This window comes from Panthera pardus, unplaced genomic scaffold (genome assembly GCF_024362965.1).
Source record: "Panthera pardus isolate Hobbes unplaced genomic scaffold, ASM2436296v1 HiC_scaffold_16, whole genome shotgun sequence".
NCBI lineage: Eukaryota > Metazoa > Chordata > Mammalia > Carnivora > Felidae > Panthera > Panthera pardus.
In genome coordinates this window covers 45788042-45860130 of record NW_026526721.1, presented here as the reverse complement: position 1 = coordinate 45860130, position 72089 = coordinate 45788042, and the positions used below count along the sequence as shown (strand labels likewise).

Below are 72089 nucleotides of genomic sequence, written 5' to 3'. Positions count from 1 at the left end.
CAATGGACAGATCATCTGAACAGAAAGTAAAAAAGGAAACAATGGCTTCAAACAACACACTGGACCACATGGACTTAACAGATATATTCAGAACATTCCATCCTAAAGCAGCACAATACACATTCTTTTCTTTTATTTCAGTTTCTTGATTTATTTTGAGAGAGAGGGCAAGGAGGAGAAAGGCAAAGGGAGAGAGTGAATCCAAAGCAGGCTCCATGCTGTCAGCACAGAGCTCAACATAGAGCTTGATCCCACTAACCATGAGACCATGACTTAGCCAAAACCAAGTCAGATGCTCAACCAACTGAGCCATCCAGGTGCCCCAGAATACGCATTCTTTTAAGTGCACATGGAACATTTTACAGACTCACATATTAGGCCACAAAATAAGCCTCAATAATTAAAAAAATTGATATCATACTATGTGTCTTTTCTAACCACAATGCTATGAAAGTAGAAGTCAACCACAAGAAAAAATCTGGAAATACCACAAATACATGGAGGTTAAATAACATGCTACTAAACAATGACTGGGTTAACCAGGAAATAAATAAATTATAAAGTACATGGAAGCAAATGAAAATGAAAACACAACCATTCAAAACCTTTGGAATGCAGCAAATCCATTCTAAGAGAGTTTATAGCAATACAGACCTACTTCAAGAAGCAAGAAAAATCTCAAATAAACCACCTAATCTTACACCTACAGGTGCTAAAAAATACAACACAAGATAAAATTAAAAACCAGCAGAAGGAAAGAAATAATAAAGATTAGAAGATAAAGAAATGATATAGAAACAAAATGAACAAACAAAAAACACCTAGCAGAACAGATTAATGAAACCAAGAGCTGGTTCTTTGAAAAAGCAATAAAATTGATAAATCTCTAGCCAGACTTACCAAGAAAAAAACAGAAAGGACCAAAATAAATAAATCACAAATGAGAGAGAAAAAATAAGAAACACCACAGAAATACAATTGTAAGAGAATATTATGAAAAATTATATGCCAACAAATTGGACAACCTAGAGGAAATGGATAGATTCCTGGAGGCATATAACCTACCAAAACTGAAGTAGGAAGAACTAGAAAAGTTGAACAGACTGATTATCATTAATGAAATTGAATCAGTAATCAAAACACTTCCAACAAACAAAAGTCCAGGACCAGAGAGCTTTACATGCAATTCTACCAGACATAAAGAAGAGTTAATACCTGTTCTTCTCAAACTGTACCAAAATATAGAAAATGAAGGAATACTTCTAAAGTCATTCTATGAATTGAATAAATTGATTTGAATTGATCACCATGAACAAATATTACTCCTTTATTCCATTTAATTTCTTTTCTGAACCATTTATCAATACCATTCAGAGGAATGTTAACATTCAGTCAAAAAAAGAGAGACCCCTCAAATTGAAATAAGTGTCAGTGTTCTACATGATCTATGAGGCCAGCATTACCCTGATACCAAAACCAGATAAAGACACCACAAAAAAAAAAAAAGAGAGAGAGAGAGAGAGAGAGAGAGAGAGAGAGAACTACAGGCCAATATCTCTAACTGATGAACATAGATGTTAAAATCCTCAATAAAATACTAGCAAACCAAGTAAAACAATACATTAACAAAGTCATTCACCACGATCAAGTGACATTTAATCCTGGTTTGAAAGGATTGTTCAATATTCCCGAATCAATCAATGTGATACATCGCATCTAATAAGGAAAAGGTTAAGAATTATATGTTCATTCAATAGACATGGAAAAGAATTTGACAAACTGCAATATCCATTCATGATAAAAACCCTCAACAAAGTAAGTTTAGAGGGAACATGCCTCAACATAATAAAGGACATCTATGAAAATCCCACCGCTAACATCATCCTCAGTGGTAAAACCTGAGAGCTTTTCCTTTATGGTCAGGAATAAGAAAAGGATGTCCACTCTCACCATTTTTATTAAACATAGTACTGAAAGTCCTAGCCATGCAATCAAACAATAACAACAAAATAAAAGGCATCCAAGTTGGTAAGAAGTAAAAAATTCACTATTTATAGATGACATTATTCTACATATAGGAAATCCAAAAGACTCCACCAAAAACCTGCTAGAACTGATAAACTTAGTAAAGTTGCAGGATACAAAATCAGTGTAAAGAAATATGTTTCATTTCTATATACCAATAATGAAGCATCAGAAAGAAATTGAGAAAATAATCCCATTTACAACTGCACCCAGAATAACCTACCTAGGAATAAATTTAGGCAAAGAGATGAAAAAAAAAAAAAAAATATATATATATATATATATATATATATATATATAGTCTGAAAACTATAAAACACTGATGAAAGACATTGAAGAAGACACAAAGAAATGGAAAGATATTCCATTGTCTATGCTACCCAAAGTAATCTACACATTTAATGCAATCACCATCAAAATACCAACAACATTTCTCACAGAACTAGAAGAAACAATTCTAAAATTTGTATGGAACCACAAAAGACCCTGGATAGCCAGAGCAATTTTGAAAAAGAAAAGCAAAGCTGGAGGCATCACAGTTCTGGCCTTCAAGTTATATTACAAAGCTGTAGTCATCAAAACAGTATGATACAAAAATGGAACAGAATAGAAAATCAATGGAACAGAATAGAAAATCTAGAAATAAAACCACAATTAGGGGTGCATGGTAGCTCAGTTGGTTAAGCATCTGACTCTTGATTTTGGCTCAGGCCATGATCTCACCATCATGAGATTGAGCTCCGCACCGTCGGGCTCTGCGCTGGCTGTGGAACCTGCTTTAGATTCTCTCTCTCCCTTTCCCTCTGCCTCTCCCCTGTTTGCAGGTGTAATATTTCTCTCTCTCTCTCTCTCTCTCTCTCTCTCAAAAAATAAATAAAAACCACAATTACATGGTCAATTAATCTTCAACAAAGGAGGCAAGAATATGCAATGGGAAAAAGACAGTCTCTTCAACAGATGAAGTTGAGAAACTGGAAAGCAACATGCAAAAGAATGAAACTGGATCACTTTCTTATACCATACATAAAAATAAATTCAAAATGGATGAAAGACCTAAATGTGAGACCTGAAACCATAAAATTCCTAGAAGAAAACACAGGCAGACACTGGCCATACCAACTTTTTTCTAGATATGTCCCCAGAGGCAAGGAAACAAAAGCAAGAATAAACTATAGAGACTACATCAAAATGAAAATCTTCTGCATAGCAGAGAAAACAGTCAACAAAACTAAAAGGCTGTCTGTGGAATGGGAGAAGATTATTTGCAAATGATATATGTGATAAAGGATTAGTATCCAAAATATATAATGAACTTGCACAACTCAACACCCCCAAAACAAATAATCTGATTAAAATATGAGAAGATGTGAACAACCATTTCTCCAGACATACAGATGCTCATCACCACTTATCATAAAGGAAATGCATATCAAAACCACAATGAGATACCACCTCACTCCTGTCAGAATGGCTAACATAAAAAACACAGGAAACAATAGGTGTTGCTGAGGATGTGGAGAAAAAGTAACTCTTACACTGTTGAGAGCAATGCAAACTGGTGTAGCCACTGTGAAAAACAGTATGGAGGATTCTCAAAAAGTTAAAATAGAAATCCCCTATGATCCATCAATTGCACTACTGGGTATTTACCCAAAGAATACAAAAACACTAATTCAAAGGGACACATGCACCCCTATGTTTATAGCAACATTATTTACAATAACCAAGATATGGAAGCAGCGCAAGTGTCTATTGACTGATAAATGGATAAAGAAGTTGTAGTGTACACATAATATATATATATATGTAATATGTAATATATAACATATATAATACATATATTACACACAATGGAATATGATTCAGCCATAAATGAGAATGAAATCTTGCTTTTCAGTGAGATGGATGGAGCTAGAGAGTATTATGCTAAGAGAAATAAATCAATCAGAGGAAGACAAATACCATATGATTTCACTCATATGTGGAATTTAAGAAACAAAACAAACAAGCAAAGGGGGAAAAAAAAAGAATGAGAGGTACAAACCAAGAAACAGACTCTTAACTATAAAGAACAAACGGATGGTTTCCAGAGGAGGGGGTGTTGGGGGATGGGGGACATAGGTGATGAAGATTAAGGAGTGCAGTTTAATGATGTGCACTGGCTGATTAAAATAAAACTGTAAAAAAATATAAATAAATAAAATAAAAGATCTTATAAAAAATAAGTAATTACATTGGTGGCCTAAAAGAATAAATAAAATATGCATTGTTTCAAACAAGTGAGCATTTCTGTCTTCTTGGATGTAATCTGGAAATGCACCAAGGAACTGTAATATTAAGAATGACCTTGAAGAAAGGACACCATTTCAATTGTATGTGAACATGGGCGCACTTGAGGAAGGATTCTCTGTAGAGAGACCATATGAACAAAAACATATATTAGGAGGAAGTATACGGAAGGCTTTTAGTAACTTAGAAGTTCAATAGAATTGTCAGGAAAGAGACTTCAGAATCAAATCAAGATTTTATTGGGAAGTACCTCAAATACTGCCATGGTCACAAATGCAGCATAATATATAGAGAGAGGTATACATGTTTATATACCAACTGTATATCATGTCATCTGTATATACATGTGAACATAAAACATATACATATGCATATATAGAGTTCTATATATGTATGCTATATATACACATAAACTGGTAGATATGACCATCCTTGAAAAGTTATTCAAGAGGCATATTACTGAGTCAGACTTCTGCTTATGAAGAATAATCTGACAGCATTGTTTGGGAAATAAGAGGATATCAACAGGATGTATGAGAAGTAATAAGACTATGACAAAAGGAAGATGTGAGTAGTTTTAGTGTGTGAGCCTCAGTGGTTTCAATAGGGTTGTATATGGAATTAGTGGTGAGAGAGGAAGGGTAGACTGAAATTGGATCACTCATTATACTTTTTTGCCTGTGTTCACTCAAACACAACACTGACTCCACTATGGAGTGAAATGTGATATGAAAATTTGGGCTACACAGCTGTATGACTGTCAAAGATATTATATTTAAATTATTTTCAGAGAAATTACACTCTTACAGTGCTTAATGCATTTCTGAAGCCACATTGAAAACATACAAACATACAAAATATTTTTTTTCTTAATTATTATAGTATGACAGGAATACCTGATTAAAATTCTTTCTATATTTTGAATAAAATACACACATATTTAGATGGTCATTAGTATTCTCACCTTAAGTCATTTGAATGCTAAGGCAATTATAACTGCAAAAAACTTTAAACACCAGTCAACACATAGCAACATCTAGTCTGCACAATTTTGTGGAATTTTAATGGAAGGACAGATACTAGTATGAGTACTAAGCATTTCTCTTTAACATTTTACTCAATGACTCTATGACTTTCTTATTTCTCAGGCTATAGATAATTGGATTTAACACAGGAATTATGACAGTATAAAATAGAGAGTCCATCATATCTTGATCATCTGCCTGTGCAGATCCAGGGCGCACGTACATGAAGAGAAGGGGGCCATAGTATAAAGATACGGATAAAAGATGGGCTCCACAAGTAGAGAAAGCTTTCCGTATGCCTTGTAGAGACTTCTTTTTTAAGATTGTAAAAAGAACTAGTGTGTAAGAGACAAGAACAGTCAAAATGGTGAATACTTGTATTGACCCAGAGAAAATAAATACCATCAGAAAATTAATAGAAGGGTCAGTACAAGAAATCTTAAACAATGGCATAATGTCACAGTAAAAGTGATGCACTATGATGGAATTGCAGAAGGTTAATCTGAATAACAAAGCATTGTGAATTATGGCATGAAGAAGGCCACCTGAAAATGACAAAACTAACAGCCGGATGCATAGTGTATTGGACATAATCACTGGGTAAAGTAATGGTTTGCATATGGCCACATAGCGATCATAAGCCATTGTTGCCAGCAGAAAACATTCTGTGGTTACACTGATTGCAAAGGAAAAAAATTGTACCATGCATTCAGAGAGAGAGATCATCTTACTCTTGGCAAAGAAGTTGACCAGCATCTTGGGGGTCACTGTGGATGATATCCAAGCATCCACAAATGCCAAACTTCCAAGGAAAAAGTACATGGGGATGTGAAGCTGAGGTTCATTCCATATGAGGGCAATCAGACCAAGGTTCCCCACAATGGTGAGAAGATAGATAACCAAGAACACCAGGAATAGGGGGATTTGCCACTGTGGTTCATATGTGAGTCCTGTGAGAATTAACTCTGTCAGCAATGTTGCATTTTCCTTTCCCATGTCCTCACTGGGTGTTGCCTGAAATGAAATGGAATAAGTTTTTTAAATGTCAGTAAGAGTTTATATGTGAAAATATAGGGAGGAGATTTGAGATACAATTATGCATATCATAATGTCCTCTCAATTTTATGTGTTACCTATGTAATAGATGGAATCTGTTTTGGGGACTAGGAAATAAATGCAGTTACTCACATTTTTTAAATGTGGCATGGTTAACAGAATTGGGAAAATGAAAGGCATTGCACATATGTGCTAAATTTATGGGATAGGATTGCATATGAAAAGCAAAGTCTATATCTGGGATGTGGATATTGGGTGAAGGGAAAGAAGCTTGAAGAGCCTGGGATATAAAATGAATTGAATAGCCCAGGAAGGACCTTGAACATTATTCATCATTGAATAACCATTCACTGAAAATGTAAGAGAAGGGAGTGGCATTGTAAGATTCTTTTTTTTAGTGAATATATGGTAGTGTGGAAAATAGACTGTAGGGAGAAGAAATTGAAGTCAGGAATACTAGTCAGGAAGATGTTACTGCTATCCACTGGTTCTCAACCCAGTTTACACATTGGAATTCTCTGAGCAACTTTTTGTGCAGAATATAGATCGTGAAGTTTTATTTTAGAATTAGATTTAGTGAGTCAAGAATGAAATCTAATAATCTGCATTTTAGACTTGCTCCTCAAGTGATTCAAATACATATGATATGGCTAGTTCATGGGTGAAATCACATTGATAATGATGGGGAAGATGAAGAGGGAGATGGAAAAGAGTTTAGAATGTAGAAACACTACTTCTGTGACATATTGGAGGTGAAGGGGTGGTCACTGAAGAATAGAGGAGTCACTCGGTGACTAAATAGATTCGTGTACCCAAAGAAAATGAAAACACTAATTTGAAAAGGTACATGCACCACTATATTTATTGCATCATTCATTATTTAGAATGGCCAAGATATGGAAGCAACCTAAGTGTCCATCTATAGACAAATGAATAAGCAAGATGTGGTGTGATACACACACACACACACACACACACACACACACACATGCACACAATGGATATGCACAATGGATATATATGTATATATTAATATCATATCTGTATCTATATCTACCTATGTATGTATGTATGTATCTATCTATCTATCTATCTATCTATACACACACACACACAATGGAATATTACCAGTCCTAAAAATAGGATAAGATCAGGCCATTTGATACAACAGGAATGGACCCAGAGACTATTACACTAAGTGAAATAAGTCATACTGAGAAAGACAAATATCATATTATTTCACTCATATTGGAGTTTAAAATAACGAATAAACAAAGAGAAGAATAAGACCTATAAATATAGAGAACAACTTGTTTGCCAGAGGAGTGGGGGAGTGGGCAAAATGGGTGAGTGGGCTTCCAGGTATGGAATGAGTAAGTCAGGAAATAAGTCACAGCATAAGGAATATAGTCAATGATTGTAATAGCAATGTATGGTGACAGATGGTAGCTATGCTTGTGGTGAACATAGCACAAGGTATAAACTTTTCCAATTACTGTTTTACACCTGAAACTAATGTAACATTGTGTGTTAACTATACTCAAATTTTTAAAAAATCATGAAATTAGGATGCATTGCCAGTGTGCAGAGAGAATGTCCTCTGAATAGCGAGGTAATAAATACTTTGTTCTATGAATCTACTACAAATAATGACTTGAAAGTCATTGGGGTAGCTGAAGGCATACCTATGTATGCATCTATCCGTTGGAGAATACACAAAGTGAAGAGAAGGGTGAGGAACTAAACTGACAAAGTACATTAAGGTGGTTATAGAGGATATATATCATTTTTAGATAGCAATCTGATCCTCTTTCTGCTGCATAATCTTAGTGGCAGGCAAAGTTTACGATCCACCCTAGGAGCCAAAGGAGCTACAACTGACTTTCCTGTCCCCCTAACAACTAGAGTGAGGGGACATGAGATGTGGATGTGACAACTGAAAACCACCAACACTGGATTTGGAATTTGGAATGAGGGAGAAAAGGGACAAGGAAAAGAGAATTTGAGTTGCTAAGGCAGCCAAGGCACAATATGAAGACTCCAGCAAACGCATCATGCACTCACACCAATGACCCTGGCAGTGGCATTTCCACATAGCAAGGGAACACAGCCCTCATGGAGCCAGTGGTGGCACACGATTTTTGTTGCTGACAGACTGCCTTGCTTCTTCTGTTGCTGCCCATTTTTTTCCTTCTGATTCCTTCTATCTCCCTAGCATTTCTATGTTAGAGAAAATCCATTCATAAACATCATTTCTTGTTGAAACTAATTGCTCTGACTGACAGATGAAAGTCAGGGAGAGACCAGGAAAGGATACTGAGCAGAATGATCAAGAAGAGAAGGGAAACAGGACAGATGTGTGTCATGAGCATAAAGAGAGGAAGATATTTAGGAAGGACAAAGAAAGTTATGGTACCAATTGCTAAAATACATGCTGTATTAGGACAAGGTGTGAACAGATATAATTGAGAATGGAAATTAAGAGATTTTTAGTGGCTTTAGCACAAAATTTCCATTATGTGATGCAGTGGAAGACAGAGACTAATGAAAAGTGAATGGGAAACAAATTGCACAGCAGTGAACAGGGAAATTAAATTGAACATCCCAACAATGTGGAGGACAGTTGTTGTATGTATGCTGTGGGTGAACAAATAGAACATTTTTTCCCTGATATTGTCTTAATAAAAGTTTTCAAAAGAGAGAAATGGAGAGGAAGGCATTAAGAAGAGAAAGGAGGTAAAAGTAGGAGAAGGAGCAATTTTGGCTGGTGAAAAGATCAGGAGATGGAAGAAAAGCATTAAGTAGAGAATACTAGATGGATGGGTCAGTGTGGGAAAGACCACAAAGAAGGAGGAGGAAGGACATATCAGAGATAAGCAATGGACAACAAAAAAGGAAAGGGTCAGAGTTTATCTTAAGCTTGGTTTTCATGTAAAGTTGTCGGCATGTCAATCTTTTCTTTTTCTCTTAAAATTTCCAAATTTATTTTCCTATGGAGTATGTGTATGCAAGAGATTTTAAGTTTAACTTTATAAACTTTGTGCTATTCATATATATACTAACACTGTCTAAAAGTTCTGTTCATATTAAAAGTGCTTTCTAATTTTTATTGCAGGAATTAGAACTTATTTTTTCTAGAAATCCTGCTGGTTTTACTTGAGAGCACTTTTTCTCCACCATTTATTTTCAGCACAATAAAACTGAGTCAAAAACCAGAGTGAAATACAAGTGACATAGATAACCAAAACCAATGGTTGCAATTGTTGAATGCATATGTATTTGAAAAGGGCTTATTTCCATGTAATCTCAAATCATTAAATTATTGAAAATTCTGAAGTTCAACTTGTGTGTGGTACTTATCAAGCCGTAAAAGCTGGAGCTGCAAAGGGACACTTACTGCCTATTTCCTGCTACATATATAAAAAATAATCAATGAAATTATTGCCAGAAGTGGGAGAAAGGATAGAGTTAATATGCAAGTGACTTTAAAAGTATTAATCAGAAAATGTGATCACTTAAACAAATGGAGCTTTTAATCAGAATAACCAGATCCATTTCTTATGTAGGAATCATTAAGACCTGATACTTAAATGCAGTTTAAATTGTTTCACATTTTAGTTCACCACACTTATCTTCTAAAGCCATTATAGCTATGTTAAGAGACAATAAAGCATTGTTAAAGGGAGTAATTCAGCCTCACAGTTATTTTGCTTATCTAGATTATGGCCATCAAAATAAAATATACAATTTACACACTATTTTTTTCCATTATTTACCTGGCTTTTTGGCACCTGTAAACCCAATGTGAAATTTTTATAAATGTAATAGTATATCAACTTTGTATAGAAAAGAATAATGAATATTATAGAAATCATTTCTCTCTTACCCATATCTTATAAGAATTTGAGGAAATTGCTTCAAATTGTTAGGCTTTCTAAAGTAGATAAAAATATAGTAGCAATGGAATGACCATAACATAGGTAGCAACTCTTTGTACACTGATTCACTTTGGAGGCTTCACAAGCTCAGGAAAATGTTGCTTATACCAGTTTGTTCTGAATATGAGTTGGCCAATTGTCATAAAACTATGTGCTTTTGCCAAAAAAAGGAAGGCGTGAAGAACTAAAATTCCCCTAACAGTGCCCAAGGATTCCCCTCAGGACAAAAGTAAGGTGCTCTTTTGAGCATTGTAGATTTGAATTTGTGTGAAAAGTACAGGTATCCCATAGGGCAACACGTTCTGTAGAATACAGGCTCTAAAATCGTAAACATCAGGTCATGGTATACATTTCTAGTTTTAACAGTTGAAATTGCACTTTATGACACTACTGTCTCCCACAAATGACACTTCTGACATGTTTACACAAACTTCAGTTTGTCTATATATTTTGATGCTCTGAGTACTTTGATTAATATGGTCTTCTCTAAGCTAAGCATACATGATTTTATTGAGACCAAAGTTCTAGATTCCTTTCAAGAGCCAACCCCAAGGAAAGTTCCTCCTCAAACAATCTACAGCTCACAACCCAGACCTACACCTAACTCCACATTTTAAGATGAAGTATGATCAGAAATCTTAGGCAAAGTTCAGGGGAGGTCAAAGGCAGAACAAAGATGATGAACCACAGTGAGAGGTGCCATAGATCAGTGCTTCTCAAGATTTAATGCTTGTGAATCTCCTGGAGACCTTTTAAAATATAGATTCTGTACCAGTAAGTCTGAGTGGGGTCTAAGGGTCTTCATTTCTAACATGGTTATTGTTGCCTGTGGACATATGTCATCCACAAGGCCTTCATCATTGGAAGGCCTAGATTATCAGAGCGCCTAGGTCATGGGAGAAGCACAACGTGGCACATTACAAATGGAGAAGCTAGGAGTAACCAAATGAGGCAAGGAAGGCCAGCGTGGGTGGGATCACACATGCCCATAGAGGCTAGTTCAGAGACTTTGTTTTTACCCCAATTTAAAAGACATGAAGTTACTTGAACATGGTGGTAACGTACTCAGGTTTGCTTTTGTGCATTAGCAATGTTGTCAGTGAACTTTCATTCAGAAAAATAAAATTTAATTTGCTTATTTGTGACATTTTTACTTGACCTTTGAAGAGGAGGAAAAAATGTTCAACCTACACATGAGACTTGATTGGTAAGATAAGGAAAAGCAGACAGCATCTTTTTTGGCAGACCAATTAATCAGTTATCTCACTTGCTTATAATTTGGCCTGTGAAGGCCAAAATAGAGAAAAATAAAACAGCTTTAACATAAAGCAAGCTTGACTTACATTTACTGACTCCTTCAATTCTGTATAATTATCTCTTAATTCACTCTGCTACCTATCTGTGAGTACAGAAGATCTGTAATGCTACTTCCAGTAAGAGTTGTTTTTTCAATTTTAGTCATTTATACAAGTGGGTTGTGGTATCCCTTTGTGGTTTTCACATGTATTTCCCTGATGACACATGATATAAAGTATCTTTTGTGTCCTTTTTTGGTATCTTTTTATCTTGTTTGTGTCTATTGTTTGTGTCTGATAAGCTGTCACACTGGCTCATTGCACAGATGACATTATGATGTTCAATCCCAGTGAACAAGAAGTAGCAACTATGCTATGCTTCTTGATAAGACAGGTGCATGACAGAGGGTGAGAAACTGACAAAAATTAAGAGGCCTATTTCAGTGAAATTCCTAGGGAGCCAGTGATACAGGGCATGTGGACATACCCCGTCCAAGGTGAAGGAGAAGTTGTTGCATAAGTCCCCTCTTACAACCAAAGGAGAGTCACAACACCTAGTGAGCCCCTGTGGGTTTGGGACAGAGTATAATCCTCATTTTGGTGTGCTACACTGGCCCATTTGCCAAGTGACCAGATAAAATGCTAGTTTTGAGCAGGCTCAGAACAGGAAAAATCTTTGTCATAAGTGTTGGTTGCTGTAGAAGCTGCTCTGTCGCTGTGCCGTGTGATTCAGCAGATCCAATGGTGCTTTAAGTGGCAGATCAGGCAGGGAGGCTGTTTGGAGCCTTTGGTAGACTTCTGTAGTGAGCCTCATGTGTAGCCCTTAGAATTTTGGGGCAAAGCCCTGCCATCCTTGGTGGATAACTACTCTTCTTTTAAGAAACAGCCGTTGGCCTGCTATAGGCTCTTAGTTTAGACTGGATGCTTAACTATGGGCCACTAATTTAATATGCATCCAAAGTCGCCCTTACAAGCTGGATGTTCTTTGATCCACCAGGACATTAAGTTAGGCATTCACAGGCTCATTCTATTGTGAGATGGAACTGGTATATACATATGTGTGTATATATACATATATATATATATATATATATGTATGTATATATATACGTATATATGTGTGTGTGTGTATATATATATATATATATATATATATGTATATGTATATACCAGTTCCATCTCACAATAGAATGAGCCTGTGAATGTATATATATACATACATATATGTAGGGGCCAGAGCAGGCCCTGAAGGCAACAGCAGTTACATGAAGAAGTGGCCTAGCAGTAGGCTGCTACACTAGCCTCTCTCCCAGGATGCACCTATGGGGAATTCTCTAGGATCAGTTGACAGAGGAAGAAACAAAATTGGGGCCTAGTTTATAGATCATTCTGCACAAAATGCAGACATCATCCAAAAGTGGACAGCTACAACACTACAACCCTTCTCTGAGACATTCCTGAAGTACAGAGGTGAATGGAAAGTGGCAGAATATGATGCAGTGCACCTGGTTGTTCACTTTGGAGGACAAATGTCCAGATGTATGATTGTATTCCAATTCATGAGCTATGACTAAGGAAATTTGTAGAAGAGGTATGTGAACAGATCTCTCTGCAAGGGTGAAAAACATAAAGATATCTGTGTCTCATAAGAACAATCATTAAAGGGTGACTTCAGCAGATAAAGATTTAAATAATAAAGTGGATAGAATAACCTATTTTGGACAATAGTCAGCTTTTTTCTTCAAACATTTTTTTGTTATCATCCAATGGGCTCATGAATAAAGTGACCCAATGGCAAGGAAGGACGATATGCATGTGTACACATCATGGACTTCCATTTACTAAGGACATCTTGGCGATAGCCATTGCTGAGTGCTCAGTCTACCAGGAACTAAAACATGAGTCTCTTATATACCACTGTTTACTAGAGTGATCAGCCAGCTGCCTGGTGGCAGGTTGATTACATTGGACAGTTTCAATCATAGAAAGGAAGTGTTTTGCTCTTACTATAATAGACATTTACTAGATATAGATTCCGCCCACCCCCATGAATTTGGTTCTACCAAAACCGTTGTCTTGGACTTAACAGAATTCCTTACCCATGTCATAGTATTATACACAACATTTCTTCTGACCAAGGAATTTACTTCACAAAGAAGTGCAGCAATGGGCCTGTGATCATAGAAGTCACTGCTCTTGCACTGTTCCCTACCATTCTGAAGAAACTTGTTCAATAAAATAATGGAATGGCCTTTCTGAAGACTCATTTGTAGCAGAACTAGATGCCAATACCTTGCAAGGTTAGAGTACTAAATACTGATTGGCATCAGTATTTAATATGTGGTGATGGTTCCCCTATAACCAGGTTCCACAGGTCCAGGAATCAAAGGGCAGAAATGGGAGTTGCACCACTCATTGTTACCCCCTAGTAACCCCCTGGCATAATTTTTGCTTCGGGTTCCCTTGATCTTATGTTCTGATAGCCTAGAGGTCTTGGAGCCAGAAGGAGGAATACTTTCATCAGGACACACAACAGTGATCCATTGAGCTGGAAATTAAGATAGGAAAAAGTTGCTATGGCCAAGGTCAAAGAGGTTGCTGCCTGTGTTCTCCTCTAGGAATTTGATGATTTACTGTTTGACATTTAGATCCTTCATCCGTTCTGAATTTATTTTTATGTATGGTGTAAAAAAAGTGGTCCAGTTTCATTCTTCTGCATGTTGCTGTCCAGTTTTCCCAACACTATTTGTTGAAGAGACTCTCTTTTTTCCATTGGACATTCTTTCCTGTTTTGTCGATTAGTTCACCATATAATTGTGAGTCCATTTCTGGGTTTTCTATTCTGTTCCATTGATCTATGTGTCTTTTTTTTGTGCTAGTATCCTACTGTCTTGATTATTACAGCTTTGTAATAGAGCTTGAAGTCTGGAATTGTGTTGCCTCCAGCTATGCTTTTCTTTTTCAACACTACTTTGGCTATTGAGGGTCTTTTTTCCTTCCATACAATTTTTAGAATTGTTTATTCTAGCTCTATGGAAAATGCTGATGTTATTTTGATAGGGATTGCATTGAATGTGGAGATTGCTTTGGGTAGTACAGACATTTTAACAGTGTTCGTTCTTCCAATCTAATGAGCATGGAATGTTTTTCATTTCTTTGTGTCCTCTTCAATTTCTTTCATTAAGTGTTCTATAGTTTGTCAGAGTACAGATCTTTTACCTCTTTGGTTAGGTTTATTCCTAGGTATTTTATGGTTTTTGTGCAATTGGAAATATGATTGATTTCTTGATTTCTCTTTCTGCTGCTTCATTATTGGTGTATAGAAATGCCACCAATTTCTGTACACTGATTTTATATCCTGTGACTTTGCTGAATTCATGTATCAGTTCTAGCAGTGTTTTAGTGGAGTCTCTCAGGTTTTCCATGCAGAATATCCTGTCATCTGAGAAGAGTGAAAATTTGACCTCTTCCTTGCTGATTAGGATGCCTTTTATTTCTTTTTATTCTCTGATTGCTGAAGCTAGGACTTCTAGTACTATGTTGAGAATGAACACCCCTTTCTCATTCCTGACCCTAGGGGAAAGGCTCTCAGTTTTTCGCATATAATGTGTGGATTTTTTGCATATGGCCTTTACGATGTTGAGGTGTGTTCCTTGTTTTGTTTTTTTTTTTAATTTTTATTTATTTATTTTGACGGAGAGACAGAGACAGAGAGAAAGGGAGAGAGAATCGTAAGCAGAGTCTGAGCTGTCAGCACAGAGCCCAATACAGGACCCAATCTCACAAACTACAAGATCATGACCTGAGCCAAAATCAAGAATCAGACAATTAACTGACTGAGCCACCCTGGTGTCCTGAGGTATGTTCCTTCTATCCCTACTTTCTTCAGAGTTTTTATCAAGAAAGGGTGCTATATTTTGTCAAATGCTTTTTCTGCATCTGTTGAGAGAATTATCAGGTTCTTATCCTTTCTTTTATTAATGTGGTGTATCACATTTATTGATTTTTGGATATTGAACCACCTCTACAGCCCAGGAATAAATCCCACTTGATTGTAGTGAATATTTCTTTTAATGTACTGTTGGATTTGATTTGTTAGTAACTTGTTGAGAATTTTTGCATCCATGTTCATCGGGGATATTGGACTATAATTCTCCTTTTTAGTGTGGTCTTTGTCTGGTTTTTAAATAAAGGTAGTGCTGGCTTCATAGAATGAGTTTGGAAGTTTTACTTCCATTTCTCTTTTTTTGGAACAGTTTCAGAAAACTAGGTATTAATTCTTCTTTAAATAGCTGGTAAAATTCCCCTGGGAAGCCATCTGGACCTGGACTCTTGTTCGTTAGAATATTTTTAATTACTGATTCCATTTCTTTGCTGGTTATGGGTCTGTTCACATTTTCTACTTCTTCCTGTCTCAGTTTTGGTACTTAATATGTTTCTAGAAATTTATCCATTTCTTCAAGATTGCCCAATTTGTTGGCATATAATTCTCATAATACTCTCTTTTTATAGTTTGTATTTTTTCAGTGCTGTTTGTGATCTCTCTTGTTTCATTCATGATTTTATATATTTGAGCCCTTTTTCTTTTGTTTTTGATAAGTCTGGCTAGGGTTTTATCAATTTTGTTAATTTTTTTCAAGGAACCTGTTCTTAGTTTTGTTGATCTGTTCTGTGTTTTTAATTTCTATATCATTTATTTCTCCTCTAATCTTTATTTTTTCCCTTCTTCTGCTGGTTTTGGGTGAGGATGTGTTTTCTGCTGCTTTAGAGTGAAATGCTCTGAATATATATGTAAAGTTCACTTGATCCAGTGTGTCATTCAAAGTCATTGTTCCCCTGTTGATCATCTGCTTAGATGATGTGTTCATTGCTACAAGCGGGATATTAAAGTCCCCTACTATTATTGTATTATTATCAATGAGTTTCTCTAAGTTTGTTTATTAATTGATTTATATTCTTTACTTCTTTCAAGTCGAGGGCATAAATATTTATAATTGTTAGATCTTTTTGTTGGATAGACCCCTTTATTATGATATAGTGCTTTTCTTCATTTCTTATTGTAGTCTTTAGTTTAAAATATAGTTTGTCTGATATAAGTATGGCTATTCAAGCTTTCTTTTGATATCCATTAGCATGATAAATGGTTCTCTACCCCCTCACTTTCAATCTGGAAGTGTCTTTGGATCTAAAATGAGTCTCTTATAAGCAGTATATCAATGGGTATTGGTTTTTTTATCCATTCTGATATCTTGTGTGTTTTGATTGGAACATTTAGTCCATTTACATTAAGAATAGATATTGATAGACATGAATTTAGTGCCATCGTGTTAGCTGTAAAATTGCTGTTCCTGTGGATTGCCTGTGTTCCTTTCTAGTCTATATTGCTTTTGGTCTCTCTTTCCCACTCAAAGGGCCCCCTTTAATAATTCTTGCAGAAATTTTAGTATTGGATAAAGGGCAAGTTTCCAAAATATATTAAGAGCTTATCAAACTCAACTCCCCAACAATAAATAATTCAATTAAGAAATAGGCAGAACACATGGACAGACATTTCTCTAAAGAAGACGTAAAGATGGCTAATAGACACATGAAAAAAATGCTCAACATCACTCATCATCAGGGAAATACAAATCAAAATTATAAGATACCACCTCATGCCTATCACAATGGTTAAAATGAACTCAAGAAACAGCAGATGTTGGTGAGGATGTGGAGAATGGGGAACCCTCTTACACTGTTGGGGGGATGTAAACTGGTTCAGCCACTCTGGAAAACAGTGTGGAATTTCCTCAAAAAGTTAAAGATAGAGCTACCCTACTACCCAGCCATTGCCCTAGCAGGAATTTATCTATAGGATACAAAAATAGGATACAAAAATATTGATTCAAAAGGGAATATGCACCCCAATGTTTATAGCAGCACTATCAACAACAGCCAAATTATGGAAAGAGCCTCAATGTCTATCAACTGATGAGTGGATAAGGCAGAGGGTATATATACACAATGGAATATTACTCAGCCATCAAAAAGAATGAATTTTTGCCTTTTCCATGTGGATGGAACTAGAGTATATTATGGTAAGCAAAATAACTCAGTCAGAGAAAGACAAATACCATATGATTTCATTCATATGTGGAATTTAAGAAGCAAAACTGATGAACATAAGGGAAGGGAAGGAAAAATAAAATAATATAAAAACAGAGAAGGAGGCAAACCATAAGAGACTCCTAACTGTAGAGAATAAACTGAGGGTTGCTGGATGGGAAGCGTGTGGGGGGATTGGCTAAATGGGTTATGGGCATTAAGGAGGCCACTTGTTGTGATAAGCACTGGGTGTTATATGTAATGATAAATCACTGAATTCTACTCTTGAAGCCAATATTACACTATATGTTAAATAACTTGAATTTAAATAAAATCATGAAAGAAAGAAAAAAAGATCAGCATGGTTTCTTTGAATTCTACATTCCTTGAATGGTCAGAAAAAAATGAAGTTACTGTGTTGGCTCTGGTGGTTGATGCTGATTATCAAGGGAAAATGGGACTAGTCCACAGTGGAGGTAAGGATGAATGTGTCTGGAATACAGATCATTTAGGGTGTCTCTCAGTATATCATTCCTTGTGATTATGGTCAATAGAAAACTTCAAAAAATTAATGTAGGAAGGACTTCTATTGGCCCAGACTCTTTAGGAATAAAAGTTTGTGTTACCCCATCACGTAAAGGACCTGACCAGCTAGGTACTTACTGAAGGCAGAGGGAATATGCAATGGGTAATAGAGGACTGTAGTTATAAATTCTAGCTATATATACATAATCAGTTACAGAAATGAGGACAGCAATTGCCAGGAGTATTTGCCTCCTTAATTTTATGAGTACGTTTTTGCGTGCCTGTATGTGTACATGTAGCAAATGTCTTTGGTTTCTTTTCACTATTATTCCTTTATCCATGTAACATAAGATGTATTGCCTATATCTTATAGTAATTAAGCATTGTTAATTTGACATCATAATATTTAAGGTACCAGATATCAAAAAGATGAGAAAATATTACTCAAGGAATTCACCTCCTCCTCTGGGGAAGGGTTTAGTGCATTTTCGATGTACACGGCATACTTTTATCATGTGAGGCAGAATTATCACCATGCTGTTGTCCTAATTTGGGGATTAAATATAATTTAAGGAATTGTGTGTGTGTGTGTGTGTGTGTGTGTGTGTGTGCAAAGTGACATTGGGTGGACTTATGATGTTTCATTTTATGTGTCAATTTGACTAGACTGCAGGATGTCCAGATATCTTATTAAACATTTTTTCTCGTTGTGTTTGTAAGAGTATTTCCAAAAGTTATTAGTATTGAATTGGTGGACTAAGTAAAGCAGATAGAGCTCACCATTATGGTGAGCGTCTGAATTAAACAAAAAAGACAGAGGATGGCTGAATGTATCTCTGCCTGGCTGGTTTACATTGATCTTTCCCTGCCCTTGGTGATCCTGATTTGAGGACTCAGACTTGGCCTGGAATCTATACCATAGTTCTCCTGGGTCAGGCCTTTGAGCTACAACAAAGGCTCTCCCTGTCTCTAGCTTGCAAACGGCAGTTTCTCAGACTTAATAATTATATGAGCCAATATTGTATTAAAAAATCTTTATATTATAAAGATTTCTTCTTATAGATCTATATCTATATAATCATATTGATTCTGCTACACTGGAAAATCCTATACTAATAAAACAATTCATTGTGATTTATTCAATTTCTTGCTTTACATTGAAAATAGAAGAAAATGTCATGATGCTACTGTTAGCTGTTTCCCACAAATAAGTCTTTTAATTAGTTAGTTAGGTAGGTAGGTAGGTAGGTAATTAAGTGGGCTTCACACCCAGCATGGAGGCAAACATAGGGCTTGAACTCATGACCCTGAGTTCAAGAGCTGAGATGCAGAATCAGACACTTAACTGACTGAGCCACGCATGCACTCCAAATTAGTCTCATTTAGAAAGTACCTTCTCAGAAAAGGTAAACATCACTTTATTATAACATCTGGAACATCTTGTTTGTGAATTTTCATTGATAATGATGAACCTAAAGTTGATCCAGCTTGAAATGTCTTTTTTTTTCATTTTCTTAAATTAAATTTTAGTTAACATACAGTGCAATATTGGTTTCCGAAACAGAATTCAGTGATTCATCACTTACATACAACACCCAGTGCTCATCACAAGTGCCCTCCTTAATACCCATCACCCATCTAGCCCAACTCCAACTCTCTTCCATCAACCCTCAGTTTGTTCTCTATTGTTAAGAGTCTCTTGTGGTTTATTTCCCTCTTTTCTCTTTCCTCCCCCTTTCCCATATGTTCATCTGCTTTGTTTCTTAAATAAGCTTGAAAATTATTTTTTTTTAATTAACTGAGGTCCTATCCATTAACCTTACTCAAATGAGGCAATGGAGTTTTGATTTGCTATCATCACTTTCAATCATGGCACCCAAGAGAAAGTTATAAAATGGTCCAGAATTCTTCATCCTTTGAAACAGAAGCCCAAGTGAAATCTGGACCCCCCCTCCCATAGCAGGGAGGAAAGTACAAACCAGAAGATAGAAACCTTTAGAATATTTGCATATTGTGTTTAAGTAGGAGATAGAGAATGTGTAGAAACTCTATTTTGACTGGTCTCTAAATATTACAAAAATTTTGCTTCACTGATTATTTTAAGTATGGTTTCAAACCAACAGAATTAACATTGCTGACTCAGAAACACTAATGGTGGAGCCTGTCAATATGTTTTCACAAACTCTCCACATGATCTTAATGTTTAAAGACCACCATTTTAAAAGAACAACAACATGAAAGCCTATACCAGAGAGATTGTGACATACACCTAATACACATACTCAGTAAGATTTTACCATAGCTACTCTACAACCTAGATGTTGAGAAATACTGTTCTAGTGTTGATTGGTGTTTATTTTTTTTTTCTTAACCTGGTTCTTTGAATACAATCTAAGATACTTTTTTCAACAATCTTCTGAACAAAAGAAAGTATTGGAAAGTGATGAAAAAAAATGTATATAGTATATGTGTTTAAAGAGGTAGGAACTGTAAGTTATTTTATTTTTAAATTTTTATTCAAGTATAATTAGCATACAGTGTTATATTTCAGATGTACAATATAGTGATTCAACAATTCTATACATTTCTCACAGCTCATCATGGTAAGTGTACTCTTAATCTCTTTTATCTGTTTTACCGATCCTCCCCTCTGATAACCACCAGTTTGTTCTCTGTATTTGTCTGCTTTTTATATTTGTCTCTTTTTTTCTTTGTTTTGTTCATTTGTTTTTTTTTCTTAAATTCCACATCTGAGTAAAATCATATGGCCTTTGTTTTTCTCCAACTTACATTTCACTTAGCATAGTACTCTCTAGGTCCTTCCATGTTTTTGCAAATGGCAAGATTTCATTCTTTTTTATGGATGAGTAATATTCCACTATTACAATTTCTTCTTTATGCATTCATTTATGGATAGGCACTTGGGTCACTCCCACATCTTGGCTATTGTAAACAGTGCTGTAATAAACATAGGGTTGCATATATCTTTCTGAATTAGTTTTTTCATTTTCTTCAGGTAAATACTCAGAAGAAGAATTACTGTATCATATGATAATTCTGTTTATTTTTTTGAGGAACCTCCATACTGTTTTTTACAGTGGTTACACCAGTTTGCATTCTCACCAAATGCATGAGAGTTCCTTTTTGTCCTTTATTATTTTTTCTTTTTTTATTTAATTTTTTTAATGTGTGTTTGTTTTTGAGAGGACAGAGTGTGAACAAGGGAGGGACAGAGAGAGAGGGAGACACAGAATCTGAAGGAAGCTCTAGGCTCTCAGCTGTCAGCCCAGAGCCCGGTGCAGGGGTAAAACTCATGGACCACAAGATCATGACCTGAGCCAAAGTTGGATGCTGAACCTACTGAGCTACCCAGGCACCCCTGTCTTCTGTTATTTCTTGTGGCTTGATTTTAGACATTTTTACAGGTATAAGGTGGTATCTAATTGTCGTTTTTATTTGCATTTCCCTGATAATTAGTAACGTTGAACATCTTTTCACTGTCTTTTGGCCTTCTGTATGTCTTCTTTGGAGAAATGTCTATTTAGATCCACTGCCCATTTTTTTTTTAATTTTTTTTTTAACATTTATTTATTTTTGAGACAGAGACAGAGCATGAACGGGGGAGGGTCAGAGAGAGGGAGACACAGAATCTAAAACAGACTCCAAGCTCTGAGCTGTCAGCACAGAGCCCGACGCGGGGCTCAAACTCACAGACCGCGAGATCATGACCTGAGCCGAAGTCGGCTGCTTAACTGACTGAGCCACCCAGGCGCCCCATCCACTGCCCATTTTTAATCAGATTGTTTGGGTTTCCTGGTGTTCAGTTGTATAAATTCTTTATGTATTTTGGATATTAACCACTTATTGGATATATCATTTGCAAGTATCTTCTCCCTTTCAGTAGGTTGCCTTTTTGTTTTGTTGGTGGTTTTCTTCACTGTGAATAAGCTTTTTGTAGGAACTGTGAGTTCTTTTAAATCTCCAGATTAAGAAAGCGAATGCACCTTGATAATAAAGAGCATTTCAAGTATGTTATCTATATTTCTAAGGGATGGTTTAATCCCACATCAGCAGTGGTAGTTCCAGACAACTAGGTGAATTTAGCATTGTAATATCATCCTTTACATCTAAATATCTATTAAATAATACATATGTAATTTCATAGTTTCTTTTTAGAGGAATCACCAGAATTAAAATATGGGCTTTACACAGATGTATATTTTACCTCTTTCCGAACATGCTACTTAGATGACAAAAATAATGTATAAAATGAATAGATCTATAACAGAAATGATAATAGGATTACACCAATGGGCAAAGCTTTTTGGTGAATTTCTAGAAGGAATAAAGTAGTTGGTATTTTACTGAAGTTCAAACTGGAACAAAGGAATCTATAGACCTGACATATACAACAGGGGGCTGCAGAGGAAATCTGAGCTCCTGAGAGCCCCCCAACTGTCTGTCCCATACTCATCCAGCCTAAAGTAAGACTTGACAGGTAACACATCATGCTCACAGAGTCACAGCTGGATGTCAAACTTCTCATTCAAAGAAAAAAACAGGAAAACATACCTTTCTAGTGGCTAAAGAAATACACAGTAGTAGTTCATATTATTATTTTCGCTTTGGTGTCATAACAACAAATGAATGAAAAAAATCTAGACAATTGACAAGAAAAAGCAGAACAAAGGGAATATTATATAGCAACAAAAATCAATGTAGCTATAGATATATGAAATAACATGAATTCTTCAGGTTTAAAGAGTAAAAGCAGTTGGACTGTGATCCATTCATTTCCTTTACTGGGGCTTGAGGGCCTCTCCTCAGAGAAACAAAAAGGGCAGATTACCTGTTTTAATCTTGTGACTTGTACTTCCAGAAATACATAATAATGACTTTAGTTTTAAATATTTATATGTTTTATATCTTTAAACAAGCATCTAATTAAAGGGCTTCTTGATATTTTGTTATGCTTTCCCAGGTGCTAAATCTAGTGTTAAGAAGAAGAATTCACTATTGGGGGCACATGGGTGGCTCAGTTGGTTGAGCGTCCGACTTCAGCTCAGGTCATGATCTCACGGTTCGTGAGTTTGAGCCGCTGCTGTGCTGACAGCTCGGAGCCTGGAGCCTGCTTCAAATTCTGTGCCTCCCTGTCTCTGCTCCTTCCCCACTCATGCTCTGTCTCTCTCTGTCTCCCAAAAATGAATAAACGTTAAAAAATTTTTTTAAAAAAAGAAGAAGAATTCACTATTCGTTTATGATAGTTGAGATTATCATGAAAGAAATAGGAAGGAGACCTGGCCTGCAGCAGCCATACCAAACCTAGTAATCTCTCTGAGCTCATGACCATACCGAAAAAGAGTGACAGTCTACTATATTCCACGTATTTAGGCTGTAAGATTTTTAAATTTCATAAGTATTTCACAAATACTTACTTAGGACCTTGTGTGTAAGTCATGTCCTATGCACTGCACAAGATAGAAAGAGTTCTAGGACTTCTAAATTGTCATCTAAGTGTGTAGACCAAAAATAAGTACTATTGAAGACCAAGTGTGATCTAAGGATAAATAAACTAACAATGCTTCACATGAATATGCATTCCTATCCTCTTTAAGGTAATCTGCAAATGCATCAAGGAAGTTGTAACATTTAAGACAGAACTTGAAGAAAAGATATCATTTCAATTGCAAATAAAAATTGGTAGTTGTGGTGTGGAGTGGAGGATTTTATTCTCCCTGGAGGGATGCATATGAGAAAAATGCTGAACCTGAGAGAGTGAGGTATGTCTAAAAAGCTTTCAGTAACTCTATATGGATTTAACACAGGACCTGTTAGGGCACTTAGGAGGGAAGGGACTTCAGAATTAAGCCAAGGTTTAAAAAAATGGGGCACCGGGTGTCTCAGTCAGTTAAGCACCCCACTTTGGCTCAGGTCATGATCTCACAGCCCTGCATAGGGCTCTGCACTGACAGCTCAGGGCCTGGAGCCTGCTTCAGATTCTGTGTCTCCCTCTCTCTCTCTCTGTCCCTTCCCTGCTCACACTATGTCTCTCTCTCCTTAAAAAATAAATAAATACTAACAAAATTAAAAATAAAAGCCTCAATGCCAGGGTGAATAAATGCAGGGTAGAAAAGATACTGGTAGATATATAACATATAATCTGGACTTACGCATGAACAAACAAATACATGCATATATATATGTACATAAGTCCAGATATATATATGCCATATATCCACATAAGCTAGTAGCAAAGACATTCTATTAAATGTTATTGAAAAGGGATATCATTAATCTGAATTATGCTTATAAAGAACAACCTAACACCTTTTTTTTGGAATTAAAAGAGAATCAGCAAGAGGAAGGGGTTAAGTAACTATAGAGTGTCACAAATCACAGAGGTAGGTAATTATGGGGGTGAGAGCCTTAGTGGTATCAGTAGGATGGTGTACAGAATTAGTGGTGAGAGAGGAAAGGTGGGGTGGACTTGAAGATGAATCACTCATTAAATTTAGCAAATGGAGTGTAATAATAAGTAACATTAATGGACTTTGAGGCACAAAACATCTAAACTCTTGTTGATTTTCATGTCTCTCTGAGCCACTCACTGCACACTATGACATTCTATCAACTTAACATTATTTGGACTTTGGTAATGTACATTTGAAGCCCTATTTGAAGTTTATTAGTTTTGGTTATTAGTGAAGTTTTCCAGATTGCCCAACCACATACAAACATAGTTAGAAAGGACCCATAGAAGGCATCATAGACAATGAGAGGCAACTTGCCTTTGCTCCCTCTAAGCACACTAAGCTAAGCATCTCTTATAGTTTGGCCCTGTCTTCATTGTCTTAACACCTTTGTCATTTTTACCCTGTTTCTCCTATTTCTTTTTATTTCTTTCTGTGACATGAAAGTTGAATCTCCACAAGAAGCAAAATTCACCAGGCTTCAAATAAGTGGAAAGAAAAACCTTTTGAGGGCTGCAGAATTCCTAGAATTTTCCTCTGTTCACTCAAACACAAATCTGCCTATACTATCAAGCTAAATTCAATATGGGTCTCCAGGCTATCAAGCTGTATAAGGATCAAAAACATAGTAATCAAGTTCTATTCAGAGGCACTATGTATTTTAGTACTTAATGCATTTATGAAGTCACACTGAAGAATGTACAAGCCTGTGAAATGTTTTCATTTTTGTTTTCTCCTTTAATTATTTAAGTATGATAGGAATGCCTGATTAAAATTCCTTGTGTGTTTTTGACTAGCAAAGACAAATATTTTAAGTAGATTATCAGGTTCTCCCACCTTAAGTCATTAAAACAGTAGGGCAAATGGGGTGCTGGGGTGGTTCAGTCAGTTAAGCATCTGACTCTTGATTTTGGCTCAGGTCATGATCTCATGGTTTGTGAGATCGAGCGAGCCCCATGTTGGGCTCTGCACTGACAACATGATCCTGCTTAAGATTCTCTCTCTTCCTCCCTCTCTGTCCCTCCTCTGCTCTTATGCATGCATGCACACTCTCTCTCAAAATAAGCAAAGATTTAAAAATAAATAAATGAAAGATTAGGGCAATTATAACTGCAAAAAAATTTTAATACTAATCAACACATAGCAATATCTAATCTGCACAATCTTGTCATTTTAATGAAAGGAGAATAGATGTTAGTATGAGATCTAAGCTTTTCTCTTTAACATTTTTCTCAGTGAATCTATGACTTTCTTATTTCTCAAGCTATAGATAATTGGATTTAACACAGGAATTATGACAGTGTAAAATAGAGAGTCCATCATATCTTGATCATCTTCTTGTGCAGATACAGGGCGCACATACATGAAGAGAAGAGGACCATAGTACAAACAGACAGATAAGAGATGGGTTCCACAGGTGGAGAAGGCTTTCCTTATGTCTTGTAGAGACTTCTTTTTTAAGATTGTAAAGAGAACTGATGTGTAAGAGACAAGAACAGTCAGAATGGTGAACATCTGAATTGATCCAGAAAAAATAAATACTATCAGAACATTAATAGAAGGATCAGTACAAGAAATTTTAAATAATGGCATGATGTCACAGTAAAAGTGATGTATTATGTTAGAATTACAGAACGTTAATCTGAATAAAAAGCCTGTATGAATTATGGCATGAAGAAGTCCACCTACAAATGATGAAACTAATAGCTGCATGGATAGTCTACTGGTCATAATTACTGGATAAAGTAAAGGCTTGCATATGGCCACATATCGATCATATGCCATTGTTGCCAGCAGGAAACATTCTGTGGTAGCACTCATTACAAAGGAAAAAAATTGTATCATGCATTCAGAGAGAGAGATCATCTTGCCCTTGGCAAAGAAGTTGACCAACATCTTGGGGGTCACTGTGGATGATATCCAAACATCCACAAATGCCAGATTCCCAAGGAAAAAGTACATGGGGATGTGAAGCTGAGGCTCATTGCATATGAGAGAAATCAGACCAAGGTTTCCCACAATGGTGATGAGATATATAACTAGGAATACCAGGAACAAAGGAACTTGCCACTCTGGTTGATATGTAAGTCCCATGAGAACAAACTCTTTTAGCTCTGTTGCATTTTTAGTTCCCATATTCTTAATAGATGGCATCTGAAATTAAATGTATTAAATGTAAAAAGAACATTCATTAAGGTTTATAAAAGAAAATTCAGTGAGGGTAACTGAAATAAAACCGTACACTAGCCTGAAGACCCTTTAATTTTATTTACTCTTACATGGAAGCTATTTGGGGGAATTGTTATGTTGGAAAAAACACAATTATTTCAATTCAAAATATGTAAATAATAAGCAGATTTAGAAGACAGGAAAAACATTCTGAACATGAGCAAACTTATGGAGTAACAATTGAATGAAGTAGGGAAATTCTGTGTGTAGAACATTGATGCAGCATCAAAAGTGCAGATGTTAGAAGGGCTTGGATTATACAAAGTTGAATGCCCTGTGAAATATCTTCAATTTTATTTTCCAAACAATAGGCATGGGCTGAAAACTTTTAAGATGTGGAATGACATCATCAGATATTTGTTAAATTAAATGTTTGGTAGTAGTAAATAGGCTGAAGGGAGGGGACAGTAGAGTTAAGGATACTAATCAGGAAGCTGTTACTAATGTCCAGTGATTCCCAAACCAAATTATACATCAGAATTGTCTAAGGGAGTTTTTGTACAAAATACAGATTGTGAGATATTAATGTAGAGATTAATTTGGTAGCTCATAATTTGGTTGTAATAATATGCATTATATAAATGCTCCCCAGTTGATCAAATAGCATGTGAAGTTCTTAGTCCATGTGTGATATGACGTTGGGGGTGATGAGTGGGACAAAGTGATAGATCAAAATAAGTCAGAGTGTATAGTTACTAGGACTCGGTAACCTATTACATGTGAGGGGAGGTGGTCAGTGAAGGAAGAAGACGCTTGGTGCCTGGATAGATGGTCATCAAAAACTGAGACTGAGGACTCAGGCGTACTGGCCAATTTTTGCAAGGAGCATTCTGGGACCATCCAGGTGAGACGTACTCAGCAATATTGTTCTATAAGATCTTAATAGAAATGACTTGGGAGGCAGTTGGGGTGACTAAAAGCATAGTTATATATGACTCACCCATTAGAGACTGTGCATAAAGTAAAAACAAGGAGGGCATAGAAAGTAACTTCAGAAAGTTGTAGTAAAGAGATTATGAAATGGATGTAAGTCGTTTATTAGATGGATAATATTTAACCCTCTATTCTACCACATGAGTCTTAGTGGCAGACAAAAGCTGTCATACAGCCTAGAAACCAGCAGTTCTAGAAACTTTCCCATCCCCTTGCACATAGTATGAGGGGACTTGATGTAGGTTTGGCCAAACACCTACTCTAGATTTGGAATATGGAGAGAAGTAAACAAAAGTTCAGGGGGGGGAAAAAAGAATTTTCATTGCTAAATCAATCAAGGGAGCAATATTAAGACCTCAGAAAATGGATCCTACACCCACATCAGTGGCATTATCGGTGTGAGCTATTGCATTCCACATTCAGCAGCAAGGCAATAGCTCTTTTTGAGTTAGATAGAAGAGGGACATAATTTTGGCTGCTGACAATCTGTCTTTATGTTCCTGTCCATTTCTCCAGTGGGTTTCTCCAACTCCTCTAGAAATTCTATGTTAAATCCACTTTCCGTTCAATTAACTCTTTCCGTCTTGCAACCAACAGCTGTGGCTTATACAATAGGAGAAAAGGAAAGGCCAGAAAACGATACTGGGCAGAGTGATCATAGAAGCATAAAGGAATTGTAAAGCTGAGTGTTGTGGAATTAAAGAGAGTGAAGTACAGTGCCAAAAGTGAAGTAAGTGCTCTGGTAGGATGAGTGATCAGTGATCATTAAATGTGGGAATTAAGAGATTAGCAGTGGCTTTAGTGAGAGCAGTTTCTATTTTGTGATAGAGTTGAAGTCAGAGAGTAATGAGTAGTGAATGGGAAACAAATGGCACAACAGCGAGGAGAATGAAATAGAGACTCCAAGGAATGTGGAGAGCAGATGGCATTTGTCTGCTGCCCACTATGAGTATCCATAGTGTATTCATAGATGGATAGGTGTAGGAAAGACCAGACAGTGAAGAGGGAGAGAGGAAGTATTAGAGGAAGGCTGAAGATGAAATGAGGAAAAAGCTCAGAGATTGGGGGTAAATATTTGTGTTAATTCTGGTTTTTATTAAAAGTTGTTAATACTGAGAATACTTTCTTTTTCTTTTATTCAAAATTCCAACTTTAGTATCCCATGGAAAATGTATATGAAATAGAGACTGTCATTTTAATTTATGCTAGAAACTTTATATAGTTCACAAATATACTAGCACTGCTCAAAGTTCTTTCCATATTTAAAAGTTGCTTTGTCTTTGTTTTTACCGTGATTAGAACTGACTTTCTCTAGCTATTCCCATCAAGGGCTTGAGAGCCCTTTCTTCTCCACCAATTTTTTTTTTTTTTTTTTTTGCAGAATAAAATTGAGGCAAAAATGGGAACCTAGTGCATGCAATATAAATAACTAATGCCAATAATTGTAATTGTTAAATGTATATTTATTTGGAATGGATTTCCTTCCATGCAATCCCAAATCAGTAAATAATTGAAAAATCTTAAATCCAATCTGTGGGCCCTTATTAAGTTAGAAAGTGGAAATAACACTGGAGGGACATTTTCTGCATTTTCATACTCAAGTTATTATCAGAGGTGGGTGAAAGTATACATAGGGTAATATTTAATTGATTTAACTTAAAAGTTTAATTATAGAATGTGGTTAATTAAATGGAATAAGTATTTTGAACAGAATCATCCGAAAGATTTCTTACATAGGAAATATTATAACCTAAATCCTTAAACTCTCTTTTAAATTGTTTAAAATTCTAGTTCATCAGAAGTATCCTACAGAGCCATTATAATTTTGTTAATCAGATATTAAATTATTAAAAAGTGCAATTCAGTTTTAGAGCTATTTTGCTTACCCAGATTTTATACACAATTGTAAAATATATAGATTATTCATTATTTGTTTTCTGTTTCCAGCTGCTTATTTGGGTATTATATAAACCAAATCAAAATTTTTATAAACTTAACAGTATTTTTAACTTTCTATAAAAAATGAGTATTACAAAAATCATTCTCTCTTACCAATATCTTTTAAAAAATTGTGGTGATCCTTGCAGTATTAGGCTGGAAAAAAAAATACAGTTGCACAGGAATAACAATAGCATAGGCAGTAATTCTTTGCATACTGATTCATTTTGGAGGTTTCATTTACCAAGCTCAGGAAAATGTTGTTTATATCAATTTGCTTTGAACACAAGAGTCAACCAGTTGTAGAACTGTGTGTTTTGGTCAGAAGAGGAAAGAGTGAAGAACTAAAATTCCCCTAATAGTACCCAAGGGTTCCCTTTAGGAAAAAACTAAGCTATTCTTCTGGGCATTATAGATTTGAATTTGTATGAGAAGTCCAGATGTCCCATAGGGCATTACAGCCTGTTAAATCATAAACATCAAGTCATGGTATATAGTTCTAGTTTTAACAGTTGAAGTTGCACTTTAAGCCACTACTTTCCTACCACAGATGACACTTCGGACATGTTTATGCAAATTAGTTTATAAAATGTGTTGCTCTGAGTGCTTTGATTAATATGTTCTTGTCTGAGGTAATCATACATGATTTTATTGACGCCAAAGTTCTAGAATCCCTTCAGGAGCCAATCCCAAGGAAAGTTGTCCTTTTCATGCAATCTGCAGCTTACATCCCAGACCTACACCTACCTTCACACTTTAAGATGAAATATGATGAGAAATCTCATTAGGCAAAGGTCAGGGGTGTCGTAGACTCTAAGTCTGAAGTTCTCTTTTGCCTAGCAAAAGAGCGGACACGGGATTAAAATGAGAGATGGCTAATGTCCGGGAAAAAGACAAGAGCCCCAAATGAGGATCCTTGCCCTGTATTTATTCAGATCAAAGGCTTGCAAACGTGATGGGCGTGTACAAAGAGACAAAGAAGTAGGAACATTAATTTGTGGATGTGAGGGGGAAAAGGGGATTTTGAAGATATACAGTGTTTGAGGTTTGGGTCAATATAAAACAAAATCCAGGCGTCGGGCAGATGGGTAGATGGTTGTTAACAAGCAGACAGGAGGCACCATGCCTGTTTATCTTTGCCAGCCTAGGAGATGAGACAGACAGGGAGAATAATCTCAGGGTTAACAAGACACCTTTTCATTTGTTAACCATCTCCACTCAGGCTGCTTTGCCTGCAGCGCAGCGGTCCAAAGTCCAGTTCACCAATTTACCTAACCTGGCCCTATTCTCCTATGAAAGCAGCTTTCTGCTATAGTACTAAACTTTGGGTGCTTTCACCCTGTAATCTTGTTATTCCTACGTATTGGACACCTTTGTGCTGATTCTATTTCAGGCCTTTGCCTCTCTCTATTTTGGGGGGTTCAACACCCCCTCTCTATTTTGGGGTGACTTTGCACCTCCCTATTCTTGGAGTGCCAATCTGGTACCCAAACTCAGGTGTGAGCATTTTATGACTTTGTGTTTCTTTATGCCTTGTTAACCCATTGGTGTAGGCCCAGGGGATTCCTAAGTTATCCCCCACACAGGGAAGGTGCAAAGAAAAATCAAAGATAAGGAACCACAGTGAAAGGTGCCATAGATCAGTGCTTCTCAAGCTTTGGCCTTAAGCCTGTAAATCTCCTGAAGATCTTGTTAAAATGCAGATTCTGTGCTAGTAGGTCTGGGTGAGGCCTAAGGATCTTCATTTCTAACATGGTGATTGCTGCCCGGGGACATGTGTCATCCGCAGGGCCTTCATCATTGGAAGGCCTAGATTATCAGAGACCCTAGATCATGGGAGAAGTACTAAATTGTAAAAGTAACTGGAATATTAAGAGAGAAGCAGGCAGGAGCAAGTTGGGGTTAGGGAGGCCACATATGTGGATCACAAGAGACCTTGGAGGCTAGGTCGGGGACTTTATTCTTTACCCCAGCTTAATGGAAAACTATTGAGGGCTTTAAAACTTGGTTTAGATCTGTTTCTTGTGCATTACCAGAGTTAATGTTGCCATTGAACACTCATTCAGAAAAATAAAACTTAATTTACTTATTTGTGACAATTTGATTTGATATCTTACAAAAAACTTCCAGTTGCATCATGGTAGCAGCATAGGCAGGGAAAAGGGACTTATTTTTTGAAAGATTCATTAATCCATTTTCCTGGATTTCCAACATTCTTTATAAAGATAGTGAAAGACAAAGTGAAGAAAAAACAACAAAGATACAAGAGGGTTCACTATGAAAATCTGCAGAAGGGTTGAGTGAGCAGGATGATGTGCAGAGGTAGCTTTTAAATAACCAAACTTGACTGAAATTTCCTGCCCCCTTAAATTTTGTGCCATTATCTCCTAACTCATTTTGTTGCCTTTCTATGAGTGCAAAAGGTCTGTATTGCTGCTTCTGGTATGAATTGTCTTTTCAATTTTAGTTACTTTAATAAATAGGTTGTAGTGTTTCATTGTCGTTATAATTTGCATTTTGATGATGCTTAGCACCATTTTGTGCCCTTACTTGACATCAGTATGCCATCTTCAGTGAAGAGCCTATTCAGATTTTTCCCAATTTTAATTAGATTATTTGTTTTCCATTTTTTGAGTTTTGACAGTTCTCCATATTATCTGAATATGAGGTTTTTATTTGCTATATGATTTATACATATTTTCTGAAACTCTCTGGTTTGTCATTTTATTTTAGAAATGTTTTTGAACAAAAAGTCTTTTAATGAAGTTAATTATCTTTTTTTTTTTCTTTTAGGGACTGTGCTTTTTGGTATTCTATTTTTCTTTGAATTTTTACTTAATTTCTAATTAGTTCAAATACAATGCATGTTAGTTAGCATCCAGTCATTTCAGGAGTAGAATTCAGTGATTCATCACTTGCGTACAATACCCAGTGCTCATCACAAGTGCCCTTGTTAGTACCCATCATCCATGTAGCCCATCCTCCACACACCCCCTTCATCAACCCTCAATTTGTTCACTGTTAAGAGTCTCTTATAGTTTGTTTCCCTCTTGCTCTCTTTTTTAAAAATGTTTATTTATTTATTTATTTTGAGAGAAAGAATGGGGGAGGGAGAGAGAGAGGGGGAGAGAGAGAATCCCAAGCAGACAATTCACTATCAGTGCAGAGCCCAATACAGGGCTTGAGCTCACAAACTGTGAGTTCATGACCTGAGCTGAAATCAAGAGTTACATACTTATCCGACAGAGCCACCCAGGAACCCCCTCTCTCTTTTTTACCCCTTCCCATATGTTCATCTGTTTTGTTTGTTAAAATCTACATATGAGTGAAATCATGTGGTATTTGTCTTTCTCTGACTGACTTACTTTGCTTAGCATAATACAGTCTAGCTCCATCCACATCATTAAAAATGGCAAGATTTCATTCTTTATGATGGCTGAGTAATATTCTTTGTATATATCTACCACATCTTCTTTATTCATTTATCAGGCAAAGGGTACTTGTGCTGTTTCCGTAGTTTAGCTATTGTTGAAAATTCTGCTATAAACATCAGGATGGGTGTACCTTCAAATCTGTACTTTTGTATCCTTTGGATAAATACCTAGTAGTGCCATTGCTGAATTGTAGGGTAGTTCTATTCTTTACTTTTTGAGCAACCTCCATACTGTTTACATTCCCACCAACAGTGCAAGAATTCCTCTTTTTCTGCATACTCACCAACACCTGTTGGTTTTTGTGTTCCTAATTTTAGCCATTCTGACAAATGTGAGGTGGTAATCTTATTGTGGTTTTGATTTGTATTTAAAATGTGTTCATGTATTCTGCCCATTTCTTAACTGGATTATTTGTTTTTTGGGTAGTGAGTTTGATAAGTCCTTTATAGATTTTGGATACTAACCCTTTATCAGATATGTCTTTTGCAAATATCTTTTCTCATTCTGTTGGCTGACTTTTAGTTTGGTTAATTGTTTCCTTTGCTATGCAGAAACTTTTTTTCTTGATGAGGTCCTAATAGTTCATTTTTGCTTTTATTTCCCTTGCCTTCAGAGACATGTCAAATAAGAAGTTGCTGAAGCCAAGGTCAAAGACGTAGTTGCCTGTTTTCTCCTCTAGGATTTTGATGGGTTCCTGTCTCACGTTTAGGTCTTTCATCCATTCTGAATTTATTTTGTGTATGGTGTCCAAAAGTGGTCCAGGTTCATTCTTATGCATGTTGCTGTCCAGTTTTCCCAATACAATTTGTTGAAGAGACTGTCTTTTTTTCTATTGGATATTCATTCCTGTTTTGTCAAATATTAGTTGATCATACAGTTGTTGGTCTACTTCTGAGTTTTCTGTTCTGTTCCATTGATCTCTGTGTCTGTTTTTGTGCCAGTACCATACTATCTTGATGACTACAGGTTTGTAATGTAGCTTGAAGTCTGGAATAGTGATGCCTCCAGCTTTACGTTCTTTTTCAGGATTTCTGTGGCTATTTGGGGTCTTTTGTGGTTCCATGCAAATTTTAGGGTTCTTTGTTCTAGCTCTGTGAAAAATGCTGCTGATATTTTGATAGGCATTGCGGTAAATGTGTAGATTGATTTGGGAAGTATAGACATTTTAATAATGTTCTTCCAATCCATGAACATGGAATGTTTTTACATTTCTTTATGTCCTCTTCAATTTCTTTCATAAGTGTTCTATAAATTTGTTATCTCTTTGGTAGGTTTATTCCTAAGTATTTTATGGTTTTTGGTGTAACTGCAAATGGGGTTGATTCCTTGATTTCTTTTTCCACTGCTTCATTACTGGTATATAGAAATGCAATGGATTTCTATATACTGGTGATATAACTAGCAACTTTCCTGAATTCATGTATTGGTTCTAGAAATGTTTTGGTGGAGTTATTTGGGTTTTCTGCATAGCATATCATGTCATCTGCAAATAATCAAAATTTGACATCTTCCTTGCCAATATGGATGCCTTTTATTTCACTTTGTTGTCTGATTGCTGAGGCTCAGACTTCCAGTAGTATGTTAAATAGTAATGGTGAGAGTTGACCCTGTCTTGTTCCTAACCATAGAGGAAAAGCTCTCAGTTTTTCCGTATTGAGGTTTTTAGCTGTAGGTCTTTTGTATGTAGCCTTTATGATGGTGAGGTTTGTTCCATCTCTCCCTACTCTGCTGGCAGTTTTTACCAAGAATGGATGCTATATTTTCTTAAAAGCTTTTTCTGCATCTATTAAGAGGATCATATGGTTTTTATCCTTCTTTTTATTTTTTTTAAGTTTATTTATTTATTTTTGAGAGAAAGCAAGTGCAAGCCAGGGATGAGCAGAGAGAGAGGGAGAGAGAAAATCCCAAGCAGGCTCCACGCTGTCAGCAGAGAGCCCAATGTGGGGCTTGATCTCACAACCCCTGAGATCATGACCTGAGCCAAAATTAAAGGTGGGACACACAACCAACTGAGCCACCAAGGCGCCCCATATCCTTTCTTTTATTAATATGGTGTATCACGTTAATTTGTTTGCAAATATTGAATCAGGCCTGCAGCACAAGAATAAATCCCACTTGATCATGGTGAATAATTCTTTTAATGTACTGTTGAATTCAGTTTGCTAGTATCTTGTTGAGAATCTTTGCATCCGTGTTCACCAGGGTTATTGGCCTATAATTCTCCTTTTAGTGTGGTCTTTGTCCGGTTTTAGAATCAAGGTAATGTTGGTCTCATAGAATGAGTTTGGAAGTTTTACTTCCATTTTTATTTTGGGGGACCAGTTTGAGAATAGGTATTAACTATTCTTTAAATGTTTGGTGGAATTCCCCTGGAAGCCATCTGGCCCTGGACTTTTGTGTGTTGGGAGATTTTTTATTATGATTCCAATTTCTTTGCTGGTTATGGGTCTATTCACATTTTCTGTTTCTTCTTGTCTCAGTTTTGGTAGTTTGTATGTTTGTAGAAAGTCTGCCATTTCTTCCAGATTGCTCAGTTTGTTGGCATATAATTTTTCCTCATATTCTCTTATCATTGTTTGTATTTCTGTGGTATTGTTTATGATCTATCCTCTTTCATTCATGATTTTATTGATTTGGGTCCTTTGTCTTTTCTTTTTGATAAGTCTGGCTAGGGGTTTATCAATTTTATTAATTCTTTCAAAGAATCAGGTCTTAGTTTCATTGATCTGTTCTACTGTATTTTTGTTTCTAGATCATTGATTTCTGCTCCAATCTTTATTATTTCCCCTCTTCTGCTGGCTTTAGGCTTTATTTTGCTGTTCCTTTTCTAGCTCCTTTAGGTGTAAGCTAGAGTGTATATTTGCTACTTTTCCTTCTTCTTGAAGTAGTCCTGTATTGTAATATACTTCCTTCTTAAGACTGCCTTTGCTGCATCCCAAAGATTTGGATTATCATGTTTTCATTTTCATTTGCTTCCATGTACTTTTTTTAATTTCTTCTTTAATTTCCTGGTTAACCCATTCATTCTTTAGAAAGATGTTCTTTAATCTCCAAGTACTCATAATCTCTCTAAATTTTTTCTTGTGGTTGACTTCAAGTTTCATAGTGTTGCGGTATCAAAATATGCATGGTATGATCTCAATTTTTTGTACTTGGGATGATTTGTGACCCAGTAAGTGATATATTCAGGAGGATATTCCATATGCAGTCAAAAAGAATGTGTATTCTGCTGCTTTAGGAGGAAGTGTTCTGAATATATCTGTTAAGTACATCTGGTTCAGTGTGTCATTCAGAGCTATTGTTTCCTTGGTTTTCTGCTTAGATAATCTGTCCATTGATGTAAGCAGGGTATTAAAGTCCCCTCCTATTATTGTGTTTTTATCAATAAGTTTCTTTATGTTTGTCATTAATTGATTTATATATTTGGGTTCTTTTGAGTTGGGGACATAAAATATTTACAATTTTTAGATCTTCTTGATGAATAGATTCCTTAATTATGATGCAATGCCATTCTTCATCTATTGATAAAGTCTTTGGTTTAAAATCTACTTAGTCTGATGTAATTATGGCTTCCTCTGGCTTTCTTTTGACATCCTTTAGCATGATAGGTGGTTCTCCATCCCCTCACTTTCAATTTGCAGGTGTCTTTAGGTCTAAAATGAGTCTCTTTTAGACAAGCATGGAGATGGGTCTTGTTATTTTTATCTATTCTGATACCTGTGTCTTTTGATTGGAGCATACAGTCCATTTACATTCAGAGTGATTACTGATAGATATGAATTTCGTGCCATTGTGTTACCTGTAAAATTGGTGTTTCTGGTGATGTTCTCTTTTCCTTTCCAGTCTTTGTTGCTTTTGGTCTTTTTTCCCCACTCAAAGAGTCCCCTGTAATATTTCTTTCATGGGTGGTTTAGTGGTCACAAATTCCTTTATTTTTTGCTTGTATGGGTAAGTCTTTATCTCTCCATCTATTCTGAAATACAGCCTTGCTGCATAAAGTATTGTTGGTTGCATACTTTTTCCTGTTCAGCATGTTGAATATATATCCTGTCAGTCCCTCTGGCCTGCCAGTTCTCTCTGTACAAATCTGCTGCAAACCTTATCTGTCTTCCCTTGTAAGGTAATGACTTTTTTTCCCTTCTGTTTTCAGGATTCTGTCCTAGTCTGTGTATTTTGCAAATTTGACTATGATATGCCTGGCTTTTGTTGAATTTAATGGGAGTTCTCTGTGCTTCTTAGTTTTTGATGTTTGTTTCCTTCCCCAAATTAGGAAGTTTTCAGCTATAGTTTGCTCATGTAAACCATCTTCCCCCTTTTCTCTCTCTTCATCTTCTGAGACTCCTATGATATGAATGTTATTATGCTTTAAGGAATCACTGAATTCCTAAGTCTACATTTGTGATCCAATACTTTTTTCCCTCTTCTTTTCAACTTCATTGTTCTCCATAATTCTATCTTCAGTATCACTGATTTGTTCCTCCATTTCATCCATCCTCACTCTCATGGCATTCATTTGGGTTTTCATTTCAGTTATAGCATTTTTAATTTTGGCCTGACTAGTTTGTAGTTCTCTTCTCTCTGCTATAAGGGATTCTCTAGTGTCTTCCATGCTTTTTTCAAGCCCATCTAGTATCCTTAAAATTATTGTTTTAAATTCTAGTTCAGACATCTTACTTAGAGCTGCATTAAGTCTCTAATGGTGACTTCTTCCTGTTCTTTCTTTTGGGGTGAATTCCTTCCTCTTGTTTTGGTCAAAAATAAAAAAGAAATAAAAATTTTTAAATTAAAAAAATTTCTTTTTCTGATTAAAAACAAATAACCAAAAACAAAGGAAGCTAGATCCTCTTTCACATATTGCTGAAGATTTGAAGCACTGTATCACTAGTAGACTTGATGTGTGTGAGGAGTCTGTGTTGGTCTCCTGGGCGTGAGGCCCATGGTGCTGCTTCCCAGGCACACTTGCCCTAGTAAAGATGTACCTCTAGAGCGCAGTGGGGAGTGGCTCAGTGCAATCAACTTCAACCTCCACTGGAAGGCACTGTGTTTCTCACTGAAGTTGGTGAATGCTAATGGGTGGGGAGAAATAGGATCCCCTGCTCTCTCATCTCCAGAGCAGGGAGCTCATGTGTACCACTCCTTAGAAAGCCCTCATAAAAGAGCAAACAATCACCCCTCCTGTGTCCAGGCCTTCCATAAGATCACCCTGTCTGTTGACCAAGCTGTCCACCTGCCATGCTACACAGCACTCCCGTGTTTTATCTCAGGCACAGCTGGGTTTCAAAACTCCAAACTTCAGAGACACCCACAGTGCAAACCCTCACTGATCCTCTGGGGGAGGGGCTCGCCCTGCTGTGGCCAGTGCTGGCTTGTCCTAGGAAACAGTCCTGCAATCGTGTAGCAACTCAAGAGTTGATGTACAGCAGAGAAGAAAGCCAGCACCAAGGTTCGCTGCCCTCACCCAGCATCTTTGTTCCTATGCTGGTGAATGGGGCATCTCTGTGGTGCCCTCAGGGCCATTTGTCTATGGAAAGCAGTGCCCCCCTCCCAAATGTACTGCATAAAAGGGAACTCCATAAAAGTGATCCCAGAGGATCCTCAGAGCACACTCTCCACTCCCATCTCCACCTCCTTCCCCACTGGAGCACTGCTAAGCTTGCCAGGTGCAGGACCCTGTCAATGGCACAAACCTCTAAAACTTCAGACTTTGTACTTTACTGCTTATTTTTTTTAAAAAATTGCGATTTTGATCTGCCTTGTTTTCCCAGTCAATGGTTGTGGGGAAGAGTTTTCTTGTGCAATCCCCCGCACATGTTTTTTTTTTCGCTCTTTCTCTCTCTCTTTCTCTCTTGCTCCTCTCTCTGTGATCAAGGCTCCCTCCTGTCCACAGCATCCATGACTATTTTCTCCCCCAAGTCAACTCTCTGCAGCTCCCACCTTCCATGAGGTGGTTGTTTTTCTACTTGGAGATACGCAGTTTTGTTCTCTCAGTCCTCAGATCGATTTATAGGGTGTGCAGAATGATTTGATGTTGATCTAGCTGTGTTCCAGTGACGAGGCAAACTTATAGTTGCCCTACTCCTCTGCCATCTTAACCTGTCTCCTCTGGTGTTGTAGTTCTTGATTGTGCATTTATGTCTACAATTCTTTTAGCATATTATCTGTATCAAAGTTCCTTTTCTGCATATAGATATCCAATTGTTTCTGCATAATTTATTGAAAAAACTATTTTCTCTACTAAATTACCTTTGTACCTTTGCAAAATCAGCTGTCCATATGTGTATGGGTTTATTTCTGGACTTCATTCTGTCCCACTCATTTATTTGTCTATCTTTATAACAATACAACACCATCTTGATACTGAAGTTCTATATGAAGTCATGGAATCAGATATTGTTAGAACACTAACTTTGTTCTTCTTTTTCAAGTATTTCTACATCCTTTACATTTCCATGTGAATAATATAATTAGCTTTATCAGTTTCTTAAGAAATCCTACTATGATTTTGATTGGACTTTTATTAAATCTATAGATGCATTTAGGGAGAATTGACATTTTCTTAAATATTGAATGATCCAACCTGTCTTTCCATTGATTTAGTTATTCTTTAATTTCTTTCAATACGGCATTTTTTTTTCTTTTTCTGGGTATAGGTCTTGCACATTATTTGTCTGATTTGCTACTGCTTTCATATATTTTTAACTATCATACATAGTGTCATGTATACGTACATCCACATGTTTGCAGATAGGGAAATTATGCAGTAGAGATAGTTTTGTAAACTGCTATTCATGCTTAATATGCAGAGTGAAAGTTCTAGAGAAAGGGTTCAAGTCCCTACTCTGATCCCTCCTGCACTTTCATTTTTACCTCTTTTAGGAAATTTATTAAAATAAAAGGAGATTTTAATATGATATATGAAATGACTAGATTCTGGCAGGACCACATGTGTTTATGGAGCATCCAAAGGTTGGCCTGTGGCTTTTACTTACCATTATTATTCTCCCCTTTTAGAAGACATACCAAGCAGTCCCCCAATGCATGCTGCCCTAAAACAGGCCCAGTCATCTCTCTCTCCTTCCTTAACAGAGAAGTAAACTTACTTATGGGCTTTTCCTTCTAAATATGTCCAGCTTTATTTCATTTCTTCTTCAAACTAGCCACCAAGCTTTAGTCTGGCCAACACACGCCAGTCTTGTGCACCATGGGTAACATGTTCTTTTTGGCTCCATTTCTTTCACACTAGAAATCAAGATTCAAATTGTACTTATAAGGAAAAAGCCCCTTGGAGCTCTAGTCTAGGCCATAATTTCCTATGGGTTTTTTTTTTTTTTTTTTGGTTTTGGTTTTCTGGGCTTTTTTGATTCAAAGAGATTCTTTTATTATAGCACAAGGATAGGACTCATGGACAGAAAGAGCTTCATTGTGATTATGAGGAGCATTTGATTATATACTTTTTAGTTGAGAGAGGTGGAGATAAAGGAAGTCTCTAAAGGGATTTCTGTATGTTGAAGAACACTTACAGAATATGTTATTTTGACTAAAGCTCAGAAAACAGTATAGTTTTGCTTTCTTTTCCATGCACTTACATATTTTTCTAGAACATCTGAAAGACTTACGTACTTCTCCTCAAAACTCCTGGAAGATGATTCAGTTTCTTCTGATTATCTGTTTTATATAAAGTATATAGACTGGGCTTTTCTTTGAAGATTTTAACTAAAAATTCAAACAAAAAATGCAAGTAGTCAGGTTATCTATTTCTTCTTAAATAAGCCTTGGTAGTTTGCATATTTTCAAGGAATTTGTCCATTTTATCTAGATGACATAATTTTTGTACATAAAGCTATTCAAGATATATCTTTGTTTGTTCTTTAAACATTATAGCATCTGAATGCGTAGCATACATAATTTTTTATGTTCTGATATTTGCATTTTTGGTCATTTAGTAACTTAAGTCTTTTTTTCTTCTTGGCCCGTTTGGCTAAAAGTTTATCAGTTTTATTGATCAGGAACACGACAGGGATGTCCACTCTCACCGCTGTTGTTTAACATAGTGTTGGAAGTGCTAGCATCAGCAATCAGACAACTAAAGGAAATCAAAGGCATCAAAATTGGCAAAGATGAAGTTAAGCTTTCACTTTTTGCAGATGACATGATATTATACATGGAAAATCCGATAGACTCCACCAAAAGTCTGCTAGAACTGATACATGAATTCAGCAAAGTTGCAGGATACAAAATCAATGTACAGAAATCAGTTGCATTCTTATACACTAATAATGAAGCAACAGAAAGACAAATAAAGAAACGGATCCCAGTCACAATTGCACCAAGAATCATAAAATACCTAGGAATAAATCTAACCAAAGATGTACAAGATCTGTATGCTGAAAACTGTAGAAAGCTTATGAAGGAAATTGAAGAAGATATAAAGAAATGGAAAAACATTCCGTGCTCATGGGTTGGAAGAATAAATATTGTTAAAATGTCAATACTACCCAAAGCTATCTACACATTCAATGCAATCCCAATCAAAATTGCACCAGCATTCTTCTCGAAACTAGAACAAGCAATCCTAAAATTCATATGGAGCCACAAAAGGCCCCGAATAGCCAAAGTAATTTTGAAGAAGAAGACCAAAGCAGGAGGCATCACAATCCCAGACTTTAGCCTCTACTACAAAGCTGTCATCATCAAGACAGCATGGTATTGGCACAAAAACAGACACATAGACCAATGGAATAGAATAGAAACCCCAGAACTAGACCCACAAACGTATGGCCAACTCATCTTTGACAAAGCAGGAAAGAATATCCAATGGAAAAAAGACAGTCTCTTTAACAAAGGGTGCTGGGAGAACTGGACAGCAACATGCAGAAGAATGAAACTAGACTACTTTCTTACACCATTCAAAAAAATAAACTCAAAATGGATAAATGACTTGAATGTAAGACAGGAAACCATCAAAACCCTAGAGGAGAAAGCAGGAAAAGACCTCTCTGACCTCAGCCGCAGCAATTTCTTACCTGACACATCTCCAAAGGCAAGGGAATTAAAAGCAAAAATGAATTACTGGGACCTCATGAAGATAAAAAGCTTCTGCACAGCAAAGGAAACAATCAACAAAACTAAAAGGCAACCAACGGAATGGGAAAAGATATTTGCAAATGACATATCGGACAAAGGGCTAGTATTCAAAATCTATAAAGAGCTCACCAAACTCCACACCCAAAAAACAAATAATCCAGTGAAGAAATGGGCAGAGGACATGAATAGACACTTCTCTAAAGAAGACATCCAGATGGCCAACAGGCACATGAAAAGATGCTCAACATCGCTCCTCATCAGGGAAATACAAATCAAAACCACACTCAGATATCACCTCACGCCAGTCAGAGTGGCCAAAATGAACAAATCAGGAGACTATAGATGCTGGAGAGGATGTGGAGAAACGGGAACCCTCTTGCACTGTTGGTGGGAATCCAAACTGGTGCAGCCACTCTGGAAAACAGTGTGGAAGTTCCTCAAAAAATTGAAAATAGACCTACCCTATGACCCAGCAGTAGCACTGCTAGGAATTTACCCAAGGGATACAGGCGTACTGATGCATAGGGGCACTTGTACCCCAATGTTTATAGCAGCACTCTCAACAATAGCCAAAGTATGGAAAGAGCCTAAATGTCCATCAACTGATGAATGGATAAAGAAATTGTGGTTTATATACACAATGGAGTACTACGTGGCAATGATAAAGAATGATATATGGCCCTTTGTAGCAACGTGGATGGAACTGGAGAGTGTTATGCTAAGTGAAATAAGCCATACAGAGCAAGACAGATACCATATGTTTTCACTCTTATGTTTCACTCCTGAGAAACTTAACAGAAACCCATGGGGGAGGGGGAGGAAAAAAAAAGAAAAAAAACTAGGTTGGAGTGGGAGAGTGAGCCAAAGCATAAGAGACTCTTAAAAACTGAGAACAAACTGAGGGGTTGATGGGGGGTGGGAGGGAGGAGAGAGGAGGTGATGGGCATTGAAGAGGGCATCTTTTGGGATGAGCACTGGGTGTTGTATGGAAACTAATTTGACAATAAATTTCATATAATAAAAAAAAGAAGTAGAGAAACTGGATATAAAAAAAATAAATAAAAACCAGGCTTTTCATTTTATTGATTTTTCTGTATAATATTTGTTTCAATTTAATTGACTTGTGTTCTTAATTTATAAATTTCTTTTTGTTTTCTTTGGATTCAATTTGTTCTTTTTATAATGTCTTAATGTAGAAGTTTTAACCTTAATTTAATTATTTTTATTTTCTAATATAAGCATTTAATGATATAAATTTCTCTTTAAGCACTATTTTACCTATATCCCACATACTTAAACATTTGTATTTTTATTTTCACTTTATTTAAAATATATTCTTTCCCTTATTACTATCTCTTTGACATATGGGTATTTAGAAGGATGACATTTTTTTTTAATTTTGTTTTAAAGTAATCTCTACATTCAACATGGGGCTCAAACTTACAACCCCGAGATCAGGAGTCACGTGCTCCATTGACTGAGCCAGCCAGGTGTCCCTGGAAGGATGGTTTTTAATTGCCAAATAAATTATTGAAAAAGGAGTACTATAAACTTAATCTATAATTGTGAATTTGTCTGGTTCTCATTTCTACTTTATCAGTTTTTCTTCAAGTATTTTGAAGCTCCATTGTTCAGTATTTACATATTTAGTATTATTTTGTCTTAATTAATTGAACCCTATAGAACCCTATATAACCCTATATAATTTTGCAATGTCCCTCTTTATCCTTGGTAATATTCCTTGATCTAAGGTCTGTTTTGCTCCATAGCCGCTATAGCTTTTTTTTTTTTTTTTGATTCGTGTTTGCATGATGGATCTGTTTTCTATCCTTTTACTTCTAATTTATCTAAGACTTTATATTTGATGTGTTTCTTTCGAACAGTGTATGATTAGATCTTGCTTTTGAATCCAATCAGATAATGTCTTATATTTGGTATATAATACCATTTATATTCAATGAGATTATTGATGTGGTTGGGTTAAAAGTTACCATTTTAGCTAACATGATAGATGTTCTATGTCCATTGCATCTGTTCCTCATTCTCCTTCTTTTCTTTTCCTGACTGCTTTTGGATTAATAGAGGCTTTTTGTGATTTCACTTTATATCCACCTTTGGCTTACTATTTATACATTGTCTATTTTTTGGTGGTTCCTTTACAGTATACAGTATATCACTTTAATTAATCACAATATATCTTCAAATAATGTTATACCAAGTAATAATTGTGTCATATTGAAATAAGATGGTACAGGCATGCCTGATTCCTGTATAAAATATAAAATATGACCTTAAGAGAATAAGGGCATCTTCATGTTCTTCCAGACCCTGAGACATGATTTGAGTGCAAGTAATTTATTTAGGAACAGTTGATGAGTGAGAAAGTGAGACAGGAAAGGGAATGTAGCCAATAAAAAGTAATTTAAAAAAATTACAACTGTGGGCTCAAGCTTAATCTTTTTTTGGAAACATCATTAGGCATGAATTTCAAAAGCATTATATCAACCAAAGGACAAAGAATTGAGGGTATTTACTCACCATCTCCCATCAGTCATTGGTTGATAGATGATCTGGAAGAGATTCTAAAAAGAACATTTACTTCTCAGTTTTCTAGTCTGCCTTAAGTGAGGGTAGAATCGCTCTGGCCATGAGGGAAAGCCCTCAGATGCAGATGTACAGCTAAAAAAGATATGGGCAACCATCAACAGTATCTACGACAGGGAATCTGTAGGAATCAGTGGGCAGTGTGACTTGTGATTGACAGTGAATGAGCCATTCAGCACTAGCTATCATAGCAGGTCAGAATATCTCTCAAGCAACCCATTCTCAAAAAACTAAAGTTGTGACTTGTCCACAAATAACCAAAGGAATGATGAAATTTGCTTTTATAGGCTTAGAAAAGCAGAAAACACTGTCTCAAAGTGAGTTATAGCGTACAGTTTATACTACATAACACTTATCACAGGGCCTCTTAATTAAAAGAGAGTATCCTCTGATTTTTGCCAAAATTCTGTTAAGATTGATGGGATATTATTTAATTTATTTTTGAGTCTTTAAACTCTAACATATACTTACAATACAGTTACCAGTCACATTATCATCATCTATTGGTCCATTGCTTATAGCATCTTATGCACAAGGCAGTCAGCCACACAATATTGTGTCATGAATACTGCCCCTGAATTGAGCAGTGCCCTCAGCCTACCCAGCCATTCACAGTTTCTCTGCATACAGTTTGTCTCAATACTATTTATGGAACCCATTATTTTTCCCTCGATAGTTTATAAATGTGGTTTCATTGTCTTTGTAGTCTCAGTGCAACAGACAAAATGCTACCATACATATCTTTCTTTTAGTAGTAATCCAGTCTCTGTCTTTAAGGTTGTAGATAGTCTCTTTACCCCTAGAGTCTGAGACTGTTCACCACGAACATATCCTTGTGAATATGGATAAATGCTATCCATTGAGGATGTTTAGCTTAGGAATCTAAGATTTCCTTTGTTTCTAGGAAATGGCTTGATGATATGTATTTCAGACTGATCCTGACTTGCCACTTTTAGAGTCACCAGCTGAAAGGTTGTAAATGCACCATAGAACCTCTTCAGTAGGAGGTTCTTCCCTAAAATACTCTTAAACAATAAATACCCCAATATGTTAAATTTTCTTATTAGTTTAAATATTATATGGTTTCACAGCACTTGTATTTTGAAATAATAGTGTCCTTATTCACAAATCTAAACCTTTCCCTCTGCCTAGTTGAAGAGAGGACATAGGACCTTGCAGAAACATAGAATAGTCATTTAAATCTCCATCAGCACCAAGATGCCTCTATTAAGTACCTCCATTTATATGATAAGGATCATTTTCTTCTAATACTGTATTTGATTTGTAGAAATTGTGATTTCAGCTCTCTTCAATGTGTACCCTCTTCTTGTCTCTTCCTGTTTAGATTGCCAAGCACATTGATGTAATCATTTTACATTCGTGTACTCTTTGTGCCCTGTCAAAAAGTCAAAGATTATCTAAAATATGCTGGAGGACCTGTACAGTGCTGGCTTCAGTCCTCAGCCTTACATCTTCCTAGCTTGCATTCCTGTTAAGTCTGTACATCAGATTTTCTGAATATGCTATTCTTCCTCTTAATTCTTCCTTACTGCTCACCAATATCAAGCCATCACCTGGATATTTTGCAGTGGCAATAGGTAGTCAAAGATATTACAGATTGAAACAAATTATACATTTGCCACTTTAGAGTTCCTTTAAATTCATATGTCCAATGGAGAAAGTCACTACATATTTCTTAGAGTAGCCAATGAAAGAAAAATAAATATTACACTGAAAGTTTTTATAATCATTTCAGAAATAAAAAAAAATATTCCATAGTGGCACTTACCCAAATTAAGATATGTTTCATTGTCTAACTAAAGAAGTAAATTATTTTTACTTGAGTAATAGACATGTAAGAGATTATAAGAGCAATAACTATGGAAACTTATGTTTCTGCATGATTAAACATGAAAAGATAAATGCAGCATATTCCTAATGTCTGAGGAGATATATCCTGAAATCTTCCAATATCTACAAATTCTTGAATACCAATATTGCCTATAATTTCCCTGATAAAATATACTGTGTATTTTCATACAGTTGAGCCATACTTTTAATTAATTGTCTACTTTTTATTTTATCCCAGTTAAGATTCTTCTCAATAATATCCACCATTCTCTTATATTCTGTGCTTTTCAAAATATTTTCTTCACTACAAAGAAAGTTTTCTCTTCAGGACAGTTTCCTCTAAGAAGTCACTTCATCTGAGTCTCTGAACAATCGAAAGGCAGCAAGACTTTTTTTTCATTCAAGTTTTTGTTTAAATTCCAGTTTCATTAATACACCGTGTAATATTAGTTTCAGGTGTAGAATTTAGTGATTCATCACTTACATAAAACACCCAGTGCTCATCACAACAGGTGGCCTCCTAAAACCCTTCACCTATTTAACCCATCCCCCTGCCCACCTCCCCTCCAACAACCCTCTGTTTGTTCTCTGTAGTTAAGGGTCTATTTCCTGTTTAGCCTCTCTTTTATTTCCCCACTATATCCATCTGTTTTGTTTCTTAAATTCTACATATGAGTGAAATCATGTTATTTGTCTTTCTCTGACTTATTTTGCTTAGTATAATACTCTCTAGCTATGTCCATGTCATTGCAAATGGCAAAATTTCATTCTTTTTGATGGCTGAGTAACATTCTATTATATATATACCACATCTTCTTTATCCATTCATCAGTCAGTGGACCTTTGGGCTCTTTCCGTAATTTGGCTATTGTTGATAATGCAGCTATAAACATTGAGGTGCATGTATCCCTTTGAATCTGCATTTTTATATCATTTTGGGAAATACCTAGGAGAGCATTGCTGGATCATTTCTTACACCATGCACAAAAATAAATTGCAAATGGATGAAAGACCTAAATGTGAGACAGGAAGCCATCAAAATCCTAGAGGAGAACACAGGCAGCCACCTCTTTGACCTCAGCCATAGCAACTTGTTACTAGACATGTTGCCAGAGGCAAGGAAAACAAAATCAAAAATAAACTATTGGGACTTCATTAAGATAGAAAGCTTCTGGGGTGCCTGGGTGGCTCAGTCAGTTGAGGTCCAACTTCAGCTCAGGTCACGATCTCACGGTTTGTGAGTTGTGAGTTCAAGCCCCACGTTGGCTTTGTGCGGACAGCGCAGAGCCTGCTTCAGATTCTGTCTCCCTCACTCCCCCCACCCCATTCATGCTTTCTCTCCTCAAAAATAAAAAAAAACATTAAAAAAGAAGATAAAAACTTCTACACAGTTGAGAAAACAATCAACAAACCTAAAAGGCAGTCTTTGGAATGGGAGAAGATATTTACAAATGACATATCTGATAAAGGGGTTAATATCCAAAGTATGTAAAGAACTTGTACAACACAACATGGGAGAAACAAATAATCTACTTAAAAAATGGGCAGAAGACATGAATAGACATTTTTCTAAAGAAGACATCTAGATGGCCAACAGAAACGTGAAAAGATGCTCAACATCACTCATCATCAGGGATATACAGATCAAAACTACAGTGAGATACCACCTCATACCTGTCAGAATGGCTAAAATTAACAACACAAGAAACAACAGGTGTTGCTGAGGATAAAGAGAAGGGGAAACCCTCTTACACTGTTGGTCAGAATGCAAACTGGAGAAGCAGCAAAACTTTTGATATACAGGCTTTGGACAATTATCTTGGCTCAGGCATTCCAGCCTCAAGCAAAGAAACATAAATATCTGCTACAATCATGTTACAAACTATTATTATATCTAATTTAGAGGCAATGTACAAAGAGTCAAAAATCACAAATTTTAAATGCTTAGTTTTCTTAAAGGTGGTCTATTTTTAATCAGTGATTCAATTCTGTGTGATATTAAGATCTCCTTACATTGAAACAAATACCCAATGAAGCTTTCATCATACAGCACTCAGAAACTGCCCTAGACACTGCCTTCTGTTAAACTTATAAAGCCAAAGCTACTTTTCATAACTTCAGACCCCTTGCATTTTGCACAGTTTGAAATGAGCAAGTTTAAATTTTGCCTTAAGAACTATTTATATTTTATTATTCTCCTCAAGGCATTTATAACCTCTTTGTTTCTCAAACTGTAAATAAAAGGATTTAGCAGGGGAATTATGATTGTGTAAAATACAGAATACATTTTATCTTGATTTTCAGCTGGGCCAGACCCAGGACGCACATACATGAAGAAGAGAGTGCCATAGAACAAAGAGACAGAGAGCAAGTGGGCGCTGCATGTGGAGAAGGCCTTGCTCCTGCCCTTTTCAGACTTCTTTTTCAGGATGGCAAAGAGGACATGGGAATAAGAGATGATAATAGTCATAAAGGTGAAAGATTGTATAAAGACTGAAAATATAAAAATTAAGAGCATATTAACTCTAGGGTCAGTACAGGAAATCTTAAACAGTTGTAAAATTTCACAGTAGAAATAATGTATTACATTGGACTTGCAGAAAGTTAATCTAAATAACAAACTGGTGTGCATCATAGGATGAAGAAACCCTATAATATATGAAACACCTAATAACCGAATGCAAAAGATATTGGACATCACCACTGGATAAAGCAAAGGATTACATATAGCTACATAGCGATCATAGGCCATCACTACCAGAAGGAAACATTCAGTGTTTGCACTGGAAGCAAAAATATAAAATTGGGTGATGCATTCAACCAGGGATATCAAGTGATTGTTGGATAAAAAATTCATCAGCATCTTGGGAGTCACAGAGGTGGAGGAACAAGCATCTGCAAAGGCTAAACTGCCAAGGAGTAAGTACATGGGGGTATGAAGATGGGGGTCCTTCCAGATGAGAAAAATCAGTCCGAGGTTGCCCACCATGGTAGTGAGGTAGATGACCAAGAACACCAGGAACAGGGGGACCTGCAGCCCTGGAAGATCTGTAAGTCCCATGAGAACAAACTCCATCACCTGTGTTTTGTTTCCATCAGATTCACTCAAGTTGATCACTGAAATGGAAGAATAAGTGAAAAACAGAGTCATAAAAGACTGTGAAAATAATCACATTTTATTTGCAAATAAATGTATCTTGCTTAGTTACATATCCCTTTTAACCAGAACATTTATCTTTACACTTCAGTATTCTTTACAAACAATATGTATTTGGGCAACTGTTCCTCAAAATTAAGGGGAATATATATATATATATATATATATATATATATATACCATTTACACACCATATATATGGAATTTATTATGTATATTTATTTTATGTATTTATATTTATACATATTTATTATATATAATTTATTATATATAGAGTTTATTAGTTGTATAAGAGAAGTGGTTTTGTTTTTTAATTTGGAAAAAATTAATTTCAATTTAATAATCATCTTCTAGTTATAAAAGCTTTAAAAATAGAATTAAGCTTTTGAAATATGCTAGAGATGAGTAATCAAAGCCAATAGCACACATTCTAAACAATATAGCATCTTCCTCAAATTAGGACAGATTGAAATGCTTACTCTGACCATTACTGTACAGTATTTTTCAGAAACTTCAATACATCTAAGATATGAAAACAAAATATAACAAAGATATAATGAAATGTCATAAAAATTGTGGGAGATAAATTAATATTTTTACTAATGTTATAGTGTTATAATTAAACAAATAACATTATGACTTTAATAAGTACCAGATGCAGGATGAATACGTAAATAATCACGAGATTTTTTTCAGTGCAAGCAAGAAAGAAAAAGGATATATATCAATTATAATAGCCATACACCTTAAAATACATTGAAATATTTTTAACATATATAAGACCTTGTGAATAAAATTGTAAAACTTACCGAAAAGTATTACACAATTTCTAAAGAAATAGCCAAAATATGTTCTCAGATAAGAAGACCGAGTATTATAAATATGTCGTTAGAATTCAATTTCAGCTAGAAATTAAATTCAGTTAGTTGTTTTTAAGATTATTTATTTTTATTTATCTATTTTGAGAGAGAGAGACAGAGCCTGAGCAGGAGAGGGGCAGAGAGAGGAGTATCCCAAGCAGGCTTCACAGAGCTCAGTGTGGGGCTCGATCCCACAAACTGCAAGATCATGACCTGAGCCAAAATCAGGAGTTGGTCACTTAACTGACTGAGCCACCCAGGTGCCCCTGAATCCTAACTGCTTTTTAACATAATAGCATAAGCATAAAGTTCTTATAAAATAAAATTATTTTGAAGAGACAAGGAAAATATGAACAGTAACAAAGTTAAGTGTGCAGTGGTGTTACAACATAAAGCCTTTAATAGAATATAATATGACATGAAAATAGGAAAATATAATAGTAAAACCAAATAAAGACTCCAAAGACTGATTCAACTATATGTATTGGCATTTAATATAGTACATGGGTGATTTTTCAATTGAGAAAATATTATGGTTACATTTGCCTATTTCAGAAAAAAAAAGTAAGAATGGCTTTGTTTTCCATGTTTGTTTTAAAATTGTTACTGGATCAAGGGCTTAAAAGTAAAAAATTAAAAAAAAACAATTTAAATATTCTAAGAAAATTCATAAAATAAATATAATTTAAATATATTACAAAAATCTCTAAGAAACCCACGAATTATAAATAAGGATATAAGTGTATTTAATATAATGTTTAAATACATGAAAATGAAGTATGTATCAAATATTTCACAAGGTAAAAGATGAATAAAATGTTGGAAAAAATATGTATAGTTAATATAATAGGCTAAATATTAGTTCCTATCACATGCTAGGAAATATTACTAATTGGTAAGAAAAGTCAAGTAATTCGACAGAAAAAAAAATGGAATTGAATGGGCAAGTCACAGAATATGTCAACACATTGAGTTAATGTGAGGAAGGTGAGCACCTTCCCTAGTATTCAAGATGTGTAAATAAAATAAGACGTTATTTTTCATTCCTCAGATTAGCAAAATCTGATTGTTAGAATTTAGAAAATGCCACTGTCACCCTTACTAATAAAAATGTAAATTATTAAGACTGAAAAACAATTTGGTAATATTTAAAAAAAATACACAGGGGCACCTTGGTGGCTCAGTCAGTTAAGCACCCAACTTTGGCCCACGTCATGATCTCACTTACAGTTTGTGAGTTCGAATCCCATGTCAGGCTCTGTGCTGACAGCTCAGAGCCTGGAGCCTGCTTCAGATTCTGTGTCTTCCTCTCTCTGTCTGCACCTCCTCAGCTTGCTCTGTCTCTCCCTCTCAAAAATAAATAAGCATTAAATTTTTTTAATAATGAAAAATAAATAAAAATACACATACTTTTCAACTCAGCAACCCATGCCTTCTATCTATTCTATAGCAATAACATATTTCATAGGTAGAAAAGTCTACAACATTGTTCACAGTGGCAAAAGACTGGAAATAATATGTAAACCAACAGGATGAAACAATGGTTGAACAAATTTTGGCATAACCGGACTAACCAATATTATGGCTAAAATCAATAAAATGAGCTGTTGATCTACGAGTTGTCTGAAAGAAATTTCCACAATTGCTAAGAATGTGAGAAAAATAAGATGCAGAGAAATGTATTTAACATTATCTCATTAAACAAATAGATAATAGAGTCTTAAAATTCCCATTCTGTAGATCTGTGAATACACACACACACACACACACACACACACACACACACATATATTTGCAAAAACCATAAGAACATAAAGATTGTATAAAATGATAGACCCTAGCTTGTTAATATTTATTGTCTGGTGGAGGTGAGAGGGGAGAATAAAGGAGGAGAAAAATACACAGTACCTCCAAAACTGCTTTTTTGATAAAAACACAATATATAATCATCCTATTTTATAGAATTATAGATATTTATATATGGTCAATGACATATATTTAAGGATAGTCTTAAATTTTAATAGTAAAGAAGAGAAAAAGAGAGCAACAGGAATAATAATACTATTGCATTTAGTAGGTGGCAATAAATATTTTAATGAAAAATTAGGAATTAATCATAAGTAAATTTTATTTTATAGGTTTTCTGTATTTTAAAATACAGAAAAGGCTTTGGATTATGTAGCATATGCTTTTGAATATTTTCAGTTGTATCTGAATTCATCCATAGAGAGTAATTTCCCTCTCTCAGACAAAAGTTTTTTTGTAAACAAAGTTAGATATATAAACACAATGTTTTTTTTAAATAGTTTTCTTCATTTTCAGGTTCCTTTCTTTATATTTGATGTATCCCCGAAATAATTTGCTTGATTTTGTTCTATGACCTATAAATGTTGTCTAAAAGCAAATCCAAAGAAGAGATCCCAAGGTATTTAGAGGTGAATGCACAGACTCTTAGATCACCTAGAAGGAGAAAAATCTACCTATAATTTGATGTGTAAATTCATTGTTTCCCAAAATAAAATGAATAACACAATTTTATACACACACTTCTTGCTGATTAAAATACATTTAAAAATCTACCTATATACCCAAATTGTATTGTTTAACTTTAAAATGGCTCCATAGACAATATTTTCATAATGGTTCAACATTAGGGAGAATGAGGAGTTATTTCCCATATTCCTTGAGAATAGAAAAAAAATAGCTTTAAAAATTTATCTTTTGGGTGCAAGGGTGGCTCCATCAGTTAAGCATCTAACTTCAGCTTAGGTCATGATCTCACAGTTTGTGGGTTCCAGCCTCACATCAGGCTCTCTGCTGTCGGCACAGAGCCCACTTCGGATCCTCTGTCCCCCTCTCTCTCTCTGCCCCTCCCTTGCTCTCTCTCCCCCTCTCTCTCAAAAACAAATAACATTAAAAAAGTTCTCTTTTAAAGCATATACCCATGAGAAGGCCTAGAAACACAGCACATGCAGCAAGAATGACTGAAATGTCTCTTCTAAAAATTAGCCTTAATAGACACTGAGGGCAAGTCATTTAATTTCTAAGGTGGGGTTTTGTCCTGAGTGAGCCTGCCTAGGTTTCTTGCCAACTTTAAATCCATAATTGATACATCCTATTTTTATAATTAAGTCAAGAGCTATTAAGTTCTTAGATCTTTTTAATATCCATATGTATCTCTATATCATATAGGTATACACATATATATGTGTATGTGTATGTGTATGCACACACATATATATGCACACACATATATCCATTGGAAACAAAGGGCTTAATAATGTTATCATTGGTGACTTTAGCTCATCTTTTCATGATTCCATGAACAAATTAAGGAAGTTTAAGCAGCATAATTTAGTTGTCCTTAGCCTGACAATGAAAAGTTTCTATGGTATGAAATAATCTCTGAAATTCTTGAGTCTTTATCATCATTTTATCATTTGCCTCCTTTTTCTATTATCTCAAGTTTACTATTAAAAAGAAATATTATTTGTGTCTCCTCATCAGTCAAACATTTAGTATTTATGACAAGCATCCAGAATGGTCTACCCTGAAGTTAAATGAAAAACCTCATAGGGTTACCAGGATTTTCATTTCTCACCTGGATGTCTCATTATCAAATAAAAAAATTGAAAAACTACAAATAATGAAAATTAGACGGATCCTAGTGTCCTCACTCAGTTTCTTAAAGTCTTTTCGAGATTGAGAAATGATGGGTTTCTTGAAGGAAAGATGGTGGGTTTCTAAAGGGAAGAAATATAAATTTCCCTCTACCATACTTTACATTGGGGCCAGAGACATCTTTATGAATCGCCAAACTGATGAAGTTTCTAGCTGCTTTCACACCCACATCCGCTGTACTTCCTCCTAAAATCTTTAAATGAAGAAAAGTGGAAGGTGCAGAATGAAGCAGTGATTACTTGCGCAAAGATTTTCCTTGGAAACCTCGACTGCAGGGAGAAGGTATTTATTTGTACTCTTTTCCAAATCTATTTATGAAAAAGAAAAAAAATATATTTTAAATTCCCTCAGTAAAAGTTACCAATGGATTGATTCCCTGTAGGTTGGGGGCAAAGCTGTTCTACTGGGCATTGTGAGCTAATTGGGGAATAACCCAGGCATAGCAGGTGTAACAATTAGAAATACTTTGTGTCGTTAGAGTTCACTGTGAGGGCATCTTGACAAACTACCCCTGAGCAATTTTTAGGTCATAATAATTTCCTTTCTCTTATTGCTCTTGATGTTGCCACATTCCAACCACCGGATAGTTTCTTCAAATGTCTCAAAAACTCATGAAATTCAGAATGTCCAGATCCAAATTCAGAGTCTTTGTAAACAGTATCACCAAGTGTGGCCCTCATCCTGCCTTCCCATTCTCAGTTAATGGCATCATCATTACCCCGTTTTTAAAGAAAGAAACCTGAGAGTCATCCTTGACACTGAATTCCCGCCTTGAACCCATCAGAACTATTATCAAACTCATGGCTTTTATCTCTTTAATATCTGTTGAAACCACCCACTTTTCTCAAAATTCAAGAAAACTCCATCTCCTGCCTAGAATACTCACATATCCTTTTAATAAGCTCTGCGTATTTTCTAATATATTCTCCCACCAAAATCTGAATTTGGGCCAAAATCATCTTTATAAAATGCCAAACCACTGAGATCAGCACACCCATGGATGAGATTCCATTTAAACCCTTAAGTATAACTTATGATCACTCCTAGAAGATCAAAATTCTTAAGCCTATATATCCCTTTCCTCATCCTAAAACCTATCCATTCATTCTCTGTACCAACCTTTGGTCCATTGTAGCTAATAGATTCTTTAGGGAGAATGAGTCTATTTATTTGACAACAGAATCTAGGAGCTGAAGTTAAAAATCAAAATGTATAGTAAATTAAAAGGTTAAAAACCATGGCTTTCATATGCAATGTTGATGAGGAAAAAAAACAAAAACAAAAAACCAGAATTTATCCCTTTGTTTTTCTAATGTTAGTGTAGCAATGTAAGGAGTTCTCCTTAAACAGCTGCAAAGCTGCCAGCATCTCTCCAGGCCCAATGTAAGGAGTTCTCCTTAAACAGCTGCAAAGCTGCCAGCATCTCTCCAGGCCCAATGTAAGGAGTTCTCCTTAAACAGCTGCAAAGCTGCCAGCATCTCTCCAGGCCCATCAGAATCTGTGTGACATGCTTGCCTCTGTGTGAGCAGCACACACACACTTTTGTGATGGGGCTGACAAGGGCTCAGGAACCAGGGTAGAAGCCTGAGAGTGCCCACTGGTTAGCACTACATTTTCTGTAGTAATGGGAACAGGTCATAGGAAAATGACAAACAAGAATTGCAAAATTATCCTTTCACTGACTTACACATAGTAAAGCATACAACAGAAATCTGATGTAGGTTGGGGATAGTAAAACCCCAAATTTCTGGCAGATAATAGGATTTGTGGCTCAGTTCTCTTGAGCTCCAAGTCTTTCTCTGGGAAATACTGGTTGTGTAGTAACTGTGAATTCACTCAGGGAAAGGGAAAATTATGCTGTGTGTGGGTAACTTTGTGGATTGTGCAAATTTAATACCAAAGGCCCTGTGGTTCCTCGTCAGAGCAGTAACTTTTAAACATTGCATTATGTTTTACTCTTGGCCACAGAGGCTTTCTTTTCCAGTTCAGCTGGAAGCTTTATTCCCCTCATTCTCCTTCAGAACGCCTTAATACTAACTCAACCAGCGTCAGAGCCTTTGTTCCAACTTTTAATTTTTGCTGCTGTTTATTTGTTTTGCCATTTCACACAACACAACTCCTGGGCTGATGACTGCAACTGACTTTTGAACTCAGTTAATTGCTGATGTCTGTTCCTCTCAGGTAGTAGCTTATTGAATGTACAAGAGGAAGCCTCGCGTGTTCAAGTGAGAATAAAAGTTATAAGGAACTGCCTCTGTTAATTCTGTGTGGTATAGCATTAACACTCCTCACTTGTAAAAATTGAGGATGTTTGACTAGAGGATCCTAACTGCTTTACAAGTATATTCTCCATTGTGCCTGGAATTCTAAGGATTTTTTGGTTATTGGGCTCTAGGAGCATTTAAGTAGATTATGGAAGTAGAAAAGTAGGAAGGAGAAGAAAATATACTTTCTTTCTTGATTTGGTTGTAACTCAGCACCCCCCAATTTTTTTTTTTTTTTTAGCTTATCACTGAGATTGGAGAGGTGGAAATTTATGGGATAGATTTTCCTATGTAAGAAGCAGCCATATTCCCAAGTACTAAAAGAAAGAAAATATCCTTCTGAGTGACCCATTTATGTTCCATGTTCAGAGATTGTAATGCTTTTTCTTCAGACCTTTGATCAGTGAGAAAGTGACACAGCCTCAACTTAAAGAGCTTTATTCTCCTCCCTATAGCCTAGGACACGAATTAATTAATATTTAATGTATTGGTATAAATTTACCACACAATATTTCCATGGAACTGCTGTGATTTTGTCTCAGTACAATGAACTGTTCCAGTGAAATCAGATGGCCAGTCTGCTATTGATACAGTATTTTTTCTTAATGGTGCCATTCATAGAAACAACGTTCCATTGGTTTGGGTGATGGAGTGTGGTGGTAGATTGACATTTAATTTATCACCTAATTTGCCTTTTTCTCAGATTTTATAGGATGGCTAAGGCCTCGTATTTCTTCAGTTCATTGATAATGTCTAGCATTCAATGTGCATGCCCATATATTAGATCATGCATTCAAATATAGTTTAGCCCTTATCAAATTACTCCACTCAAAAACCTTCTCTGAGTCCTTGCAATTTGAATAAAGCCCCAATTCCAATGCTCAATAACCTATTACGTACATGCCAAATGCCCATTACCTATTCTCCTACCAGTTTAATTACAAATGGATAATATTTCCCCTGGTATGTGTTCCACTGATTTATATCATAAGATGACTACTCATCTGGCCCAAACAGAAATTTTAGTACAGTTTTGAGTAGCTGGCCTTATTAATATTATAGTCTCAGATATTCTTAACTGAACATGGCATTCATGGTGACAGAAACCATATTCATATGGCCTGACCCCATACATCATTAGGCATAGAATGGATGTACATGAAGATGGCAAAAACAGAAACAGTAGAAAAACTATGAGAGGCCTGTAGACTGAAAAGCGTAATGTGACTTCTCTAATCCACTGTTGTCAAGGTGGTACCCACACGTAGTACCACCTGTACACGTAGGCCCACAGACCTACTTTAGGCTCAGTAGAAGCAGTGGTATAGGAGGCACTTAGAGTTTAATAGACTATTTTTCAGTACAATGCTAGCTTATATACAGAATTTTCTGTAAAAATGTATGTTAAGCAACACAGAATAGAGTAGGAATTATTGTCTAAGAATCATACATCAGGAAAGAAATGTAGCAGAAACAGAAAATCATTGCTCATTTATTTAGACAAATATTTTTGTTTTATTCTTCACCAAAATACAAGAATATAAATAAAGAGGTCAAAAAGCTTACAGTGGATACCATGCTTGAAGGAAAAAAATTACAAGGAGATAGGAGGATATAATAAAGTTTTAATTTAATCAGTCCCTCTAAAATGAAACACCATTATTACAAGACTGATTCGAAACACTGAAAATTTTCAAGTGGTTTGTAATTACTAAAAAATTAATTTTGTATAAACAGTACTTCTAATAATGATTTTTTTCATTGATACTGTCAGAATGAAAAGGGTAATTCATACTTCCCAGAAATTTTTAACTGTACTTATTGTGGAAAGTATTGCTATGTATTTGTCTATATGTTTAGACAAATATTTTAATGTCAGCAAGGAGGATACTTATTTAGAAGTACTTTTTCTTTAGGTGACTGTAATTACCTTGAAATGCTTTAAGATGATGTGTATAGTCACTTTTGTTTTTAAAACTCATGAACTTTATATTATTTAATTCCAAACAATTTCTTGGGTATAAAAGTCTTACAAAGCAAGAATAATGCAGCTGGAAATTGTTTGGTTTTATGGAAGGCTTTTAGAAGACTTTGCATGTGCTTCAAACTGTTTCCAGAATGGGTTATCATTGGAAGTAGAGCTCTCATGCATTTATTCATTCAATAATCATCTACTAAGATGATGATATAAGAGTGAAAGCAACTGAAACATTGCTTCACTCTTGCCTATAGCTGAAGAACAAATCTTAAATTCTGACAAATTGACTGGGTGTTTAAAAGACTTAATAATTGCTTTAAGTCATCAGCCATATTTTTATAACATAGTAATATAAAGTTTACACATTTTCTATTTTTTTTAACTAAAAAATGCATTGAATATTATCAATGTGCAAGATGTCCATTTAGGTTTTGTGCTTATTTAAATAAAAATTGAAAAAATGGTAAGGACATTTTATTTGAGAAATGTGTATTCCTTTATCATTTTATTAGTCCACCTTAAATTTGTTTCTTTTGCTGTATGTGTAAGAAGAGATTTAGTAGAGAATTGCAATAATATACAACAAAGGATGCATTTTGCCCTGTTCTTCATCTGGGGCAGATTCAAGACTCACAAATCTGAAAAAAAAGAGTGTTGTAAGAGAACAGGAGAACAGTGAGCAAATGGCCACCGCTGTGGAGAAGGCATTACTTCAGCCTTTTTCATAATTCTTTTTCAGTATGCCAAAGATGACATGGGTGTAAGAAACTTAATTTAATTGTTCATAGGAGTGAAGTTTGAATAAAGACTGAGAAACCAAAAAGAATCAATGCATTAATAGATTCATCTGTTTGGAAATTTTATATGGCAACAAGAATTCAAAATAGAACTGGTGTTTTTATGTTGGATCTGTAGAAAGTTAACATAAATGGAAATTCCATATGAACAATAAGAGGTAGAAAACCAGAAACATGCAAAACACTCAGCATCTAAATTCCATTTGGAAGAAAATCCATAATATAATACAGACAACTTCAGGGTGGCTCAGCGTCTCAGTCAGTTAAGCAACTGACTTTGGCTCAGGTCATGATCTCACGGTTTGTCGGTTAGAGCCCCACATTGGGGTTTGTGCTGACAGCTCAGAGCCTGGAGCCTGCTTCGGATTCTGTGTCTCCCTCTCTCTCTGCTCCTCTCCTGCTCATGCTCTCTTTGTCTCTCAAGAATAATAAATATTTAAAAAAAAAGAATTAAAAAAAAAGAATACAGACCATATCAAAAATAAAGCTAAAATGAAATCAATAAATTCAACTATGGATATAAAATCTAGAAGAAACCAAAATATTACAAGAAAGGAGAGCCAATGGAAAAAATTTAAAACTAGGAGAAAGTAAAGAATTAGATAAGAGCAAACAAATTTAGATGTAATTTTTAAAATTATAAGCTAATTCTTTTAAAATACCTACAAAATAGAAAAATTATTAGCTAACCTACATTTTCCTAAGTGAGAAAAAAAATGATAAAAGGGAAGTAACCTTCCAAACCCATAAATGTAAAAACCATTATGTGAGTCTTTGTCTAGTTCTAGATAAATAAATTTTAAAATATGGATGAAGTGAATAGTTTTATTAAAAATAAAATCATAAATTTTATTCTTAATAACACACAATAGGCCATCCACAGCTAATAAAATTAATATGTTCTGGATTTAAGTAAGCTTGTAGATCTAATTCTATCATCAGTTCTCTAAGTATACATTACCTTTATCACAAAGATACTATCAGCCAGATCCAAAATGTGAAAAATTCTATAGAAAACAAACCAGTTTATTCAACAGATAAATGACATGAAAAAAGGAGGAAGAGAAAACTATTATAGATGAAAAGAAATTTAAGAACCATCATCAAAATGCAATAGATATACTTTATTTAAATCCTGATTCAAACAAAGAAACAACAAATTTTTGATACAAATTGGGAATATGGAACACAGATTGATATTAAATAATGTTAAGCAATTAATTCTGTCATGTATAATAATTTCACTGTGGTTACAAAACAAAGTCTTCATTTGTTAGCATTACATATAATAAAAGATTAACAAGTTTTTAATAATTGGTTCTACCTTTAATAATTCTGTCATGAAATATCATTGCAGAAATTAGAAACATTATGTAAGTGCCATGCCCTCAAAGTAAAAAACAAAAAAGCAAAAAAATAAAACAAACAAACAAAACAACTGTCGAGACATACATGCATGGAAACATTTATTTTTGTCAAAATGATAACAAAAATTTAAAAAATTGTAACAGAACATAATGGTAAATTATTGGAACAGGGCCCTAATCAAAAGTAAGGAAAATGTAATGCAAAAATCAATCCTACCCTATAAATTAAAAATATCCACATTAGATATTTAAAAAAAAAAAAAAAAAGGCGGCAGGGCAGGGGGGTTGCCTGTGTGGCTTAATTGGTTGAGCATCTGACTTCAGCTCAGGTCATTATCTCACGGGTTGTGAGTTCAAGCCCCATGTCGGGCTCTGTGTTGACAGCTCAGAGCCTGGAGCCTCCTTTGGATTCTGTGTCTCCCTCTCTCTGCCCCTTCCCCACTCACTCTCTCTCTGTCTCTCTCAAAAAGTAAATAAACATTAAATTTTTTTTTTAAAAATCCTGTGTCATTGTTAGCCACCAAAACAGTAAAATTAACCACAGTTTTCTGCAGTCAATAGAACTTTTCAAAAGAATGCATTCAGTTGTCTAACATTTTAAAAAGCCATTTCTAATGGGAACCTATGGCAATAAAATTGTAAGCCTATTAAAATGAATTGAATATTTTCATTTATATTCATAAGTCAAATGATTGATAAATTTATGATGCATACTGTCTTCATTTTAGATAAGTATTTTGATGTTTGTTGGAATTAAAGAAAAAAAAACCCTAAATATAACTTTTAAAATACTTCAACAAGAGGACCATTTTCACTCCTGCTTCAACAACTTGAATTTAATTTTTATTTCCTATGAATTCTTTTTTTTTAAAACACAGTGCTTGAACAAACAGATTGCTCAAGGAACATAATTAAGTCCTCGCCAAAAAAAAAAGAAAGAAAAGAAAAGAAAAGAAAGGAAAGAAAAAGAAACGAAAAGAAAAAAAGGAATCTATGTCAATTGTAGTATACTAAAATAAATTAGTCTAGGGGTGCCTGGTTGGCTCAGTCAGGTAAGCATATGACTCTTGATTTTGGCTCAGGTCATGATCACACAGTTTGTGAGTTCCAGCCCAGTGTTGGACTCTGCTCTGACAGCAGGGAGCCTACTTGGGATTATCTCTGCTTCTCTCTGCCCCTCCCCATATGTGCGCCCTCTCTTTCTCTGTCTCTCTGTCTCTGTATCTCTCTCTCTCTCTCTCTCTCTCTCTCTCTCTCAAAAATAAATAAATAAATACACTTAAAGAAAAAAGGACCACTAGCTCAATTTTTTGCCTGCATCCATATATGCTTAACCAGTTTCTCATCCTTGCCCTCCGCTTTGCCATCTACCTAGTGTAGGAGAGCAAAGCAATCTCTATGCAAATGTTTACCAACTTACTATTGCTAACAAAATAGTCATGTAAATAGAGTACAGGAGATCTGTAATATCTAAGAAAGCTATGTCTTGAGACATTTCCAAATCTGCCAATTCCAAAATACCATTATATTATATTGCCCTTCCTGTATGAAAGTTAGTATGTGGGCTTCTAGATATGGGAAATTAAAATCTTGATGTTCCATTATTTAATTCAAGCCAACTTTTTTTTTAACTGTTGTTATTAAAATGCACCAATTTTTTCAAACTCTTCATTTTTATTAATTTTCCTCCCCTTTATTTCAGAAACATTTTTCTTCCAAGAATCTAAGTTTTTATCATTTTATCATGATGTGGTAAAACATCACAGAGCCTTATTAACATGCAGGTCGAGCTCAGAGAGCTAGGATCAGTCATGAACTAAATGACTCCCATTTACACACCAGCCTCAGTTACTGTCAATTATTAAGTGGAATTTAGGGGAGGAGTCCCTTGCAGATATCAAATTTTCAAAGAGTAAATGTTCAGATAAAAAGGAATTACAATATTTTTAAATAAATCAACAATTAGTAGTAGGAGTCATTTCAACTGACGTAATAACTTTAATTGGACGTATATCCAAGTAAACATTGTGTGAAGCTGGGTTCCTTCACCCATTGCTTAGTAACCACCCTGACCACTAGCTCTTTAGTAAAAGGGCAGAACCATAGCTAATCTGTAAGATTTAAGAACTCGTTTATGCAAAGGGTGAGAACAGAAACAATTTGAAATTTCCCTTGACAACTATTTACTTCTTTGTAGCTCATCTCAAGGCACCTATAGCCTCTTTATTTTCTCAAGCTGTAAATAAATGGGTTTAGCAGGGGAATTATAATAGTGTAAAATAGGGAATACAATTTGTCCTGATCTTCGGCTAGACTGGATGCAGGACGCACATACGTGAAGATGAGAGTGCCACAGTACAATGAGACAGAGAGCAAGTGGGCACTGCATGTAGAGAAGGCTTTGCTTCTGCCCTTTTCAGACTTCTTTTTCAGAATGTCGAAGAGCACACGAGGATAAGAGATTATGATGGTCATTAAAGTGGATATTTGTATTAAAGCTGCAAAAATAAATATCATTAGTGCATTAATACATGGGTCAGATAGATGAAATTTGGAATAGTTGTAAAATTTCACAGTAGAAATAATGTATTATTCTAATACATTATAATAATGTATATTCTATACATTCTATACATAGAGTAATATTCTAACATTATAATAATTTTAGACCTGCAGAAAGTTAATCTTAATAACAAACTCATGTGAATCAGGGGATGCAGAAAACTGATTGCATATGAAATAATTATCAACTGAGTACAGAGTCTGTTGGACATTATCACTGGATAAAGCAAGGGGTTACATATGGCTACATAACGGTCATAGGCCATCACTACCAGAAGGAAACATTCTGTAGTTGCACTTGAAGCAAAAAAGTAAAATTGAGTGATGCACTCTGCTAGGGATATCATTGCAGTCTTGTCTAAGAAATTGACTAGCATCTTGGGAGTTACAGAGGTTGAAGTACAAGCATCGGCAAAGGCTAAACCACCAAGGAACAAGTACATAGGCATGTAAAGATGGGCATCCTTCCAAATAAGAGCCATCAGTCCAACGTTGCCCACCATGGTGATGATGTAGATGACCAAGAACATGAGGAAAAAGTGGAACTGCAGCCATGATCTCTCTGTAAGTTCTGTGAGAACAAACTCAGTGACCAAAGTCTTGTTTCCTTCTGACATGTCCACACTTGACCACGGTAATGAGAAAATATGTATCAAAGACAATCACTAAAGGTAACATAAAGTGGTGGCATTTTATTTGCACATTAAATTGTACCTTACTGTTGTTTTCCATTTAATTAATAGTTTTTAAAGTTTAACTTTTAGCCTGTAGCAAATCTGTTTACAAATTCTTTAAGTATCTGATCCTAAAATTGGAAAAACCTGAAATAAAAGCAAAGTTTGAGGCAATATTAAAACCACGTGAAGGGATATTGCAAGTGGAAGAAATACCATTGCCAAAACCATTGCATGAGGGAGAGAAATAGACTATCAATTTAACATAGGTATAACCATGTAATTTTATTGCAAAGAAAAATCCATAAACAAAGGGAAAGGACAAAAATATGTTGGGAAAATGTTTGGAACATATTCTGCATACATGGGTTTAATACATATAAAACACACACGTACACACACACAACCTCTTACAGCTAGGTTCATGCAAGTTAAATAACCCAGTGGAACTAATGGGAAGAAAATATAAGCAGACCTGTTTACGGAAGAGTAAGTCAACGTGACTGATAAATATATGAAGCAATGCTCATCCTCCATAAAATTAGAAATATTATTTAAATTGATACATCATTTTCACTAGTTAGAAAGGAGATAAGCTACGAAGCAAAATGAGAGATAATATCTGATGACAGGAAAGTGAGAAAGGAAGCATTTCCTACTATAACTGGTGAAAATGTAAATTGTAACAGCCTTTTATATGTGACATTATCTGTCAAAATTAGAAACTTATATAAACTTTGATCACCAGTCTTTGTCATGGGTATATATTCTAGAAATAATAGCATTCTCATACAAGAATAAAGTACAAATATTGTACTTAATGTTTTAGTACATGAAGACAAGGACTGGAAACAAAGACAACTCCCAACTAAAAAAAAACAAATTGAATAGTTGAATAAATTATAGTGCAGTCTTACTGTGGAGCACTATTCAAACATAAAAGAAATGTGTTTGAGCTGTACCAGTTAACAATGGAAGCTTTTATTAATGTATTAAGCGAGGGAATCAAAATATAAAGAAATTTAAATTTTATGGACCCATTTATATAATTTAAAAAATTATGCATATAAAATTTTTAAAAATTTATGCATATAAATAAATATGATATGCATGTGGATAAATATACCAACTTTCTTAAAAAAATTTTTTTTAATGTTCGTTCATTTTCAAGAGAGAGAGTGAGACAGAGCATGAGTAGGGGAGGGCCAGAGAGGGAGGGAGACACAGAATTGGAAGCAGGCTCCAGGCTCTGAGCTGTCAACACAGAGCCTGACATGGGGCTCCAACCACAAACCTTGAAATCATGACCTGAGCCGAAGTCAGACACCTAACTGACTGAGACACCCAGGCAGCCCGAAATATACCAACTTTCTAACATAGATTTTTCTGTGCAGGAGTAGATGTAGCATTAGGAATAGAGAAAACAGAAGAGAGAGATACTTCATCACAACCCCCACACACACACCAAAGTTCATGACAAAAACATGATATGTATCATAAGCCCTTTTCTATGTAATTTTCTTGTGTGTGTGTGTGTTTGCATTTGTGTGTCTGTGTGCATGTGTGTGCCTAGAAATATATATAAAAGGATGGTCACAAGTATGTTAATAAAAAAGAAAAAGAAAATGCTATTGTAACCTTGAAAGAAGAGTATTTGGCACTGAAAACTCAATGTAAAATTAGGAATAAATAATCTGTAAATATTTCTTTGAAATATTTATGAGTTATCTTTAATTCTTAAGGATGCTTTCCATGTTAATATTTGGTAATAGACTTTTGACTATTAAGAGCAAGAATGATTTTTTGAAATAGTCAAAGGTATTGAAATTGTTAAAGATGGTGTCTAAGTATAGGAATCATTTTTATTGTTTATACAGTTTCAGTACGTTTCTTATCTAATTTATTCCTAAGGGTTTTATAGGTTTTTCTGCTATTCTGAATATAATATCTGATATTTTCATGAAGTAACAAGATTGATTTTCTTCTATGACTTTAAAATGACATCTGAAGGAAATCAAGAATAGAATTTTCCAAATATTTTAGAGTGAATGGGTAACCTTGCTTGAAAGAGAAACAAAAATATATTTACCATAATAATAACAGTTGGAATAATAGTAGCTTACTCATTTAAAAATCAATTTTACAATTTTATATCCATACCTCTTGACATTTATAATACATAAAGATGTTAAATGAGAATGCATTTAAAAAACTGGGCTTGTTTAACCAATGGGGAGAATGACAAGTTGTTATTCTCCATCTTTGCTAAGCTAAAAAAATTAATAAGTTTAAATTACTAAACACATACCACAGGGATCCCTTTTATAACATATATACCTAAAAGGATTCACTGGAGTTCATTTGCTAAAAATCAACTACGTGAATTTTAAGGAAATGTCATTTTATTTCCAAAGTGAAAACTTTGTCCTAAAGTGGCCTTGCTTTATTTACAACCGAAATCACCAAATAATAGATATTTCTAATGTCACTTCATTGATTCAGCATAATTAAGGCAAGACATGACAAGCTTTGGGAATTTTTTTTTCCTTAAGAGGAATGTGAAAAAAACATCACATTAGAATAAAGGAGATAGTGCTAGCAATATATATATATATATATATATATATATATATATATATATATAGTATATTATGTAATATAAGGGCTATATTACAGCCCTTGTTTTCTCATGATTCCATGAAATTTTAAGAGCTATGTATTAAAGACCAGCCATTAAATTCAAGTTTAGAATTATCTTGATTCTGCAAAATTATAAATGTAGATACAAACTACATGTCTGTCTCAAATCTAAACTCTCTGCATTATAAAATGTAACTTAAAACTGTTGAATCATTCTTCTCAAGAGTATTTTAATTTTTCCCATATACTTCATTTTTCTATTAATTAATTATGAATTTTTGTGATAAATATGTCTCCTGTACAGTTAGTCATCCTCTCCCATTCATCAAATTTTGATCACTGAGTGAGAAAAATCTCAATGCCTCACTAGAATTTTAAGTTCTTACATAGATATCTTACATAGATATTTGGTTATCTAAAGACAATTTGAAATATAGAAAATGTATAAATCACTGAACTCTCACCCAGTTCCCACATACATTGGAAATTTAGTCAGTGATAGTTTTCTAGAAGCAATGTAGAAAATGCAGAAATGAGGCTGTGATTGCTGGCACACTGATTCTCATCAGTAACTCCAAAATGAATGAAGATAATATATATTACTTCTATTTTCAAACTTGTTATTTAAAAAACAAAGGAAGAGGAAGGAAAGATATTTCCCCTATGCTTCCAAAGGATTCCCTGTAGGATGAAATGATATTCATTCTACTGGGTTTTGTGAGTTAATCATCATTTCACCCCTACAACTAGCTGTAACAATTAAAACCTGCCTTTGTAATCCACAGGGACCACTGTGGGACATCTATACAGAATATCAATTAACAGGCTTTAGGTAATATTTGTTTTCCTTTCTCTTGTTTCTCTTAATGATACCATCATCCAAATACTTACTTTACATGTTCCTTTGGAAGTCTCAAAGATACCTTAGAGTACCTTACCATGTCCAAGTTTGAAATCAAGATCTTGTGTTATTTCACCCCCAGTCATAGTTGAATTATACCAGTTATACCTCAACCTATTAATAGTCAAGCCCCAATTCTCCCTCCTTCAGTCATAGGCAATCACTGCTCTACCTTCTGTCTATAGATTTACCTGTTCTTGACATTTAGTAAAAATAGTATCATATAATATGTGATTTTACTGACTTCTTTCACTTAACATAGTGTCTTATAAGGTTTTTTTTTTTTTTTTTTTTTTTTTTTTTTTACGTTTATTTATTTTTGAGACAGAGAGAGACAGAGCTTGAACGGGGGAGGGGCAGAGAGAGAGGGAGACACAGAATCAGAAGCAGGCTCCAGGCTCTGAGCCACCAGCCCAGAGCCTGACGCGGGGCTCGAACTCACGGACCGCAAGATCGTGACCCGGGCTGAAGTCGGACGCTTAACCGACTGAGCCACCCAGGCGCCCCTCTTATAAGGTTTTTATATTGTAGCATGTAACAGCACTTTATTCCTCTACATTACGAACAATACTCCATTGTATGGCTATGCAACATTTTGTTTATTTATTCATCAGTTGATGGACATGGGTTTCCACTTTCTGGCCTTTTTTTTTTTTTTTTCATTTTATTTAATACTTGTTTATTTTTGAGAGAGAGACAGAATGCAGGTAGGGAAAGGGCAGAGAGAGAGGGAGACACAGAATCTGAAGCAGGCTCCAGACTCCAACCTGTCGGCACAGAGACCCACGCAGGGCTCAAACTCACGAACTGTGAGATCATGACCTGAGCTGAAGTCAGACACTTAACCGACTGAGCCACCCAGGTACCCCAACCACTTTCTGGCTCTTATGAATAATGCTACTATAAACATTCATGTACAAGAGTTTTTGTTTGGACATATGTTTCAATTTCTTTTGATGCTATTATAAACAGAATGATTTTCTTAATTTTATTTTTTGATTGCTAATTGCTAATGCATAGAGATACAATGGATTTGTATATTGTATCCTGCAACAATGCTGAATTCATTTATAAGTTCTATTTGTTCTTTAGTAGATGCCTTAGGATTTTCTAAATAAAAGATCATGTCATCTAGAAATACGGTTTTCCTTTCTTTCTTTCCAGTCTGGGTGACTTTTATTTCTTTGATTTGCCTAATTATAAGATCATAGGTATTTTTAGTTTTCTTGTGATGTCTTTCCTTTTGTTATCAGGATAGTACTGGTTGTCATCATCAGTTTTGGTTACTATAAGCAAGCCATAGACTGGGTGGTATACAAACAACAGAAATTTATTTCTCACATTTCTGAGAAGCCCAAGATCACAGGTGAGTCCAGCATAGTTGAGTCCTGGTAGCAGCCCTTTCTGGTTGCAGACCTCTGACTTCTAGTTGTATCCTCACAAAGTGAAAAGCAGAGAGAGGAAGCAAGCTCTCTTGTGACTCTTTGAATGGTACTAATCCCATTCACAAGGGCTCCACCCTTATAGCCTCATCAAATCCTAATTGCCTCCAGAAAGCCCCACCTCCAAATTCCATCACCTTGAGAATTTGATTTTAACGTATGAAAACACACATTGAGGTACACAAACATTCAGTCTATAGTACTGGCCCTATAGAATGAGTTGGAAAATGTTTCCTCTTCTTCTATATTTGGAAGAATTTGTGGGAAATCAGTATTAATTTTTCTTTAACCACATGGTAGAATTCACCAGTGAAGTCATCTGATCTTTTCTTTGTGGAAAGTTTTAAAGTTACCAACTCATTCTCTTGCTAAGGTTTATTCAGGTTTTCTATTTTTTCTGGAGTTCGTTTTGGTAGTTTGTTACTTCCTAGGAATTTATCCATTTCCTCTAAATTATCTAATTTATTGGTATGTGTGGCAAATCAAATACCTATGTCCTAGTTAAGGAGATTATAGGGAACATATTACACTGCTTTCTGGCCATGCTGAAAACAGCTGACCATTATCTAGTTAATGCATATTTATGCCTGTGCTCATGAATTCCTTAGACCATGTTATCTGTGGAATATCTTATCTTGTTCTCCACTCTGCTTTCTGCAGTTGCTCTTTTGTAGTCTTGGGAATGCCTTGGTTTTTTGCACTCTTTCTATATCTTCGTACTGACAGGTGGCCACTGATGTTATGCAATGTTTTCACTATAATGTATGCCTAATAAATACAGGAGCTTGAGAGAAGCTTGGGGAGACTTCCCTTAGCCTCTCTCTCAACTCTCTTGACTTATGGAGTCTTGAGTAATCCTTTCTGCCCCACCTTGGCTTTGCTAGACAAAGCTGAAAGCCAAACCCGCAGGTATGGAGTTGTTATAGTATTCCTCTATAATTGTTTTTATTTCTGGATGGTCTATAGTGATATTGTTATACCCAGAATTCATGATCCCCAAAGACCACCAGGGAGCTGAGTCCAATGCAAAAGCAAAGAGCCTTTATTTGAGCTAGCTCGAGCTCAATCCCCTACCTGCACTGATGCAGTGGTGAGATATCGGAGAGAGAGAGCTCGGGTTTCAAAAGGTTTATAGGGATCATGGCCTCAGCCGATTGGCTGAGGAAGGGTCGTGGCCTCAGCTGATTGGCTTGCTAGCCGACTGGCTGGGGAAAGGTCAGAGTCCTGTCAAGCAGGTTGCTGGGCGTGGTTTGATTGGTTTGATCGGTTACTCAAGGGGAGGAGGCGTGGTCTGAGGTTTGAGTGGAACTTCTTTGCCATGTCAGGGACATAGTCACTCAAGATGGAGGATACAGAACAAGAAGGAGTCGGCAGGCCTAGGTCTGCTCTTTCAATATCCCCTTCTTGATAACTGATCTTAGTTTTGTTGTTGTTGCTGCTGTTGTAGTTATTTTGCTAGAAGAAAGATTTTATTATCTTTCTATTCTTTCTATAAAAAATGACATTACAAAATCATTGTTATATGAGGAGAATGACTCGTTTTCTGTTGTTCCTGTAGTATTATCACAAACTTGGTGGCTTATACAATACAAAATGTATTGTCTTATGGTTCTGGATGTCAGAAGTACAAAGTCAGTATCACTGGGATAAAATCAAGGTGTCATCTCTGGTGCCTTCTGGAAGTGCTAGGGGAGAATCTGTTTCCTTGCCTTTTCCAGCTTCTGAAGTCTACCTGCATTCCTTGGCTCATGGTCCCTTCCCTCCATCTTCAAAGCCAGCAGTATAGCAAATGACCAACTACTTTTCAATTTTCACATCTCTTTCACTGACCAGATCCAAGAAAGTCTCTCTGATTTTAGGAATTTATGTAAGTAGATTGGGCTCCCTGGGTAATTCTGGATAATCTCTCCATTTTAGAGTCTGTCTCCTTAATCACATCTGCAAAGACCATTAGCCTTATAAGGAAACATATTCATATATTACTGAGATTGGGTTGTGAATATCTTTGGTGGCCATTATTCTGTCTCCCACAAAGATATAATATCAATATTTGTAATTTATCTTGATTTCTTATTCTTTCTCTCAAATACATATTCTTTTTTGTATATAACTATGTATTTGCAATGTGTATTTTCTTTTTTTTAACGAGTATAGTTGACACACAATATTAAATTAGTTTCAAGTGTACAACTTAGTGATTTGTCAAGTTTATACATTATGCTACTTGTTGAAGGGTTTTTTACCACAATTCCTGGGATTTGTTGTCTCACTTCAAAGAATGAAGAGGTGGACACAAAATGAGCATCGGGCAAAAGTTTATTAGAGTATAAGATCAGAAAGGAAGAATAGTAGCAAACCTCTCTTTACAGAGAGGGGACATTTGAAAGTGAATGCCCGAGGACTATAGGCAAGGGTCCTTGTTTTATAAGGTTCTGGTCACCTCTCCCCACCTTGTTCTATCTCAGGTTTTACCCTTATGGGCTTGATAGCTCTAGGTGCTGGTTTGTCCATTCCTGATTGGCTCATTTCCATTGTATGAGGGGTAGTCTATGCCCATACTTAGGTCTTTCCTCAAATTCCTGAGGGGAAACCTGAGGGGGAGTAGTTGGGGTCTCTTACATTCTTAAGAGGAACCCTGTGCCTGAGGGGCTTGCTGTGGTCAGACACTCCCAGCATTGTTCCAAAATAGGTGTTTTTCCCCACCCAGGGACCTCAGGCCCTAATCTTTCCCTCTCTGCCTACTGAATCCTGTCTTCTCATGTCATACAATGTTTACCACAAATGTAGCTACCATCTGTCTTGTTACATCTATCTTACAATATCATTGACTATATTCTGATCTTAGTTTTTTAAAACTTCTCTTTTATTCTTGGTCAGTCCAACTAATGAAATGCCCTTTTTCTTTTTTATCTTTTCAAAGAATCACTCCTGGTTTTGCTAGTTTTCTCTATTGCTTTTCTGTTCTCTCTTTCATTAATGCCTAGTC

General features: G+C 35.5%; 4 protein-coding genes across 4 annotated transcripts; all 4 read right to left on the bottom strand.

Moving 5' to 3' along the window:
* Nucleotides 1-5405: 5405 nt before the first annotated feature.
* On the bottom strand, nucleotides 5406-6353 carry LOC109266252 (olfactory receptor 5H2). Its single transcript, XM_019448098.2, has one exon. The coding sequence runs from the start codon at nucleotides 6333-6335 to the stop codon at nucleotides 5406-5408; it is 930 nt and encodes a 309-aa protein (XP_019303643.2). The 5' UTR covers nucleotides 6336-6353.
* A 19560-nt stretch (nucleotides 6354-25913) lies between these two features.
* On the bottom strand, nucleotides 25914-26843 carry LOC109266215 (olfactory receptor 5H2-like). Its single transcript, XM_019448078.2, has one exon. The coding sequence runs from the start codon at nucleotides 26841-26843 to the stop codon at nucleotides 25914-25916; it is 930 nt and encodes a 309-aa protein (XP_019303623.2).
* A 22113-nt stretch (nucleotides 26844-48956) lies between these two features.
* LOC109266214 (olfactory receptor 5AC1-like) lies at nucleotides 48957-55158 on the bottom strand. Its single transcript, XM_053904156.1, has 2 exons — nucleotides 55056-55158; nucleotides 48957-49897 (listed from the first exon to the last, which is right to left on the bottom strand). Exons 1-2 carry the CDS (start codon nucleotides 55156-55158, stop codon nucleotides 48957-48959), a joined length of 1044 nt encoding a protein of 347 aa, XP_053760131.1.
* Nucleotides 55159-63082: 7924 nt separating this feature from the next.
* On the bottom strand, nucleotides 63083-64063 carry LOC109266251 (olfactory receptor 5AC2-like). The gene is given in 4 exon segments (XM_019448097.2): nucleotides 63083-63112; nucleotides 63114-63428; nucleotides 63430-63478; nucleotides 63537-64063. Coding segments are annotated over 4 exon segments (921 nt in total).
* Between the last annotated feature and the right edge of the window lie 8026 nt (nucleotides 64064-72089).

What these genes read in the sequence shown, in the direction of transcription:
- LOC109266215 (XM_019448078.2), bottom strand. Translation starts at nt 26,843, where the DNA reads ATGGGAACTAAAAATGCAACAGAGCTAAAAGAGTTTGTTCTCATGGGA.
- LOC109266252 (XM_019448098.2), bottom strand. Translation starts at nt 6,335, where the DNA reads ATGGGAAAGGAAAATGCAACATTGCTGACAGAGTTAATTCTCACAGGA.
- LOC109266214 (XM_053904156.1), bottom strand. Translation starts at nt 55,158, where the DNA reads ATGAGGGCCACACTTGGTGATACTGTTTACAAAGACTCTGAATTTGGA. An exon ending in TTTGAAGAAACTATCCGGTG is followed by an intron (nt 49,898 to 55,055) that starts GTTGGAATGTGG and finishes CTTCCATTTCAG; the next exon opens with TGATCAACTTGAGTGAATCT.